At 33.6% G+C, this 72,089-nt stretch overlaps 6 protein-coding genes and 1 pseudogene across 7 annotated transcripts; 2 read left to right on the forward strand and 5 right to left on the reverse strand.

Annotated features, from left to right (window-relative positions):
• The first annotated feature begins 310 nt into the window (after positions 1-310).
• LOC110635917 (O-methyltransferase 1, chloroplastic) lies at positions 311-2,956 on the forward strand. 2 transcript variants are annotated; one of them, XM_058138996.1, is made up of 7 exons: positions 311-425; positions 1,035-1,186; positions 1,270-1,390; positions 1,765-1,889; positions 1,975-2,103; positions 2,223-2,387; positions 2,707-2,956. In XM_058138996.1, exons 1-7 carry the CDS (start codon positions 422-424, stop codon positions 2,776-2,778), a joined length of 768 nt encoding a protein of 255 aa, XP_057994979.1. In that variant the 5' UTR covers positions 311-421; the 3' UTR covers positions 2,779-2,956. The 2 variants fall into 2 exon arrangements, with proteins under 2 accessions (XP_057994979.1, XP_057994975.1); XM_058138992.1 differs by having other exon boundaries at positions 320-668.
• A 696-nt stretch (positions 2,957-3,652) lies between these two features.
• Positions 3,653-10,160, reverse strand: LOC110635928 (gamma-tubulin complex component 4 homolog). Its single transcript, XM_021785428.2, has 16 exons — positions 9,799-10,160; positions 9,419-9,710; positions 9,181-9,317; positions 8,765-8,863; positions 8,358-8,478; positions 7,926-8,198; positions 7,603-7,683; positions 7,445-7,528; positions 7,075-7,161; positions 6,906-6,961; positions 6,616-6,813; positions 6,194-6,416; positions 5,082-5,170; positions 4,804-4,957; positions 4,460-4,582; positions 3,653-4,344 (listed from the first exon to the last, which is right to left on the reverse strand). The coding sequence occupies exons 1-16, from the start codon at positions 9,966-9,968 to the stop codon at positions 4,276-4,278; spliced, it is 2,256 nt and encodes a 751-aa protein (XP_021641120.2). The 5' UTR covers positions 9,969-10,160; the 3' UTR covers positions 3,653-4,275.
• Positions 10,161-23,713: 13,553 nt separating this feature from the next.
• Positions 23,714-26,910, reverse strand: LOC110635933 (U1 small nuclear ribonucleoprotein A). Its single transcript, XM_021785439.2, has 5 exons — positions 26,676-26,910; positions 26,417-26,589; positions 25,568-25,661; positions 25,209-25,297; positions 23,714-24,260 (listed from the first exon to the last, which is right to left on the reverse strand). The coding sequence occupies exons 1-5, from the start codon at positions 26,791-26,793 to the stop codon at positions 23,970-23,972; spliced, it is 765 nt and encodes a 254-aa protein (XP_021641131.1). The 5' UTR covers positions 26,794-26,910; the 3' UTR covers positions 23,714-23,969.
• A 2,725-nt stretch (positions 26,911-29,635) lies between these two features.
• On the forward strand, positions 29,636-30,342 carry LOC110635942 (indole-3-acetic acid-induced protein ARG2). The gene has a single exon (XM_021785450.2). It carries the CDS (start codon positions 29,821-29,823, stop codon positions 30,091-30,093), a length of 273 nt encoding a protein of 90 aa, XP_021641142.1. The 5' UTR covers positions 29,636-29,820; the 3' UTR covers positions 30,094-30,342.
• A 6,269-nt stretch (positions 30,343-36,611) lies between these two features.
• On the reverse strand, positions 36,612-37,460 carry LOC110635949 (uncharacterized). The gene has a single exon (XM_021785461.2). It carries the CDS (start codon positions 37,258-37,260, stop codon positions 36,745-36,747), a length of 516 nt encoding a protein of 171 aa, XP_021641153.1. The 5' UTR covers positions 37,261-37,460; the 3' UTR covers positions 36,612-36,744.
• Positions 37,461-58,893: 21,433 nt separating this feature from the next.
• LOC110635959 (exocyst complex component SEC15B) lies at positions 58,894-62,121 on the reverse strand. Its single transcript, XM_021785470.2, has 2 exons — positions 59,574-62,121; positions 58,894-59,358 (listed from the first exon to the last, which is right to left on the reverse strand). Exon 1 carries the CDS (start codon positions 62,006-62,008, stop codon positions 59,588-59,590), a length of 2,421 nt encoding a protein of 806 aa, XP_021641162.1. The 5' UTR covers positions 62,009-62,121; the 3' UTR covers positions 58,894-59,358; positions 59,574-59,587.
• A 5,606-nt stretch (positions 62,122-67,727) lies between these two features.
• On the reverse strand, positions 67,728-69,702 carry LOC110636380 (uncharacterized; annotated as a pseudogene).
• Positions 69,703-72,089: the final 2,387 nt, after the last annotated feature.

Below are 72,089 nucleotides of genomic sequence, written 5' to 3' on the forward strand. Positions count from 1 at the left end.
TAGTCTTTATATTTTTAAAAATTCATCAAAATGTTCATAAATTTTGATTCTATTAGACACCTTAATCTTTTCTTCAAATGTATTTTAGTATATTCTATTAGTCAAATTTCAAATAAATAATTATTTTATTACTGAAGTTTGCCATTATTAAAATTTTTGTCTATTTATTTAAAAACAATTAAAATATCTTTATAATCGTGGGCTTCTATAAGAGTATTTAATAGCTAAATGGATAGAGGGATAAAAGTGTTTGATGAACATTTAGAAATGTTTTAATAAATTTTAAAAATTACAGGTACTAGCATGTTAGTAATATCAAAATGTGGGGATGAAATTATAATTCACCCAAAATAAATCAACAATTGTGAATTGTGAAGGTGCGGTGGCGCACACTGGGAAGCCAACGGTACAGTGACCTACGATGGGTAAGATGTGAAACCTCTCAATCTAGAGACTGCTTTATAATCTGCGAGCATCAAACTGCAATATGTGTTTCTTGGGCGTTTTACATTCACTACCAACCGCTATCTTTCGTCCGCCTGCAATATACGCTTCAAATACAAGGAAATATGACTGGTTGAGAGCGAATATCAATGGTGAAACTGACCCATTACTCGAGACAGCCATGAAAGCAGCATCACTTCGTTTCCAGGAGACGCATAGGCCAGGCATATCCCTTGCCGTTATTTTCTACGTATTACGTGATTTCTTTTCATTCAGGCATTATATCGAGCAGCTAACTGAGAGTGAAACACGATTGTTTGGCTACTTCAAATGGAAGCAAGAATTCAAGATTTTAGGCATTATCCATTACAACTTCAATTGAGATTTAATTTTCATATATCAGTGCTCATGTGTTTTTCATATATTGAATATAAATGTCAGTATTTATAATTTTTAATTCACATAAAGATTCTCATCTCTTATTGCATATATTTATCTATGTTCCAATACATTCTGGATTCTTTAAGAATATACAAGTTGTGTCTCTTAATGAGTACTGATGTAGCATGCATCAATGCTTCACCATGCAGAGCCGCTTTTTGTTGATCCATATGCTGGTTGCTTGATTGATCCTACTGTACAGATGGATTTGAAGAAGTACCCTCACCATTATTGCCTTGCAACAAAATTCATTGATGACAAGTTACTGCATACAGTGAACAATATTGATGGACTCAAGCAGGTATGTTGCATATCAAATTTAGGGTAAATTGACCATATCTCACCTTTTTGAAGTACTTGACCTTTTTCATTGATGTCCTGCAGGTTGTTTTGTTTACAGATGGGATGGACACTCGACCATATAGGCTAAATTGGCCAACTTCTTCTATAATATTTGATATATCTCCAGAAAGGATATTTAAGAAATCAGATGAAAGGCTTAAAGGTGTTTAATATTTGACTAATTTTAACTGGTCCATGATCTTCTAAGTGCATAATTTTGCTAGAGAGGATAACATGTTTAGATTGTGATTTTGTCAATGTTGTGAGGGTTGGTTTTCAGAAACAAACTGAAAACCACTGGCAGTATTTACATTTGCTTAATGCAGTAAAGTAAGGTTGCATTCATTTGAAGAAAGAGTTCTTTATCGTTCAGGATATTTTAAAAGTTTCAGAATTTCAAAAGAATACTCTTGGCATAATCTTGACAACATCTGAAAATCTGTGCTCTGCAAAATTTCTTCTGGTTTGGATAATAAATTCATTCTCAGTTCAAATAAGTACTACAATGTCATGATGGTATCTTCTCAAAGATATTAGGTGTTGGAGCTAAGATTCCAAGAAATTGCATGTTCCTTCATGTTCCATTGGAGTCCTCTAATATACAACAGAATCTGCAAGCAAAAGGCTTCAATGGTAATGAGCCAAGTATATGGGCCATTCAGGTGATTAAGGCTTCTAATTTCTGCCATAATAACTTCTTAACTTTGTTACTTTAGTAAGAGTTATTTCATTTATGTGATCTTACAGGGACTGTCCATTATGACTTTGGCCAGTTTAGAAGAAATTTTGTTCATTGTTAGTAGTTTGGCTATGAATGGATGTCTATTATTGGGAGAACTGCCTGCATTATTGGCAGAAACCGAAATTGGGAGGAAGGTCTGGTTGCATTATCTTTTAGAATGATATTTTTGAATTTAATTTTTGAATTTAATTTCCTTTTTTTTTTCTTTTCTCTTTTTCTGGGAGCATCACCTGCTTTATTGTCTCTTGCACAGTCCAGCACAGAGAAATGGATAGACAAACTTTTCATGACCAATTGTTTTCGGGTGGACGTGATTAGCTATGATGAAGTTGCAAGTAGTTTGGGCAAGGAATTAGCAACAGGAGACTACAAGAATATACTTTTTGTTGCAGAACAGTTGCGATTTTCAGATGATCAGGTGTGACAAATTATTTCCAATTCTAAACATGAAGCCATTACGATTGCTTGATTGGATTGGTTGATAAACGAGGGGCTAACTCTTGAAAAAACAATTTCACACCAAATCTACAAGTACTTAGAAGTTTTTCAATTTTTTTTTTCTAGTGGACATCTCCTAGTACCATGGATATGATAAAAAGAAAAATAAATGGCTAGATTTTATTTATTTGCTGGAAGTTTAAAGTCTTTACATAGATAATTAGCTAATTCCTGCTATAACTATTTGGCTAATCAAGTGTTTGGCCCTTTTTTTTTTTTTTTTTTAAATTTTTGGATAGATGGAAACCTGGAGGAGAGAATTCCAGAGGATAGAGGAAGAAGGGGATGAAGAAGGGTTTGAGGAACTCTAAATGTGTTAGAGGGTGATAAGAACCTAATGAAATATATCATCTTTTAGTGGTTCCACTAGTTTCTGAGCCACCTCATGAAATTGATGTGTAAATAATGCATGTACAATTTTCTGCATCCGAGGGGCCAAAAACCCTGAGGGACCGAAATGGAAACATGGGTCATGTCCTTGTTTTTCCCCGTCTTCCTTGTGTAATTTTGATTCAGGGTATTTTACAGAAGAAAGAAAGAGCACTTTTAAAAAAATAATAATAATAAATAAATAAAATTGCGTATGCGAACAAATATATGATTCCCTCGCAATAGGTCCTACACAGCGGGTGCCAGACTATTAGCTTGAACGGAACACAAAAATGCGTGAATTGGAAGCAACAGCTGGAAATGGTATACTTTGAATCTTCTATGAAATTAATGGATAGAATGTAATTACAAAACTACATGGTGGGCACTAATTTCTTAGAAAATCAGTGACATTTTTTTTTATTATTATTGCAATGCTTGCACATTTTATATTGCTTATAAATTTATATTTTTCAAAAAAAATAGTTGGAATATAGCTTAATCCTATTAAATCATCCAATAACATTTTTTTTTAAGAAAAGCTATAACCCCAATGTTCGTGTGTTCTATTTTTGACAAAAGAAAAAAACATAACTTAACCCATGTATTTGAATGATCAACCTATTTAAATTAAATTTTCAAATTCAAATCCATTTTTCTTTGTTCACTATTAATAATTTCCTCACGTTGAAAAGTCTCCAGTTGAAGTTCCATTACTAGCTGCCCCTTGCGAGGAAGAATTTTTTAGCTTTTTATCTCTTTCCACATCTAAATCCTTCCACGAAAGACGAAATAAACTGAGATTGTGCAATCATATATTCGAATAAATTGGACCAATCTTATGATTAGATAGATTTGCAATACAAATATTTCCTGTCATAATGCCTTTACATGCACCAAAAATTAACTCTACAAAAAGTATGCAAATCAGACATCAAATGCCACAACAGCCTCAAATCCTGTGTAGCGCACAGTCGCGCAACAAAAAGGCACAACCTAAACCTCAAGCAGCAGCAAAGCCAGCAACCTAACGAGCAACCTTTCTCATGTGCTTCATCACAGTCAACGAGGTGAGAACAGAGAACTAGCCACTGTGAATTCAGCTACCAAAAACGCCATCTCACTTTCCAAGGGGATCGTTACTTGTCAGTCAACAAGAGGCAAACCGATAATACAGACCCACAAGCTCAACCAGCCAACTTTCTCAAGAGACGACTTATAAGACATGAATCCTAGATAATCATCATACTGAGGAAACATGGACCCCCATCATAGCCAATTATATCACCTAATAGTCTAAGCGGATAACAGCTTGAGAACCTGTTCCCAAACAATTTTAGATATTTATTTTCCTCAACTCCATCGGCAGCGACAGTGTTCACATGGCATTAACTTGCGAGAATCATTTAGCTAATTTGGGCTTCATGAATAATTCATTGCTAATGTTGATTTAAAACAGGAAGCGTTGGAGAAGGTCTAACAACATTCAGCACCCCTCTAGCAGTTGCCTGTCAGAACTCAGAAGCAGCAAATAAAATTGTTAGGAAACCATGGGGCTAAAAAAAAATATAAAATAAAAAGAAGAAGAAGGCATCTTCAGGTTAGACTCTCATATGGACTGACCTCAAAAAATGAATTAAAGTTTAGACGCAAAAGAAAACGCCTAAGAAAGGGAGCTCGTTGACTCCCTGCTAGCCTGCTACTACGCAATATAGTGTACAATGAGTTGGATTTCTTGTTAAATTCCTGGTGAAACAGAAAAAGAGAAGGACCATTTAGATACAAACGGCAACAGATAATTATTCACAAGCAAAACATGAAGAAGGTAATAACTAAAACAGGACAAAAGGAGCAAAATGATAGGCTCACATGTTTCAGATGCTTACAAGGCCTTGAAGTTTTAGCAGAACTTACGGTACATGTCAATTCAAATGTCAATTCATAGGAATAAGTGTTAGCACAAATACCTCTGTTATATGATCCAGTTCAGACGTATTTGGGTTGTTTTCTTGGTTCTCAATGCTCCAACAGAATTGCAGACAAAGTTTCATTATGCTGTCTAATATCCTTGACACAGAGCCAATGTCCAAGAAAGACTGTGAAACTAAAGCAGATAAATACCTGTAGGAAAAAGTAATAATGTCTAAGCACCAAGCAGTAACAGTGGCTATACAACAAAGGAGGTCACCTCAATAAAATAATGGTGCACTAGGAAGAGAAGCATGAAACCATTCATTATACTTACTCTTGATGGAAGCCCACAAGTTCAGTGAAGTCATGAGAGTCTTGAATATGGGCTTGCAAAACATTCCATTGAGACTCTATCACATCCACCTGAAACAGAAATGAAGTCAATTTCATGAAAAATTGATCACAGAAAAAACTCAAGACTTGTAAAAGAATAGGCAAAACAACAACAACAACAACTAAGCTTTAATCCCAAACTAGTTGGGGTTGGTTAAATGGATTTTTTTTCCGCTATTTAGCTCTGTTAGACATTAGGTCCACATCAATATCCAAGACTTATAAATTCTTTAATACTATTTCTCTCTACATCATCCTAGGCCTCCCCTTCCCTTTCTTCTTTTAACTCCTTCCCCCATTAACTTATCACACTTCTATAGAAAGGCATTTGATTTTTTGCGTTGTACATGACCAAACCATCTTAAAAATGATCCTCCCTCATTTTATCTCCAATATGTGTTACATGCATTATTTAGCAGATGTAGTCATTTCTAATTTTATGCATTATCGTGTTGCTAGACATCCATCTTTACATCCACATTTTTGACACCTTCATCTTATGGGAATGTTGTATCATATATATCCAATGTTCAATCCTATACAACATAGAAAAGAATAACACCACCCCCCCCCCCCCCAAAAAAAAAAAAAAAAAAAAAAAGGCACATCAATTCAAATTCAATGAAGAAAAATGAGAAGTTATTCCAAAAAAATTCAATATTAAATCCTGGTTTGTATATGTAGAGCATCATTAATTGATATTAGAAAATGAAAACCACAAATATCAAAGTTCTAGTAAATAATGAGGTAAAAGATATGCTTTGTTTTCTAAGAGTCCTACTATTAACACTACTATCTTACTTTCTGATAATTTGAGATCCATTAGGGTTATTAAAACCAACTTAAGATATCACAAATCACAACACATTGTTTATATCAAGCTATGCACGACAGTTGTAAAGAAGAATGCAAATTATAAAGACTTATCCAATCAGATATTGCCTAAGTACCAGCCATTACAGCCTTGTGATTTTATCAGTTCCAGTTCCCATCGTGCTTGTTTTTCCAGAAACAATCCCCAAAAAAGTTGACAACATGCATGACATCAATTACCTGGATATAAAACTGAAGATTTCTGATCAAGAATGCCATATGCTCTCTAACACGCCACATTGGCCTAAAACGTTGCCGTCGCTGTTGAGATATTGAGCAGTTACGGTCATTCCGATGCCTGGCAAAATCAGTGTGATCTTGATGCATCACAGAGGCCCATGATTTCTCCAATTCCATTTGTGTTCTTTTGAGCCGTAGCAAATATTGGAAGACCCTAAGGTACCTGGAGCATGCTTGATGTTTAACATGGATAAATAACAGAAGGCCAATTATTCAGCAATTATCAATTCTCAAGACAGTTTCTTGATTTGAGAAACAATTTGTGAAGTACCTTCAACGCAATAGAAAAAGCAAAGCAACAAACAATTATAAATGAAGCAGAAGGAGAAGAATATTGCTGATAAGTAGCTGAAACATCTTACTTGGACAGCACTTCTTGAGTAAAGAACAACTGCAATGGCCAATCAACAGCATATTCAAGAGCAATACCATCCCAGCCATCAAGGGACATCTCTGAAGAAGCATTAGTTAATGCAGCACCAGTGTTTGCATCAGCATATGCATTTGACTTGGGTAAATCTACTTGGGAGGATTTAACAGTGATTCCAAATGAAGGCATCCTAGTATATGTAAAGATAATGTTAATAGAATTTCAATGAAGCAAAGACTGATAGCAATGTTCAAACCTGTGATTAAAAATATAGGCTCTAACCGCAATGATACTCTAGAAAAGTATTTATCTTCCTCACCAATTGTCTTTATGGCAGCCTGAATTGCAAGTAGAGTATATAAACCATTAGTAAGTTTGACAATGAGCAAAGAAAGCTGGCATGTTCAATATTTTAGCCACAAAAAGGCACAAACTCATCGAGTAGGGATACCAGCTGAAATGGGACCATGAGATCAGCTTCAGCAGTTGACTGCCGAGGAGGTAAACGCATTAATTGGCGACTCTCCTCCAGAAAACACTGGCATAATAAACCAACATTATCAAAATCAAGTAAATTGTTTACTTAAAACTGCTTAATATATTGCAGTCAGAAACTAAGGATATATGTCAATACTAGATCACTGAGTATGCTGAAATTAGAAAATTGTGGCAAAGGCTAGAATTGAAACAGGTAAGATTCATAAGCTCATAGAAACCATGAATATGAGTATTTAATGGAAAAGCTGCCAGAATCTTAAGAGAACAAGGTGACAGGGAATGACCCAAAATTTGAAGAGATATGAATTCTAGTCATCCTTTACCTGGAAAAAATCTCCTTTTGCTAAAAGGAAATAGTCTTTGAGGGCCTTCAGGTGCCCATTCAAGTCGGCACGCACGACCACAAGCTGCATAGGTGAAGGGAACACAGATAAATTAGATGCTCTGATAAGTTAAGGGAAAAAAGTGCCATATGCAGCACCTGCCAAAGATGACTAGCTGCAATTGCCCGAATAGAATCAACAGCAAACTCAAATGATCTTTTGTGAAATTCGGATGACTCCTGCATACAATGTAACCAAAATTCAGAACAACTAAACGAGAACTTCACCATTGCATTACAGTTCAAGCAAAAGATTATTATTTCATCTTAAAACATAAATGATATCTATCCAGTCTGTGTGAGAGCTACATTTAAGTGCAGATTATTTCAAAAAATGAATTAAATGCATAATCATCATCACCCTGTACTGAAAAGAGCAATGCAAAAAGTTGTCTATGATAATACCAATTGAGGAAGTGTACCTTTAGGCCCTGAAGCATAGCTTCAATCTTATCAGCCTCGGACTGTGGAAGTAATTCTTCTCCAATCAGGTTTGCATCCACAAAAGGCTCCTTCTGGAAGGGAAAACGTCCAGAAAATCCATGAATTTTCTGGGCACCTCTAGGTATCTGCTGGTTATGTAAAGGATCCCTAAATTGAAAGACAGGGCTTGGATTCCGGAGAACCCTGATGGCTTTGCCAGCAAATAGAACCGATTCAGCAACCCGCATATGGATATACTCAGGCAGCATATCCTACAAAAACAATTGAAATAGTAAATGACTTGCTAGGAAACTAAATTCCAAACATGTTACTTAAAAAAATTGCTTTTCTGTGGATTGAACTACAAAATAGCATTTGGGGTTGATTATTATAAAAGAGAACATAAACACAGAAAGAGAATTCAAAGATACCAAAAATATATGAAATCCCAAGTGCCAATCTGATAAAGACATGTCATCAGTTGACAAGCGTGCCAATTTTTCTGACATATCTGGTTGAGATGAGCTATGCTCCACCTCCCTGTCTTCCTGCCTGAAAATTAGTGTAACCATACAACCAAATTTAGGCAGGTAAAATCTAGAAGTTAACGCATCAATGTGATGCCTGAACCAAAGAGAACAAAGAACCAAGAATTTTTACAACTGCTTCTGCATAATGAAAAGATTTCAAGCTTATGACTATCATCTATCAACACCCACATTGTTTATAGAACATTTACCACACATATCAACAAACTTATACACATTAGTTTTAACCCATCACATGCTGGAGTTAAAGAATATCAATAATTAGTACAAGAAAAAAAAATGTCTATTACCTTCTGATAAAAAATTCACCATGCTGATCTTGAAGAATCCCATAAACCATCCATGAGGCAAGTTGGTTGTACATGACTTGATGCCCATGCCAAAGAAGCCTATTATTTTGGACACAGGAAAAATCAATGAGAAGAAAGTCATCAACAATATTGTCTTGAGAATAGATATAGATATAGAAAAGAAAATGGAAATGACATGAACACTGAAAGTTGGCCTCCCCGACCATTAACCACTAAAAACTGCTGCAAGCTTTCAGCAATTATTTTGAGAATCAGTTAGCATAGTTTTATCTCCATATATATATAAATATATATATATATATATAGAGAGAGAGAGAGAGAGAGAGAGATCAAACAAAATATGCATTAGGAAACACACATAATTAACGAACAACAACAGCACATTAAGAACAAACCTTTGAATGCAAGTCTGCAATTCAGGAACCCCACAGTGACACCGCTTGTGTAGAAGATTAAGAAGTTGTCCACCACGAATATCATCCCGCTCAATCTCTAGAACAAGCTCATACAGAGGGGGCAGGAGGACAAAAAACTAGAACACCACATCCATTAAAAAGAAACCCGAAACACTCAGTAATAAAAACCTTCACTTTTGTCTATAAGAGGAACAAAATAATAAAACTATCATCCAACCTTATTGAGGCCTTGGGTGACAGTGGCCAAGAGAGGCACAGTCTCCGACAGCAATTTCTGCTCAATGTGGAGAACCGCAGACCTATAGACTGAAAGTATCTCAACAATGCCGTTAGCAACGGCCCTCCTATAGACACTTGGTTTTCCAGATGTACTGGATGACAATTCAGTAGCTCTGGCCAAAGGAGACACATTTGCTGACCTTATCCAACTCAAATTGCGAGACTTAGTGGCAAAGCGATCAAGCTCTCTGTAGTAGAAACCTAATGTGATGATCCTCTCAATGAGATCCCTGTTGAAAAGAAAAATCATTTATAGCAAAAGACTCGTAGTGGAAACCCTAGAGAAAAGCAGACTATATTGGGGAAAATTGGTATAACCTATCACTGGGGTCGATGAAGGAGATGTCAGGAGCAAGCTTGAAGGAACGTTCGTCAGAGATGGAAGCGTCGGGGGACAGTCGAACGCCAATAGAATTTTGGTGTTCTCTCTCGTCGATGATGAGATCTCCAGTGTAGCCTAAAAGTGCCAGTAATAGCTCGTGCAACATTTTGCTTCCCTTCTCCTCGTTGAAAGAGTAATTTTTTAGTGTAGAAAATTTTGTGCCTGTTAAGAAAACAGCTGCATTTGAATTTTGCCTGCCGGCTCTCTGGGCTTCCGCGGTGGGCGGCCACCAAATGAGTTTAGTCCCTCGAATGAGTTAGTGCCTGTTTGGAGCGGAGGAATTTTTATTTCTTCTTTTTTTCAAAAAAAATATATATATATGATATGGCAATAAAATCTCCTCAAATTAAAAATTTTACCTCTCTTAAAAAATCATCCCTCCTAAATAAATTCAATGCTTTAAATTTTAAACCTTATCTCTGCATACTTTCCACTAAATATAGTGTAAAAATAGAGCAAATTTACCCTTGGATTAGCTCTCTCTCCTCCTCTCTCTTTGCCACTCTCTCAATCTCTCCCCAACACTCTCTCTCTCCCTCTCCCTCTCCCTTTCTGGCTCTCTCCGTCTATTCTCCTTCTCTCTCTCTCTCTCTCTCTCTCTCTCTCTCTCAGAGATGCAAAGTAGCATTTGCATCTCCTCCCTCTTCCTCCACTCCTCATCAGTCTCTTTAGGCAGAGAACAAATCTTTACGAGATTGTTACTCATTACAGCCAGGTAACATAGAAAGCATTGCCATTATTTCTTGCAGGGTTAATGAAATCTGGAGTTGAAGATGATCTCATGAGCTTCTTAGGTCTCGGGTCAACACCAAGTTCACCATTCAACGGGAGTTCAACGCTTATCTCATTTTCTCCTTCTATTTCTTCACAAACTTTGTGGTTGAAATGATTTCCAGGCATGAATCTTTGTGAAAAAATTTGGGCAAAATTATTTATCATAGACATGTGCTGATGCTGCTGCTGTTGGTTTTTGATGTTCTGAAGTTTTTCTATCTTCGGCATTGAATTACATAAGGAATTGAAGTGAAAAAGGTTGATAACAGTTCACTGATATCCAGATGAGGAAATTTAATTAAGAATTGAAATTATAACACAAAATTGTACACAAGGAACCGAATTGTGTTTTCAAATGGCGAAATATTCCAGAGAAGGTGGCTAAGGGAATGTTTGGTTTAACCTTTGTTGTTGCAGATATCTAATTATACAAAGTGTTTTGGTAAAATTTTATATATATATTATTTTAATATTAAAATAAATATATAATTATTAATTTATTATATTATTAATTTTATTATTAAATAAATAAAAATTAAATAGTTTTTAATAATGTAATTGTAAAATAATATAGTAATTATATATTAAAACAACACATTAATTATTTATAAAAAATCTTATAATATTAAATTTTACACGTAAAAAATTTCTATTTTCATAATAAATAAATATTTATATTTTATATTACTAATAAAAATAAAAAAAATGTAAAACCTGACTTTATAAATAATGATATTATAAAAATAAAAAAAATAAAAATCAATGCCATTATTAAAAATGTACGAATCGGTTATCACTTACCTCTTTAATGAATTTATTAAATATATTAATTTAATTATTTAAATATTTAACAATAATCAGTCATGTTAAATAATTGAATCAAACACCTTCTAAGTCTCCTAGAACTAAATTATATTTAGGGTGATCCTAATCTCCCGTGCAGGTGTGGGCTTGGTACTTTCTGGGCCAAACCATATTTAGGTCTGCTCATCAAATTGAGATAGAGCCCAGTCCAATTTCTGTAATGAAACCGTCAATAATAATAATAATAATAATAATAATAATAATAATAATAATATTATTATTATTATTATTATTATTATATTAATAATAATATTATTATTATTATTATTATGCTTTAAAAAATATCTTTAAAAAATAGCTATTACATTATAAAATAAACATCAATTAATAAACTAATAAAATAAGTATCAAAAAATAAATAAATAATTTATTCCCGCTCAATTTTTCGTTTTCACTACATCAGACATTAATAGAATTCTGATTACTGATAATTATATCTAAAATATTTAACGATTAATTATTCTATTAACGTATAAATTATTTATTATTTTATTTAATAATCTAATTTAATAATTAATTAGATTAAATAAAATTTAAATTTTATTAAAATTTTAAATAATTATATACCTATTAAAATAAAATTTTCATTTTTAAATAATTACTAATTATATTTAATTATTTTTATAAAAAATATAATATATTATATTTTTAATAACAGTTAAAATAATTTTAATTTAATAAAAATAAAAAAGATATGCAATTTTTTTATTTTTTAATTTAAAATAAATAAATTAATATGTTATTTTTATTATTTTAAACTTATATTAGTTTAAGTCCTTTAATACACTCTATGATGATTTTTGAGAAAGTCAAGTGCCTTATTTGTAATAGTGCTTTTTTTTTAATAGAGGTGAGATGAGGTTCAATTCAATTTGAAAAATTAAAAAATAAAATAAATTGAATTTTTTAAAATTTAAATAAGTAGGTATTTAACTTAATTTATAAGTTAATTTTTATTTATAAACTTATAAAATTTTAAACAATTACGTGTTTAGTTAAAATATTCATAGACAGGTGACATATTTAGTAAAAACTCATTTATAAATATATTTATTATTGAAATAACTAAAAAAGTACTAAATTATTTTTCAAAAATAAATTATATTAACTTAATATTTTATTATATTATTGTGAAAATATATTTCAATCATATTATAATATAATTTACTTTTAAATTAAATAAAAAATATTTTATAACTAAATATTTTATTAAAATTAATAAAAAAATATTTTTAAAATTTATTAAAATTAATATAATAATTTATTAAAATTTTTACAGGAAAATAAATATTAAAATAAATATAATAAAGATATATAATAAAATTGTAAAATTAAGTGAGAGTAATATAGTAGAATTTTTGATCAAGTTAACTTATAAGTACTAATTAATATGAAAATTCAATCTCTTTGCTTATTTATTTTAGCTTATAAACACAGTTTATAGGCTTTAAAAATATTTTAGATAAATAATTCAACTTAAAAGTATAAGTTGTAATCTAGTTCAAAGAGTATATAAATTCATATAAATACCATTCAAATCAAATCGTATAATCAATAAACTAAAATTGAAACTCAATTAAAATAATTTAATTAGATTTCGTTTTAATTCAGGCCCAATAACTAGATTATATATATATATATATTCATTTTCTCTACAATTTGGTGATTCACATAAGAGGTTTGTCATTCAATATTACAAATCCACTCCTCACCATAGATGATGATGGATTGAATATTTGTAAATATTTGATTCAATTAAATTTTGATAAAACGAATTTGAGTAATATATAATCAGATTTGAAAAAAAATTAAATTTAAGGAATAAAAGTTCAAGTTGAATTTAAATTTTGTATTTTAGATATTTATTAGCTAAATTCATTTATATAAATAATTAATTAAATATAAAATATATATTTTTATAATAATATTTATATATTTTTATATATATTATATTTTAAATAAATAAAATTTAAATATTTTATAAAATTATTAAAATTTTAAAATATAAATTATTTAAAAAATATTTTTTTAAAATAAATTATTGATTAAAATATATAAAAGTAAACAAGTTGAATAGTTTTTAAATAATAATAATTAAATTTAAGACGAATTCGAGTAATCGAAATAATAAGTTTTAATTAAATTTAAAATGAATTCAACTCAACTCAACTCAACTTAACTAAGTCTTTATCTCAAAAATTTGGGGTCGCCTGTATGGATTCCACTCTAAACGATTTTAGGTTAAATTCTCATAAATGTGTAATGTTTTTAGGTCATATTATACTAATCTCCTCTAAGTCAATTTAGATCTACCCCTTTTTTTCTTTCTATCATCTAACCTAATGTGCTCTACTTGTCTAACTGGAGCCTCCGTATGTCTACGCTTCACATGACCAAACCACATTAATCTCCCTTCTCTCAACTTATCCTCAATTGGCACCACTCCTACCTTTTCTCTAATACTCTCATTAAGGACTTTATCTAGTCTAGTATGGCCACTTATCCACCTTAATATTCTCATCTCCGCAACTCTTATCTTAGATGCATATGACTCTTTCAGTGCCTAACACTCACTACTATATAACATAGCCGGTCGTATGATTGTACGGTAAAATTTTCCTTTCAACTTATTGGGAATTTTGCGATCACATAAAACTCCCGTGGCACGTTTCCACTTCAACCATCTGGCTTTAATCCTATGACTAACATTCTCCTCACATCCCTCATCTACTTGAAGGACTGAGCCGAGATATTTAAAGTGATTACTTTGGGACAGTACCACTCCATCCAAACTAACTCATTTCCTATTACCAGTTTGGCCTTCACTGAACTTGCAATGCATGTATTTTGTATTCATTTTACTTAACTTAAAGCCCTTTGACTCTAGAGTACTTCTCCAAAGCTCAAGCTTTCTATTGACTCCTTCTCGCATCTCATCTATCAGAATAATATCATCCGCAAACATCATACACCAAGGAATACTCTCTTGTCTATGTTTCGTCAATTTATGTAAAACTAATGTAAAAAGGTAAGGGTTTATAGTTGATCCTTGGTGTAACCCAATTGAGATCGGAAAATCTCTTGTGTCCCCTCCCAATGTGCGTGCAATAGTAGTTGCTCCTTCATACATATCTTTCAATACTTATATGTACCTAATAGATACCCTATTTTGTTCTAACACTCTCCATAAGACATCTCTTGGAATACTATCATAAATCTTCTCCAAATCAATAAAAACCATGTGTAGATCTTTCTTCACATCTCTATATTTCTCCATCAAGCTTCTAATGAGAAAGATCGCTTTCATAGTTGAACGACCACATCATGCACCAAGGAATACTCTCTTGTCTATGTTTCGTCAATTTATGTAAAACTAATGTAAAAAGGTAAGGGTTTATAGTTGATCCTTGGTGTAACCCAATTGAGATCGGAAAATCTCTTGTGTCCCCTCCCAATGTGTGTGCAATAGTAGTTGCTCCTTCATACATATCTTTCAACACTTGTATGTACCTAATAGGGTATCTAACACTCTCCATAAGACATCTCTTGGAATACTATCATAAGTCTTCTCCAAATCAATAAAAACCATGTGTAGATCTTTCTTCACATCTCTATATTTCTCCATCAAGCTTCTAATGAGAAAGATCGCTTTCATAGTTGAACGACCGGGCATGAAGCCAAATTGATTGAGAGAGATAGAAGTATCATGACGTAGTCGATGCTCCATAACTCTCTCCCACAACTTCATAGTATGGCTCGTAAGTTTAATTCCTCTATAGCTTGAGCAACTCTGTATGTCTCCCTTATTTTTAAAAATAGGTACTAAAATACTCCTCCTCCATTCATCAGGCATTTTCTTTGAGTTTAGGATCTTATTAGATAATTCAGTTAACCATGCCACTCCCATATCTCCTAAACACTTTCACACTTCAATTGGTATTCTATCGGGTCCACAGGCTTTACCCACTTTCATTCTCTTAAGTGTTTCCTTTACTTCTAAAGATCTAATCCTTCTAGCATAATTTACATTCTTTTCTATTGTTCTATAGTCTATATTCACTTTATTACCATTTTAACTATTATTAAAGACATCATTAAAATAATTTCTCCATCTTTCTTTAATGTCTTCATCTTTCACCAACACTTTTCCTTCTTTATCCTTAATGCACCTAACTTGATTGAGATCTTTACATTTCCTTTCTCTCCTCCTTGCTAATCTATAAATATGTTTCTCCCCTTATTTAGTTCAAAGTTTCTCATATAACTTTTCAAATGTCTGTGCTTTTGCTTGACTAATTACCTTTTTTGCCTCTTTCTTTGCTATCTTGTATTGTTCATATGCCTCATTATTATCATATTTAGGTAATTTCTTATACCATTCCCTTTTTCTCTTCACTGCTTTTTGTACTTACTCATTCCACCACCATCTCTCTTTTGAGGGTGGTCCATGTCCTTTAGACTCTCCGAGTACTTTTCTAACTACTTCTCTAATCTTTGATGCCATCTGTATCCACATATCATTGGCCTCGATATCCAGTTCCATGCTTTGGACTCAAGAAACTCATTTTTGAACTTCACTTACTTTACTCCTTTGAACACCCACCACTTTGTTCGAGCTACACTATTTATTATGACCTTACTTGAATTGTTCATAAACTTGACATCCAAGACCACTAACCGATGTTGACTTGTTAAAACCTCTCATGGAATGACCTTGCAATCATTGCATAGAGCTCTATTTATCTTCCTGGTTAACAGGAAGTCGATTTGGCTTCTATGTTGTCCACTTTTGAAAGTCACTAAATGTGACTCTCTTTTTATAAAGTAAATATTTGCTAGTATTAGGTCGTATGCCATAGCAAAATCTATGATACTTTTTCCCTCCTGATTTCGACTGTCAAAATCAAAACCTCCATGAACATTCTCATAACTTTGCCTATCACTTTCTACATGTCCATTTAAATCTCCACCAATAAAATCATCTATATCTTCCTAAAACCTTTGTTTACTCTCACTATCTAGTCCTATTTGTGGGGCATAAGTACTAACTACATTTATTGTTTCTCCCTTTAGTACTATTTTTACTAGTATAATTCTATCTTCTACTATTTTCACAGCTATTACAGCATCTTTCAATGTCCTGTCTATGATTATGCTCACTCCATTCTTGTTTCTCTCTTTTCCGGTAAACCACAGTTTGTACCTTAAATTACCCACTTCCTTGCTTTTCTCTCCTACCCATTTAGTCTCCTGAATGCAAGCAATATTTACCTTTCTCCTTTCCAAGGTATCCACAAGCTCCATTAATTTTCCTGTAAGTGATCCAACATTCCAAGTACCAACCCTGATCTTCTTCCTATCATGTTCCTTCCTAATTGGTCTCCTTCTATGATATCTTCTATTGTTTCCTATGTCTATTTTGTGTTCTGTTCCACTATCTGTTTTACTATTTGTCCTATGGACTAACTTCCTTACCCACACCCGTCCATGATGTGGGAACCCTTGCTCACTTAACACCACATCCGGGCGCCGGCATGGCCGTCGCTTTCGGTGAACGCCTTACACCCTTGCATATTTCTCACTACACTTGGGCTCCGATGTAGTGCGTCGTAAGTAGAGGATGCCCCAACGTTTACATCATTTGAATCCATATCATAAGGTGTGACGAAATTTTTACGCTGATTGTCACCTACCCCAACCCTCCTCCTTTATCCGGGCGTAGGACCGGCTAAGCGCAAACTACTTAGGTGGAGTTAAATTTAAAATGAATTAAAGTATTAAAAATATTAATTAAGTTAAGTTAGGAGGATAATTAGCCATTTCCATCCCTGACCTCACAACAATGTAACCAAAATTCTACCTAATGTGAAGTGAGGAGAAAACACTGCACAGAGATAAACATTTGGGTCTCAAACAGCATAAGCATTGCCAATCGCACATTTCATTTGGACTAAGGGAAGAATATATAATTTTTTTTTATTTAATGTTCAAATAAAACAATGTAGATAAATTAAATTTCTTTTTTATTTTTTTTTCTTTTATTTATTTTCCCAATTCAGATAAAGGTAAGAGAGACTACATTATAAGGAAGCCCAACTAAAAAAGAGAGATAATTTGAAGAAAATAAAGTAAAAGAAAGGAGTGGGGGGGGGGGGGGGGGGGGGTTGATGGCGGCGAAGACCGGGGAAGTAGTAGTGTGATCCTGTGGGGCAGACAATAACAAATTCTATAGAGTCAGAATATGTGCTCCCTCGTTTTTATGGATCTTCTATTTTTCATAATTTATAAAATAATCATATTTATGTGAATTTAAAAAATATTAAAATTTAATATTCATAATACACCTAATAATTTTCTTATGCCATGTTTTTCTTAATATAAATGGTAATACATGAATTTTTCTTATTTAAATTCGGTCTATTACAAATCCAAGTTATAAAATATATAATAGAATTCACATATTAAATATATAAGTCCCATATATTTACATCTTTGATTCACAATGAACCAAATATAAATAATAATTTATTTTTTTAATAAATTTGAGTTTGATTTTATTTTTTAAGAAAAAATGAATTATTAAATAAATCAAATCAAAATTTTAAATCAATTTAATTTGATCAAATTTTCAGTTTCAATTAAATTCTAATAAACTCTATTTAACAAGGTCGAAGACAAATTAACTGAATATTTTAATGAATCCATGAGATCTTCCTCTGATTTTGTTGCTTTTGAATAGATATGTAAGATTAACACATTTGCATTTAAAATATATATGTTCTTAATATTTATACTCTTAGGACTTGGTTTTTTTTTTTTTTTTTAAATTTTTGAACATAACCAAAAGTCTTTTTGAAAAGTACAAAGAGGCCTAAAGTGAACTCACCTTAGTTTAGTTTGGCTTCCAATTATCAATTACAGGTTGAAGGATTATATATATATATGTATATAATGGCGATTTCAAGCATCGACTTATTAACTTCTTTTGATTTTTTTGAGAGATTAGTGATATGGGATTTAATAATAACAAAAAAATCTTTCATGAGGTAGCAAGGACCCCTCAAATCGAATGCTCTTTGAAAAGAAAGTTGATACAATTCTTTTTTATCAATATATATATATATATATAAATGCATTATTTTCCCCACTATTTTTTCATGGCATACATGCATGCCTTACTAATAAGGAGAAAAAAAAAAATGAAATTCTTATTTATTTACAAGCGTTAGAAGCTGAACCTCCTCCACATGTTCCCTCTTTACAGAATGAAAATGCAGCAATCCAATCTTGATGACGCCATTCGTTTGAAGGGCACCAAAATGAGGCCATTATTGAGCAGGACTGGTGTTACTTGCTATATCAAATTTACCCAGGATAAAAAAGCAATGATCCTGAAGAGTCTTGTGATACAATATATACAGTTGAACCAGTTAGTCAAAACTCGAGACAAATCAAAGAATCCCTCCCCTTCACTGATTGCATATAGCAGTTTCTTGTACACAATTTCCTTGGTAGAGTGTGGAGGAAGTTCCAGGTAATCAGCACAAGTCAGGAGACCAGGCAAGTCATCATCTGCTGATTCTCTGAAGGCCCAGCTCCATTTGCCGCCATATTCCCTGCAGATGAAGAATGCTTTCTCACAATTGCTAAAATACAATTCTTTCGAACAATAAAGTGAATATTTTCTTAACGATTCCCACACGTTAGAGCTAAATGTCGGTACTGGATTTATATTTTGTCAAGACAACTAGACTTCGACAATATCTATTGCGATTAAAATCTGCCTTTAAAATAAGTCAAGATAATTACTTTATTTTGGGAAAATTATTATAGAATAGGACCAAGTCTATTCAATAAATCAAGACCGATTGAATTATCCATAAGCAGGACTTGAGGATAACATTCTGGAGACGACATCAATTTAGGTAGTCGTATTAAGTTTTATTTTGCTGAATCCTGATGAATTTCAATATGCGTGGCAGGGTCCTGCATGAATGCTATAGTTTAGTTGCGTTCCAACATGAAGACAGGGTGAGAGGATATTAGATAAATTGGAATTGAATTCCAAATTCTCAATTAAATAATAAAAACCACCTCATCAACTGAGATAGAAATTAACAAAGCCTGTTCGCACAGGGCAAATAATTGATGCGAAGATAACAAAACGCAACTACTTACCTGCAACAACACAATGCGCCACTGCACTTGATAAAGAAGGCAAAGGTGAGGAGACCATGTTGGAGAAGGGGAGCACGTGCAAAAGAGTTGAATGGCATTTGAGAAGCCAAGGAGTTTGCACGTGCCCTGCTTCTCCAACAGGAACTGCTCACCCACTAAAACCCAATGCATGCACTTGCTTTAACTCAAATGATGTTGATGAGAGATGAGTATGGAGAAGCTCATGTATTTATAGCAAGAGAGGAGGGAGGGTTTAGGGTACGTTATTTAAAGCCAAGAGTAAAATTTTCTTCAAAGCGTAAGCGTAGAAGAAAAGCACTAGCCATTCCATTCCATGCAATCATAGTGGGTCGAGAAAGAAGAAATTCAAAGTAGAGATATCTAAGGAAGACCACATAGAGTCATGTCTGCCTTAAATTCACAAAAGGCACCACCCCCTTTAATTTGTTCTCTGCAGGCTATCCACTCACAGTGAGACAAAATATCAACCTCCTCTGATCACCATGCAACAGGATAACATTTTGCCCAGCAAATCTTGGCCATTGGATCAAGAATATCTCTGCTGGGTCCCACGCCCTCTTACTAGGTCTAGGTGGGGTCACATATTTTCATTTCTTCTGGGAAGAACTTTGTTGGAGGAACTAACTAGTAGAGGTGAAGAATAATGTAAGAGTGCAAGTAGACTTTGCGTGTTAGCCCAAAGGTCTTTGAGTACATACATGGAGGAGTGTCTGTGTGTGTGAGAGAGTTTTTGAGAGAGCTGGGAGCCTCCCTAGGTAGATATGATTCCCTATATAGAGTAGGCACCAGCTTTCCCCCCTCCCAGAATTTATGGTGGGTTTCACAGATGCAGACTCCAAGAATTACTTCAACTTAATTGGCAAAGTAATTCAGCTAAGCTATCGTTATTAGCATAGCACTATCTCACTGATGATCAGATCTATCATGTTTGTTTCTATCGACCTTTACATGGGTGTAGACATCATTTTCAAAGGAAAGGAGGATGGCACTTATCCATTGGGCCTGTTCATGTCCGCACGTAGGTTGCATAATTAATTGAATTTGCACAATCATTAATGATGATATTCCTACCTGATCTGTAGTTTCTTATGACTCATTTTGTATTATATTAACCATGATCTTTGCTTGGAAAATTAGAGGCGAATTGAACCAAAATTGGTCTAAGAAAAGAAAAAGGAGATGACTAAAGAAAGCGAAGGCACTAGATATGGAAAGGAAAGCCCCGAGCATTAGCAGAAATGCAGATTGGAAAAATACATTAAAGAATAAGTAAGGTGAAGGTGGAGATGTCATCTAACTATAAAAGTGCATTTCAAAATGGATGGATTTGGTGTCACCCTTAAATCACCATTTTTGTCTTGTGGAGGAAGAACATAGATTCTGGCATGAGGTCATCATCAAATCTAGAGATATAAATGCTAGCGTGTGCGCTCTTCTCTTTGTAAAGTGTTAAGTGCTGCAGTAAATGCTTTATTTGGTCACACACTCATATCTATTGAAATGCTTTTGAAACTCACTCGTGCTCCCAAGAAGCTAAATTCCACAGCACTTGATTCATCTTTGACTCTGCCTATGGAGAAAAAAGAAAAAAGAAAGAGCAACACAGAGAAAGTTGGGTGACGTCCCTTAGAACAGGCAATAGGAATGGGTTTACTTCATTTGGTTCTCAATCTAAAAGCTGGCGATTCAATAGTGAAAATAAATACCTTCTCCATGTTTAGTGCAGACAATGCCCCAAGTCATCACGGAATTATGAATGATACAATTCATATCGGTATTTATTGCTAATGGATCATCAAAAGTAACAGATGGAGTTGAAAACTTTGTGAAATTTGAGTTCAACATAGAGGATCTCTGGCCATACTGCAAGTGAATGATTGTGTTCAATTTTCTACACTTGAATCAACCAGCTTAAAGGTTACGTGTTACATTAAGTTACCTTTAATCCATTTTCCTGTGGCATGATGCTCACAAGATTAAGATGGCAACATTCCTTTCCATCTCTGAATAAGATTTACCATTTACCACATGTATTATGATAATTCCTAGTGAACATCCCATTGAATTCTTCTATTCTAAAGTGAGATTAAAGAATACTTATGTGGACGAAGCAAAGAGCAACTCTGCAACTGCAAATTTTAGAACAAAAATGGAAGAATCACGTTGATGCTAGTTAATTCTTGTAATAATCAGATGCTCTATTTTATTTAAATGATCTCAAAATGGGGATTTTCTTAATAAAACCTCTTAATTGAAACTCCTGCCATCTTCTAATTAATCGCTGCATTGTACAAAACCAACTAATCGAGGAAAGTGTAAGAATATCAGTAATTAACAGTCATTGGTTACTTCTCCCATTAACTGCAACAAAATTTACATTTCATTTTACAGTGAAAAAGTAACTGGGAGAAGAACTGAACCAGACCCCCTCAGAATATGAGGCTCTCGAAGATGGTACAATATTTGTCCCACAAGGAAAGCCCAAAGAGCAAACAAAGCTCAATGTAAGGAGCATCCGCTCCTGCTTTTTCCTCTTAGCTGTTCATGCATCATTTGATTCTCAGTACTCTTTAAGCAATTTTTATCCCATTAACCTACAATTATATTAAGATAATATAATTTTAGGTATCAATCACTTTTAAATAATATGTAAATTGAATGTGTACGCTATGTATACTCGAAAGCATGCAGATAAGAATAACTCATAAGTTAATTTGATTTTGAATGCCTTTTTTTTTAAAGAAATAAAATAAAATACTCAGTTTAATTCCATGTCAAACACAATTATTATTTTATAAATTTTAAGATTAATTAGTTAATCCCTTGAATAATTTTTCATCTTTGGTACCCAATTAAGATCACAATGGGCCAATGGCTGCTTGCTCAAAAAAAAAAATCACAGTGGCTGCGGCGTCGTTTCACTCAAGGATTGAAATTTTTGGGTAGCGCTAGGCATTCGACAAAGTATCTCAGCTAATTTAGGCACAGGGAAGAGGAAAGGAACATGACATGGCAGCGAGGCAAGCATTGGAGCAGCAACCAAAACTGGTGCAATTGAATAAAACTGTGGGTGGTATTGAGGGGTGAGTAGTGCCCATTTGGAGGAGAAGGCAGACACGATTAATTTATCGTAAAGAAAGGCACTGTGAAGAACGTTCACCATAAAATTAAACCTTTCTATTTAAAAATTATAAAATAAAACAAATTTAATTAAAAAAATAAAGCTGGACGCATTGTTTTTCTTTTTTATTTATTTTGTTTTATTTAAATAAAAAATAAATAATTTATTTTTATAAATAATATTTTGAAGCATAATATTTTTTATATGAAATATTATTTTTAAATTTAAAATTAAATTAAATTTTAAATTAAATAAGAAGTTACGATTAATGTAAAATTTTATTAATTTTTTAATAATTATATAAAAAAATAATAAATTACTGATTGCAATTAAATCGCCGGTGGATGCTTGCCCTCTGTTTGCTGTAACTTTACTGAGCGAGCAGTAGCTCTTGTTGGTTGCTGGAGGTTCCATTATGGGCGGCGACGGTGTAGACTGCGTAGCTGATGCTTTTCCGGGTCGTGAATTTCGGATCTTCCATCTGCTGTTTAGGCCTAGGGTTTGTTCTATGTTTAGGCCTTCGGCCTGTTTTTTCTTTATGGGCCTCTAGATAATGCATAGGTGCTTTATGTATTTGGTTTTATCAGAAATGATATCTTCTTTTCGATAATTTAAAAAAAAAAAAAAAAATCTAGAATGTAAACTGGGTGTAGATCATTACATATGCATGCATAAGTTTTCAGCAATCAGGTCATAATTTTACTGACAGCGGTGAGGATTGCAGCCAATTTATGAAACAGACGAGCAGATGTCATTGCCATGTTTGGTTAATAGTAGAACCTGGGAAAGATGGCATTAGTTTGGACCGTCCCAGATGATGATTTTTGGATTGATCTAAGAGGATAACACTTTCTTTTGTTCATATGGTGTAAATTCTGGGAAAACTTACGAAATTTGATAGGTAGGAACCACTTTATTTATCAAACATACTGTTTCATAAATTTCAGGTAAATACACATTAATTCTTCAATTTACTATGCTGAACAATTTTCAAAAGCGAATATAGTGCAGAAGCTCTGTAACTGTAATGATTCACAAAAATGGAAACTCCTAAGCCTCATGACAATCCCAAAACAACAGATTACAGATACATGGAATAAGCAGTTACAAGTTTAAAACATTCTAGTTGAAATTCATCCTATGAATCAACTATTTCTTCGCATAGGTAATTAACATTGAATTTTGCTGAATCTTGAAACCCTGAAGACCATGCATTGCACCTGTTGACTGCATGTCATCGCCGTACTCTATAAAGGCAATCCCTGGCTTTGTTTCCACCATCCTAACCTCCTTAAAACCTGGGTACTGCTGGAATAACATTTGCAGCATCATTGGAGTTGTCTCACTGGGAAGATTTTGAATAAACAGTATATTATTGGGTGGAGCTGGAACCTCAGGAACCATAGATTTTGCACCACCTGGATAGGGTATTTGTGATAACTGCAACAATGAGAGGGTAAGAATCATAGTACTAGATTCAATCTCAGGACAAAAGAAAATGATAAAAAGCATACAACCAAAAATTCATTATATTTCAGAAAACATGTTCTTTATTTATTTATTTTTGAAAAATAGAAATGAACACTTGGACTCCGTTTGTTTCACGGAAAATAACTTGTATATGAAAAATATTTTTCATGAAAATATTTTTCATTATTTAGTTGTAATATTAAATTAATAATATATATTTATTTCATGTATATATAAATGTATTCACATTTTAATAAAATTATCAAAGTTTAGAAAACAGAAAATGACTTTCTCTTTTGAAAAATACAAGTCATTGTCCTTAAAAATAACTTTGTTTTCCCTTTGACTAGGAAAATATTTACCATTGATCAATTTTCTCGAGTGCCCTAAACATCAAAAAATGCGGAAGATATTTTTCAAAAAAATACAAAAAATATTTTTCAATAAAATATTTTCTGTGAAACGAACGAAGCCTCAGATATGAAATACCATGCACAGCTCTCATCAGCGAACCTAATTAGTGACAGCCAAATCTTTTTCTTCTCATACCTATGATTGAAAAATTCCAGAACTTTTAAGGATAATCAAGGAAGAGAAAGAAAATAACTTTTACCTAGTAAGGTTCTCTTTGTCCACCAAGGAAAGAAATTGCTCACTTAAAAATCAATCCCCTTTTGCCTACTTCAAGCTATTTAAATTTTACATATTAATCTGTTTTATGTATATCATGATATTTGATAGAGAAATCAATGATCCAACTCTAATACTAATACCAGATTGGTTTTCAGATGAAAAGTAGACAGAACAACTTACTCACATCCAAGCACATAGAACCAGAAGTAAATTACATGAACTTTAGAACAAATAATCTAAATAACCTGAAAGGAGTAATCCCAAAGAAGCTAGGAACACGCTTACCGGAGGAGTTGCACCATAGGCACTAGCATAACCAGAAGCAAGACCCATCCCCACTTGATTAGCATCATGCTGCTCTTTCTTCTTTTTTCCTGTCACATTAGTGAAAAAAAAACTCTCACAGGAGTAATTTAGACACAAGGAAACCTAATCTATTATATTTAAAAGAAATTGAAAAACCTACAAAATACTGCACAATATGAACTAATATCTAGCATAGAGCTATGATTTCTCACCCACATGTTTAAACAAGCAACTGTAATATTGATGCTTCTGTAGTATGCTGCTAGCAAATGAAATGTAACAGAACTTACAGTTCACAAATGGTACACTCTATCCGTACACAAAGATCATTAACTTACCTTTCTCTTCATGCTTCTTTCGTTTTTCCCTTGGAACAAAAGTGCCATCAGCTTTCGCAATGATGTCCGATTTTGCTTTTGCATATTGTATTCTCTGTGTTAAAATACATGATAAGCATGAATAATAATCTGAAGCAAAAATAGATCAGTTGACTCATTATTTCCATTAAGCATGAAAGGAAAGATCAGCCATAGTCTAACATAATTTGACCACTCGTCAATTTTATAGATTAAGCAGGTATGCCAAAGCCTCACTAGTGAGAGTTTGGGGTGGGAATCTTAACAGACCCTCACTGTATTTGTTAGTCATCCACAAACAATTTAGTCTTGGAGATTTATTTAGACGCAATCTTTGTGCCTAGGTGTATGAATGTGTATCTAAATGCCCTTAACCTCCAAGAGTTATTCCAAGACTGAAAGTCCACGCTCCAGCTACTTCATCAAAAATATATTTTAGTTTTACATATATGATTCTCTAATGAGAGACTATCACAGTCTACCTAGGAAAATAATAAAGAGGAGAAGTAAATGGAGAATGTACAAAGTTTACAAGTTAATGACATTTAAAATGCTATCCTTAATCAGAGAAAGACTGGGTTTTGGTAGTCTCTGACTCTGCCATACAAGCAGCAACTAATCAAAGGACCTTGAAATTTGAGGGACAAATACATTCATCTGGGTCCTCCTATTGAATGAAGTTACATATGCGAACAAATTCAGCACCTTTATACAAGTTGCCAAAGGATTAAGGAGTACTAGAGTGCAAAGTCGAGGAAAATATGCATAAACGGTTGGGTTTTAGGCTGTAAATTTTGAAACAATAAAGAGAAAAAGACACTATATGCATACCATGGGCTTATCATAAAAGGGGAAAGACTGCATTTGCCTCATAGCATTAGTAGCTGACTTAACATCCTCGAAAACGACCCAAGCTTGCCCTTTGTGTTTCAGCGTCTTGAACGCTAATATCTCCAAAATCTTACCGAATTGAGAGAACACCGCATGCAGGGATTTCTTCAACTCTAGAACAGTATTTTAAAATCAAACATTAGTTCACAGGTCCAATGGTAATCGAAAAATAGATGAAACTAAAAGGAGTGGTTACTACCGTCGATTTTGATTTTCTCGTTGAGATTGTTGATGTAAATGGTGACGTTGGAAGGGATTTCGGTGCCAGTACTCACATTATTCACATCGGCCACATTCTTTTGCTCTAGCAACGCCATAGCTCAAGAAATGGTATGCAGCGAGAGAGCGTGAAGGTCGGGTTTTGGGTGGACAGTGGGATTTTGGGTCCAAAATAACGGCCGGGTAAGAGCCCTAATTGCGCCACCGAGCCAGCCGCCAGGGAGCTAAGATAGACAGACTGCTAAACGACGAACGATTACTGGATTTTGCTGGGCTAAAATTGGGCCGACAGAGCCATCTTTCATTGGGCCTAAACCGTTGCTTCATTAGGCCTATACTTGCCAGCATTCCAACTGATAGAATTTGCAAAACTTACCTCTACCCTTTATGACCCAATAGTATGAGAAATTATTATTATTATTATTATTATTATTATTATTATTATTATTGTAGAATGAATTTGCCCCATCATTGGACAGTAGACTAATGTTGTTACTTGAAGGCTAAATGGCCCCTGGGGGTCTAGAGCGTTGAACTACTCTGCCCCATTTGAATATCGTAACGCCAAACCTTTGTGATTACTATAAACACACATTATAAATTGGGCAGTCTTTTGTTGTTTTGTTAAAATTAAAATATATCTTATTTTGCTACTAATTATTTTTAAATAATAAAAGTAATTGATATTTTATGAATAAAAAAATTGAAAAACCAACATAACCATAATGACACCTTAAATATTATATACAATTATGCCAGGATAAAATGTAAGCTTGCTAGATACAGAACGTTATCATATACTGAGAGGGTAAGTTGAATTGTAATAAAAGAATTTAATTAAATATTTATATAATTATATAATTATGTTTAATTTTTAGTTTTAAAAATTAAAAAAATTAAAATTTTATTTTAAATATAAAAATTAAAAAATAATATTCAACTAAATTTTTGTTTGTATATATGAATCCCTTTATGAAGGGTAAATTGGCCCCAACCGCAGAACCTGGCTTATTGACGGTGTTCCTCAATTGATGAACTGTAAAGCTCCAAATTGCTGGCACTGTAATTGAAGCCAGCTAGCTACCTTATTAGCTCCTTAGTCCTAACTGCCAAGAAAGACAACTACCAACTTAAGGGAGAAGAAAGAGTTAACATGCTGCCCAGAGCAAGCTGTGTTTACCATATCACAGCTATGATATTTATTTCATCATAAGTGTTGCGGTATATTGGAAATTCTTTGCGGGTATACACTTACAAAAAATAATAAATGACTTAGGGTTCTATAGGGTGCTTCTCGTGAAGTCAGAATTAATACGAGGAAATAATATATTAAATTAATTAAAAAAATAATATATATATTTATATATATGATCTTTTTATATAAAATATAAATAATAATTAGTTATTTATATTAATTATGTAATTATATAAATATTATTAATTAACATAATTATAAAATTATATTTTTATTTATAATATATAATTATAGACATTACCATATTTGATAATTTTATCTAAAATTATTTATTTTTAATTAAGATTATTTCTTTTTATTGAGTGAGTCTTACATTAAATATGATTAGATTAAAAGAATATTCTGATTAAATTATTAAATATGATTACACTTATTAATTATCTAAAAATCTAAGTTACTAAGTTTTATATATATATATATATATATATATATATATATATATATATATATATATATATATATGTTTTGGAGAACTATATCAATACGTAAAAATATTATGTATTAATCTTTATTTTTTGAAAATTTTAAATTATTTTTTATATTTTCAGTATTTAAGTATGTGAAAAATAAATTGATAAAAAATATTTTTTTATTAAAAAACTTTTTAAAAGAGAAAGCCAATATTCAAACTTTAATAATATTATTTTTATTAAAATATAAAAATACTTACATGTAAAAGGGTAAAAATGCTTGTCCTTAATTTAATATAATAATTAAATAATAAAAAATATTTTTAAAATTTTTCTTAAAAAATAATTTTAATAAAAATTTTTTGCGAGATAAATGAGGTATAAAACATTTTTTTAATAATATTTTCAGTATCTCCTATGCTTTAATTAAGACACTTAAAATTTAATTAATAATTTTTATTTTAAAGAAAAATAAATTTTATTTTCAGAAAAAGAAAAATATTTTTTTTTTAATTTTGAATTGAAAAAAAATATAGAGGTAAATATTAGCTTCCAAATAGAGTGTTTACGATTAAAATGATTATCAAATAGGTAGAAAAAGAATTATGAGGAAATATCGAGCACCGTTTGCGTCGAAAGCGAAACAAGCTAGCCTGTTCATGCTTACATCAGCAGACAATTGCCACTTAGATTATTCAATTCAAGGATGACGGCTCAAAAAAGAGAGGTGCCAAATGTCCTCTGACTCTTGACTTCGTTGGAATCCACTTAGACCTTTCCAGAGGCCAATGGTCAGGCCTTCCAGAATTTAAATTAAAAAAAAAAAAAAGCACCAACGCTCCACGTCCTCTTATTCAACGGGTTCTTGCCACCTGGATGAATGATGTCACGTTCTTCTGCTCATCAGCGGCTCCTAAGCATTCACTTTTTAAGATGCCGCACTTGGCGCTGACCTTACTTTGTTCAATCAAATCTCCTTCTTATTACGCTCACTAATCACATGCTTTGATTTTGATTGAGGAAAAAGTCCGCACTCAACCTCTTTACTAGCTCCACCGTTCGATCAAAATTGATCTTTAATCACCGTTGATAAAGCACAATCACTAAATTTAGGTAAAAAGGGCCAATTGCTAACGGCCATAAGCATATGATCGAGCAACGAAGACCGCAAACAAAGAGAGGTCTAATACGCCTATCTACAAGCCGAATTTGACGGGGTCTTTTTAGCCTTAGTGGATGGTATTCCTCGCGCGTCTCTATATAAAGCCCTTGAGCCCTCCCCTTAAAAACACACAAGAAGCTTTCATAGAGAGAGAGAGAAGAGCCTTAGAGGTTCCGACGAGGCAGAGAGGTTTCTTCAGCTGCTGTGGAAAGGTTTCTTTCGACAAGAAAAGAAAAGTTTCTGCAGCAGTTAGCTTCTTCCTTCCTTGTTCCTCCTAAGTCTCTCAATTTGAATCGCAATGGCTCGTTCTTTCTCAAACGCAAAGGTTCTTTCTGCTTTCATCACCAAAGCAATCAACAGGCGAGGATTTTCAGCGGCTGCTGCTGCACCACAAGGAGTTGTGTCCAGAGGAGGAGCTTCCATGGTCAAGAAAACTGCGGAGGAGAAGATTGGATCCGCCGAGAAGGTCGCATGGATTCCAGACCCCCGTACCGGATGCTATAGACCAGAGAATTTAGCGGAGGAGATTGATGCGGCCGAGCTAAGAGCTATGCTGTTGAAGAAGAATTGAACTAAGAAACAAATAAAGTCTTTTTCTTGGTTTATAGACCTTGTATAAAGAAACAAGAAGGGATGGATATCTCAAGAATTGGCTGCTGATCTTTGCGTGTGTTTTGTTTTGTGTCTTTGCTGTGGCTCCTCTGTCCTCTCTGCTTAGGACAAGAAGAATTTTTACCTTTTAATTCTTCTTTCACATTAATTTTAATTTAGTGCATATGGTTCATTTTTATAAGCAAAACTACCAAGATTATTTAGTTGATTCTTGGTGTTCTTTTTCCCATTTTCCATCGTCTCCATTCAAGAACTAGTCCCCTGCCCACCAGGAAATTTTCAAGATTCACGTCTAATGATATATTAAATATTAATATGCTGAGCTTGTGAATGAAAGGCGTAATCTATTAAATCCTAGATAATTAAATGATTAAACAGGCATAGTAATTGGAGTTGGAGACGATGAATGATTTGCTGAAAAGTTGGCAGCAATATTATTATACTTCATATAATAATATTAAGCATGAAACAAGGTAAAGGTGAACTTAGGCAATTTGAAAACTTGTGATGCAGGCAAGATTTTATGAAATAAGCCACGGAATGGTTGAAAGTGACGAGGACATGCGCAAGTTGTGATCGGAAGAGTCGGTCCTATGATGATCTATTAGGATTGATGTGCGGTGTAGCCTTATTGACCAAGCAAGTCGTGGGGCTTGGTAATTTCCTTGAAAATTTCAAGAATAATAACTCAATTTCGATTACTATTGAAAGCTTCTTTTGGAATGTAATGGAAGATTTGAATAATTTATTACCATTCTATGAAATTAATTTAATTATCCTACTTTAGGAAAGATTAGTCATGATGCTGATAGTTGATGATTTTCCTCTTGAATGCAGAGAAACTGGGGGGACAAAGAGAAACCATGAGATAAAATTGATACCGTAAATGAATTTGCTCATCCAATTTTTAATTCAAAGATAGTGTCTGCTAACACAAAGGCCAGAATCCTCAGCCACGTGACAACTCTGTTGATAATTGATACAAGAGTCTTTGTTTATTAGATAAGAGGATTGACTGATGTTATTAATTAATAGTTAATCATTACATCAGAAATAATGCAATCAGGATCTGAAGAAAAATATTTCGATTCTAACACGATTATAACTTGCGGTGTTGGCAAGTGCTAATGATTTAAGAAAAAAAAATAATGGAAATTGACGGTCCTTTTGTTTGTAGGACCTATAAATCAATCATAAGGAATCCAACTCAATGATTGCCGATTTGGCTTATTAAGATTGTGAATTTGTGATAGAGGTTAACATAGATTCAGATCTTCTCCCTGTGTTAATGGCTGAGCTGCATTTTCTAATGAGCACAAACTTTGCTTCCACAGATTTCTAAATATACAAATGCTACTGGAGGAACACCCACAAGCCACATGACTAAAATTTGACACCTACCATTCAAATTGAAAAAAAAAGAAATGCCAACAACTCTTTTCTGCTCTATATCTCAATGAAATTAGATTTTGCACTCTCTGGCTGAAGATGAGATACAAGTCTGACGATACCATAAGTTGTGATTGAGATGCTGCTAATTTACAATGCTTAATCAGCAATTATAGGGTGCAAGACAAAATGGAATTCCAAGGAAAGCGACGTCAATGGAATCTATCATTCATATTTCTGCCAAACATGTTTTGACTCCATATTACTAATGTAAACAAAGGAAAGCATGATAGGAAGAATCCCAACACTACATTCCAAAATGAACTAGAAATATTCTATCAAACAGATATATTTATCAGTTATAAGTTATCAGACATGCCTGTGTTCATTTGCTTATGAAAGGGAAAACACAACTATATACAAGTTCTATTTCATTATACGCCAGACTTTATTAATCCAACTTTGATCTAAGCCTCAACTAGTCTAGTGCCTATAAAACTTCAAATCTGGAAAGAAACACAAGAATGCAAAATATGAGATAAACTCTCAATCCCAACTAGCAGCAACCATGCTTAACGATATTTTCCAATTATGCTATTCTATGACAAACTTAATTTGCCTATTCAAAAAAAAAAAGGGCTTAATTTGAACCCTGTAGTTGCGATAACATAATGCTGCTGCTGACTGGAAATAAGTCACTTCACCCTGAGCAAGTTCTAGTTTGCCAAACATAGTTCCTCAAACAATATCTCACTGAACCTAACAAAATCTTTTCTCTATCAAACTGAAGGTGCTGGTAAACAAATGCATTCATTCTATATCCTCATTTATACAGAATAAAAGGATGTGCTTCCCCATCTCCAGTAAAGTCCTTGCTTTCCACAGAATGCAAAAAACTTCAACAATTTCACTCTCCATTTAGATGTGTGTTCATTTGAAATGGAGGTGGATTTGAATTTATGTTTCAAGAGAAAAATCATAGAAACATCAACCTAATTTCAAATTCAAATACTTCATTTCAAATCCTCATCTACTCAAATGGACCCTAACCTAAATACAGTGATCCAATAGATTCACATGAACTAGCAGTAAGATTGCTTCACACATCATTCCCAAATACCAAAACCCTGTCAGGCTTTTCTTGCATCATGCAAGGTGCAAATGCAATTTTTCTTTTTAACTTATGAACTAAGTGTATGAAATTTTATGTGAAAAATTCAAGCCTGTTGCTTTTTACATATTCAGGGAACAAAGTTAGCGATCCTAAGATAAATGGCAGCAACAAACACACCATGCTAGCTTCACTGAAGAAAAGCTATTGTAGTGTAGTTGCAATGGCGTCAAGAGAAGTAGGATAAAGGCTTAAATTCTATTAACATTGACCAATTAGAATGATTATATTCATGAAAAAAAAAAAACCTAGGTTCAACTTGTAACAAGATAAATGACGAGTTCAAATACACCAAGACAATAGTAATTAAGGAAACTGGTTCTAGGAAACTCAAATTACTAAATTTAAGGCAAGGAAGACATATGATAAATCAAATATCAATTTGATAATTCTTTAAAATGAAGAGATGCAACCTCTTTAGCTTTCTCTGTAGTGCTTTTGGGATAGCTGTACCATATTTGTTCATTAACATAAAAATTAAAAATAAAAAAGCGCTGAGCATAGTATTAACACAATATTGAAGAAGATGATTCATTGAAGAAGGTGCCTAAACTACAGTATCAAAGTGGCAGTTTACAATTATTTAGAAGTCAAATAATAAGCAAGCTTCTAGGCTATGAATTTTTTGCATTGAAATTCATTACTATCACTTCCTGCTTATATTCACGTGCAAAGTTATTAACAAACTAAGCATGAAACAGACATCAAATCAACGAATGCTACTATCCAAGCAATTGGAGAACTTGATGGCTTACCCACTGATGAAAAAAAAAAATTATAAAACTTGCGCGAAGGTTACCATGAGAACAGTTCGAGCTACTTCTAATGGCCATGTAATGAGTCTCATTGGATATCTGCTTAAGAAGGTACTTAAAGCAATGAGCTAGCTCTAGCCATATTGTGATACCTATTTATCTAGTGTGAAGACATTTAACCCATTGTAGTTTCCAAACGGAGTACAACTTAACACGCTTTATAATAACCAGCAAGGGTGAATTTGGAAGTGTGCGAATCGCACTAAAGAAAGGTCAATCGCCAAACCCGGAGCAAAGCTATAGGCATTCAGCATTGTTGCGGGCATTGACAATCATTCCTCACTCAGTGAGACGTTATATTTTCCATTTATATCTTCACTCTACACGTAAATCCCTTCTCCATGATAAAAGCCTATTAAACATGTACTTGCTACGGACACATCAGGATCAACATTGCTTCATCACAAAGATATCAGGACCATACCTATAAAATTACTTTTCTCGTCCATTACCATCCCAAAATGGGTTCTTTGTCAATATAAGGAAGGCTCAGAATGCTTTTGAGGAATTGCAATAGCTAGCTTTTCCGCAAATTCATTCTCCGCTTTCCCATTCTGAAGTTAGTAGCCAAAACTTGTCAAGGTGGATCCCCCCTCCATTAGGCTACCTCAAGCTTAATGCAGATGCATCTTTTCATTTAACTACTGCTTCTACGGGTTATGGTATTCTAGTAAGAAATTCAGTGGGAATTCTTTTGGATGGTTGCTCAGCAAGCTTTGTGAGCACGTCCCCTCTAGCTGCAGAGAGCTGTTGAAATCCCACATTAAAATAATATGAAATAAAAGAACAATATATAAGTAGTTGAGTTACAATATTGACTTGACTAGTCATTGTGATGTGTAAAGTAATTTAATTATTTATATAAATCCTAATTAAAATGAATTAATCTTAATTTTATCAGCACTCTCTCCCCGAATTTAACAAGAATTTAACAAGAGCAGCTGTCTTGTTTGCCATCAGTAGAGGTATGCGCTCTTGCATTATCAAATCTGATTCTCTCCAGTTATGCAGCATGGTGTCTTCTTCTCAAATTTCTTTTCCTTGGGAAGTGGAGGCTTTTATTCATGATATCAAAGGTTCTCTCAGCTTGTATCCTCAAATGTCAATTAAATACGTGTCTAGATCAGCTAACAAATGTGCTAATTGGGTGGCAAATTGTGCAAGATTGGGTTCTATTGTAACAGGGTGGACTGTTGATCCACCTAATTTGCTTTTGTCGTTGCTATTAGAGGATAAGTCTGTAATTCCATTTAATCCACCGAATTTGCTTTTTTCGTTGCTATTAGAGGATAAGTCTATAATCCCCTTTTCATGAATGAAAGAGGCTTTTTTCAGAGAAAAAACAAAAAATTGGGCTCTTCGTCGAGCCCCACCCTGAGTCATTAAGCAATTAAACGCAGAACATCCAGGCAAAGCATTAAGCTAGAAAAGCACATAATTCCAATACGCACAAAAACCAAATATGTAAAATGCTCTTTATCCCAATCAAATCAAAGGTATTAATTTCCAGTAAACAAACAAGACCGGGATCAAGTCACACCTCATCCAGATATATCATGCAATATCCAATTAGCGCATGGCATTAAAAGATTTCTCCAACGCTCTGTGATATTTAAAATCCCTAAGTTGAGGAAACAATGGGTTGGTTCAAATAGAAAACAACTTTATTTTTTTAAATTCTAGCCATCGGGAAAAAAAAATGGAAATGAAATGAGACGAAAGAGGAAAACTTAACTACTTATATTTAATTCAAAATATTTTCTTCTAAATCGGCGAGAAATGAATTTAAATACAAATATATCTTCTAATAATCTACTCAAACAACACAAATTAAATTAGAAGTTTTTTTTCTCTTTCATTTCTCTTGTTCTCTTCACGGAGGAAATCAATAGGAAGCTGTATCCTCCTATCCGGTGAGGATCTCATACACTGTCTGCATATCGTCAACGTTGGCGTAGGGGGATGAGGCAGCAAGCAAAGAAAGGAGGAAGAGGGTGGAAATGGCCGCGAGAGAAATGGCTGTGGGTCTCAGTCTGAATGGCGGTTTATTTTTTGGGTCTACAGGGTCAGGGGTGTTTTATTTTTAGGACGACACAGGAGATACTAATTTTGTTAGTTTTCGGGAAAGTTGGGCTGGACTTATTTGGCAGCCATCGAAAAGAGATGCAATTAATCAGATTATGCAGAACGGAAGAAAAATCAGACACGCATGTGAGACCAGGAAAACACGACCTTTGCTGGACCATATACTACGATGCCGTTTCTCTCTTTAATGTTAACAGTGGTCGACGACGATTGACATCCATCTTTCTCGTTTTCAGCGGTCACAATCAAATCCGCATCCACAAGTGGGGTACTCGTAGAAATAACTCACAGGAAAATTCTTCATACGATCCCACCGAGAACTGAAGCTCATCGTCATCAAGGATCACTACCGTGATGCTATGCCAGAGAAAGAGTACCTATACCTGGATGGATACCACTCATACTAAGAGCTGTCTTTCTTTATAACACCAGTAATAGTGGACTTGTACTTAAACCCAGAACTTGCCTGTGTAAGATCCAATTCGGAGCTTGTTACTTCGTTTGGAAGGAGACCAATTGAAAATCGTAATTCTGGAGATTAAATGGATTGATGGATAGAGCAGAACGAGGATAATTGCGCAGAGAAAGGCCAAGGATTAACTAAAAGGGGCAAGAATATATATTAAGAATTCTAAACTTCTCTCTTTTTCGGTTAATTGAATTGGATTAGTTCCTATATGTAACGTCACACCCCTTTCAAATACTAACCTTCTTTACCGTTTCTATTGGCAGATTACTAGTGTTCTCTCTTCTTGGTCCAATAACTATGTTGGCTACTTTCCTCAACAGCTGATTCAGTTGCTCAGAGGGCATGAAAATGATCAATCAGAGCAGAAATGCAGGATACTTCTTTCTCTTGTGATCCCAATTCAATTCCCAAGACCAAAAATTTTCCCTCTGATCCTGCTTCATTTCCACTTAATGAATCCAATTAAGTCTTATCCCTTTCCCTCGCCTCACAAAGCGCAAATTATGTACCTTCCAATTTACAAAAAATCTAAATTTTGGTGGGAGAAATTGAAGCTAGAAAATGAAAAATATTCATTTCATATGATGGAGAACACATTATAGCTGCAGCATACAACTCCTACAAGCTCAGCTCACAAATCCGAGCCCGTTACAATCAGAAATACGAATCTCAACTAACAAATTAAGAAGAAGAAACAAGGCCATCCTTCAACTTGTCGCAATCAAACCCACACCCACACTGTGGAGACTCCTCAAAGTTGTCAACTGGAAAGCTGGCTGAAGCAATCCCAACAGAGAAATCGAGATCATCGCCATCCCGACTCACTTCCACGATGTTTAGCCACAGCAAAACAACGTAAACTCTAACACCCTTCAACTTCCTGAGCCTGCCTTTGGATATTACACCCGTAATCGTAGACTTGTACTCCAGTGTATATGATTCGATACGATATTTACAAGTTCCGTTCAAATAAGCTGAGAACTCGCCTGTTTCTCTGTTTAACTCGTACCCAGCTACCCCTACTGGAAGAAGACCCCTTGGAAAGTCATATGTTGCAAGAACTTCATATGCTGATAGCTTACCATCATCATCATCACCAGATGCAAACGGAGTTGTGGAAGAAGTCATCAGAGTGAATAAAATTGCCCATAAAAGAGCCATTAAAGGCAAAGATTTTGGAAGTGGAAGCAAACCCATGTCTAATTGAATGGATGGAATTTATCAATCGAAGCAAGGAGCTAGGATTATGAGGTTTATAAAAAATAAAGAACAACAGTGGTAATGTTGTGTTCGGTTCTGAGACACACTTTGAACCACAGTGATGTACAAAAAGGAGAACTGAATGTCGGCAGCAAGGCAAGTGATGGAGTCCATCATTTAAGAGGCTATCATTATTAATAACAATCAGACAGGGGGATAAAATTTGTCAGAACTAGGGACAGCGCAATTTAATAATAGCTGACGTGATAGGTAATTGAGAAAAATGAGAAATGGGGTTGGCAAGAGGAAAAGTTTGTCTCTGCAGACGCATGCATGGTTGTAAGCAGATGGTGACACTTGAGTCCAAACACTGTCGTTTCACTCTCGCCCAAAACGATCAAAGTCTCGACTCTTGACTTTTGCTAAAAAGGTTATGCTACATGTGAATGGTTTTTTTATAAAACTAATAATTTAATAAATTCTAAGCGAAAGGGAATACGGCGGAGGACACGAAAGGAATTAAGAAATGCTTTTCATAATAATTTTTATTTGCTTCTCAATAATGATCATTTTCTGATTTAAAATTTATTGGTATAAAAGAAATAGCAAGAGTTGAATTCTGTTATACCCACGCGAACACATCTCCGGCTAACTTGGGATATTATTACACCCCTGATGTTGGGCCTATACCTGATATTGTGTTTTTCAATCGAAAACTTTCAAGTTTTGTTCAGATGAGCGGTTTACTCGTAGCCTGTCACTCCCTTTGGAAGCCAAACCTCTTAGGAAGCCATACTTTTCAAGAACTTCATGATGTCTCAAAATATGTCTAAGAGAGGGGTGAATTAGACTTTAAAAATAATTTTTTGTTCTTGCTCAAAACCTTTGAAAATTACAGTTAGGTTCAACTCAATTGACTAACATAAAATATGAACAATACAACTCTATTGACAATTTAATTCAAGGTTAGCCTATATGCAATCAGTATATTGATCTAACAAATTATATCAAAGATTCAGAGATATCGATGTCTGGATAAGTTTTTAACACAAAGAACTAGAAGCGTTATACCAAATATACTAAGCGAAGCAGATCAAACAACGAGTGATTAAATAAGATATCGTGATTTAGCAAGAAAAGCGATTTAGCGATGGCTGATTTTCTCAGATTGCAGCAAGATTATCAGCAAACAATATCAACTGTCATATCAGCAAAAGCATATCAATCATAAAGTTAAATTACATAAATGTAAAGAGCAAGGGTTGAGAAAATGAACACTGAAATTTTTATAGTGGTTCGGTTTCAACTAGCCTACATCCACTCTCTCAAAGATCCCACTTTGAGTCTTCACTTCACTATTCTTCTCTTTTAAAGGTAAGAGACAAAAGCCCTTTACAAATCTTCTCACCAAAGCTTTTACAAGTAGCTTCACACTTCTACCAAGTGTTATCCCAAACACTTTTCACAACCAAGCTTCAATAGGTGCTTGAATGACCTCTCACAAATGATAATAATGTGTTTAAAACTCACTCTCACTCAATACAACAGAATCTATAAAGAAGAGTTGAGTAAATAAGCCAATGAAGAGCAATAAAACACTTTGAGCACTTTGAATGAAAGCTTTTATGATTTTGAACAGTGGAGAGACTTTCATTAAGTGCAAAATGGCCAAAGGAAGGTGTATTTATAGCTTTGGAACGTTTTTTACCGTTGCAGAACTCATTTGAACGTTCTGAATCAATTTCAAGAAAATAGCCGTTATTTTGTCATTTTCTGCGATGTTGTGCAGAGTTGAGACAGTTAGCATACTTGAGAAAATAGCAAACCAGTTAGCATACTAACATAAGTAGCAAACCAGTTAGCATACCAGGAAAACTTTTTTGCATAACTTTCAAAACTATAAAACTTTACATCAAATCATAGTCAAACATTTTTTTAGGCCAATAATGATATTTAAAAGAAAATCTTTTGAGGGATTAAAAATAAGCATCATTGACTTTTACTCCTCAATTCTTTTCACAAGTAATCCTAAAAATAAAACTTAACTTCTATACTATATGTACCTTCAATTCTGATTTTCAATGCAGCCTTGGAAGGTAACATTTTCTTCTTTTATCTCCTTTGATTCGTCCTGTGTTATCCTTAGAATGTCATCTTTTCTTCAGAAGCACGAATCCATCATGAAATCCTTTTGTCCTTTTTCTTTGAGATACACAACACTTAAAAACAATGTTAGTTTGATTCTAGTTGAGTTTTGGTATCATCAAAATCTATACTCCTTTGAGCTTATGGGGTCAACAATCTCCCCCTTTTTGATGATGACAAAACTCAATTGAATCACCATGTAAATATTGATAAGTGTGAGTATGTGTATGAATGTATATGAGAGAATAACTCCCCCTATGTATGTGCTTATATCAACAATTAATCACAAATAACTCCCCCTTAATAATTTCAATGAAATATTCATAAGCATTTTCTTAAGGAGTCAAGTGTGACTAAAGATACTAACTAAATATGCACACTAATCACAAATTGTATATCATTCACAAGTGATATCAACAATATGCACACCATAAAGTTATATCAACAATATACTATTCACAAACTATATCATGCACAAGTAATCACAAACTATATCAAGTATCAAGATTACCATTCATTACTTTTCTCCCCCTTTTTGTCAGCATCAAAAGAATATGGGAGAAATCATGCATGTCAAAAATCAGTCTAAATGCAGTGAGTAAACAGTCAAAACAGTAACTGATATATCAGACTAATTTAAAGTTCAGAAAAACCAAAAGTAGCAAACTAAGTAGCAAACTAACAGACAGACTGTTAGACAAAATGCAATTAAAATCCAGTTTATCCTTTCAACGACTCCATTTTTTTGTGGAGTTCTAGGGGCTGAAAATGTATGATAAATACCATTTTGAGAGCAGAAATTTTCAAACAAACTATTTTCAAATTCTTTTCTATGATCACTCCTCAAAGATGTAATGCAATATCCTTTTTCATTTTGAGTTCTTTTGCAAAAAGCTTCAAATATATCAAAGGTTTCATCTTTATGAGCAAGAAAGAAAGTCCATGTGAATCTTGTAAAATCATCAACAATCACAAATGCATATGCCTTTCCTTCTAGACTTTTAGGTGTGATTGGACCAAAAAGATCAAGATGTAATAATTCCAATGGTCTAGACGTAGTTACAACATTTTTGGATTTAAAAGATGATTTTGTATGCTTACCAAGTGCACAAGCTTTGCATTGAAATTCTTTTTCAAATCTTAGCTTTGGAAGTCCTCTAACAAGGTTCCTTCTAGAAAGTTTAGCAAGTGTACTCATGCTAGCATGTCCTAATTTTCTATGCCATAACCATGCATTATCATCTGAAGTCATAAAGCATGTTTCACAATTTTCTTCAAGACTTGTTAAATCAAGTAGGTAAATATTATCTATTCTAGCACCAGCAAAAATAACATTATTTCCATGAATCTCACAATGTGAAGAAGTAAAAACGACTTTAAAACCATTATCGCATAATTGACTAACACTTAAAAGATTATACTTTAGTCCTTGAACTAATGCAACATTCTCAATGCAAGGATTTTTACCAATAGTTCCACATCCAATAATTTTAGCTTTACTTTTATCACCAAATTTGACATAACCTTCTTCTTTCAAAGTAAGAGAGGAAAACTTGCCTTTATTTCCTGTCATGTGCCTAGAGCACCATGTCAATGTACCAATGTTCTGTTCAAGATACTCCTTAGCGGACACGAAATCGATTAATCGTCTTAGGTACCCAAGCAACTTTGGGTCCTTGAATGTTAGTAACATTAGGTAGGGTTCCTTTAGGCACCCATACTTTCTTTGCCTTAAAGGTTCCTTTCCTAATAGGAGAAGCATTAATCATATGACCATTGTGATTGCAATAAAAGCATGTAATACTCGGTTGAGAAAGAGATGTAGCTTTAACAAAAAATTGTTTGTATTTTCCATACTTCATAAATCCATCATAACCAATTCCAGATTTTTCATTTGTGGATATTTGATTCCCAAGAAGTATATCAAGTGTTTCTTTTCCTTTTGTAAATTTAGTTAAGTCTCTTGTCAAAGATTCAACTTTTTCTTCAAGAATTCTGTTTTTCTCAAGAAGTTGATCACACACTTCTTTTGATCTTTGAAGCTCATCATTAACTTCCTTAAATAATTTCATTTGAGATTTGTAAAATTCATTTTCCTTTGAAGCCATACTCAAGGAAATATTTTCTGATCTTAAAGCACAATTTTCATGAACTAAAATTTTGCATTTCTTTTTAAAAGTTCTATATTTATCATATGTCTTCACAAATGCAAGTTCTAATTCATCAACATTAGAAAGTTCAAGATTTACCTCATTTTCACTATCTTCGATGTGTAAGCTTTCACCTTTTTCTTCAATTGCCATCATGCAAGTATTTGCAGCCTCTTTGTCACTTGTTTCATCATTTGATGAAGAGTCACTATCACTCCATGTTGCCGCCATTGCCTTTTTGCTTTTGTCCTTTCTAAACTTATTTTTCTTCTTCAATGTAGGACATTTTGGCTTAATGTGGCCTGGTTTGTTACACTCATAACAAACTATTTCACTTGAATGATTTGGAGTCTTTGAAGCATATTTCTTTGTGAACTTCTTGTATTTGCTTCCACCTTTTCTAAATGCTCTTTTGAATCTTTTGACTATCATAGCCATATCTTCATCATCATCACTTGAAGCACTTGAATCATCACTTGAACTAGCTTTAAGAACAACACTTTTCTTTTTCTCATCTACCTTTTCGGATATGAAAGCTATACCTTTCTTTTTCTTTTGATCACCTTCATTCTCATCTTTCTTATAAATCATCTCATGTGCAATGAGAGAACCAAACAGCTCATCATAGGTGTATTTTCCAAATCCTTGGTGTCTTGAATAACGATAGTTTTGCTTCCCATGTCTTTGGAAGAGACCTCAAAATTTTCTTTACAAGTTCTTGTTCTTCAAATCTCTTTCCAAGAGCTTTAAGTAGATTTACAAGGTGCAGAAATCGGTACTCATCTCAGCAATAGTTTCACTGAGTTTCATCTCAAACAACTCATAATCACGGATGAGGAGGTTTGCCTTTGACTCTTTCACCACATCGGTTCCTTTATATGTGACTTCTAGTTTGTCCCATATTTCTTTTGCGATTTGACATCACGAAATACGATTATACTCATTAATATCAAGAGCACAATGAAGAATGTTAATAGCCTTGGCATTTGTAGAAATTTTCTTCCAATCATTATCATCAAATTCAACTTGACTTTAGGAATTTGTCTTTGTTCCTTCACTGGTTTTATACGGAATATAAGGACCATCTTTAATTATTCTCCAAGCATCAATGTCAACAGATTGTATAAAGTTTCTCATTCTAGTTTTCCAAAAGGAGTAATTTGTGCCATTAAAAAGTGGTGGTCTAGTGATGGAATAACCTTCAGCTAAGGGGGCAGGTATACCAGCAGAATTTCTAGATGAACTAGCCATGTGTATGGATCACTCTAAGGGGTTTAATCCTCAAGCAAGAGAGACAAGCTCTGATACCAAATTGATGTCCCAAAATATGTCCAAGAGGGGGGTGAATTGGACTTTAAAAATAATTTTCGGTTCTTGCTCAAAACCTTTGAAAATTGCAGCTAGGTTCAACTCAATTGACTAACATAAAATATGAACAATACAACTCTATTGACAATTTAATTCAAGGTTAGCCTATATGCAATCAGTATACTGATCTAACAAATTATATCTGCATTCAGCAGAGATATCAGTAATCTGAATAAGTTTTTAACACAGCAACCAGAGCAGTATACCAAATATACTAACTGACAACAGATCAAACAACAGGCAGATTAAATCAGATATCAGCAGATTTAGCAGTAAACTGATTTGCTCAGATTGCAGCAAGATTATCAGCAAAAGCATATCAATCATAAAGTTAAATTGCATAAATGTAAAGAGCAAGGGTTGAGAAAATGAACACTGAAATTTTTATAGTGGTTCAGCTTCAACTAGCCTACATCCACTCTCTCAAAGATCCCACTTTGAGTCTTCACTTCACTATTCTTCTCTTTTAAAGGTAAGAGACAAAAGCCCTTTACAAATCTTCTCACCAAAGCTTTTACAAGTAGCTTCACACTTCTACCAAGTGTTATCCCAAACACTTTTCACAACCAAGCTTCAATAGGTGCTTGAATGACCTCTCACAAATGATAATAATGTGTTTAAAACTCACTCTCACTCAATACAACAGAATCTATAAAGAAGAGTTGAGTAAATAAGCCAATGAAGAGCAATAAAACACTTTGAGCACTTTGAATGAAAGCTTTTATGATTTTGAACAGTGGAGAGACTTTCATTAAGTGCAAAATGGCCAAAGGAAGGTGTATTTATAGCTTTGGAACGTTTTTTACTGTTGCAGAACTCATTTGAACGTTACAGATACGAATTTCAAGAAAATAGCTGTTATTTTGTCGTTTTCTGCGATGTTGTGCAGAGTTGAGACAGTTAGCATACTTGAGAAAATAGCAAACCAGTTAGCATACTAAAATAAGTAGCAAACCAGTTAGCATACCAGGAAAACTTTTCTGCATAACTTTCAAAACTATAAAACTTTACACCAAATCATAGTCAAACATTTTTTTAGGCCAATAATGATATTTAAAAGAAAATCTTTTGAGAGATTAAAAATAAGCATCATTGACTTTTACTCCTCAATTCTTTTCACAAGTAATCCTAAAAATAAAACTTAACTTCTATATTATATGTACCTTCAATTCTGATTTTCAATGCAGCCTTGGAAGGTAACATTTTCTTCTTTTATCTCCTTTGATTCGTCCTGTGTTATCCTTAGAATGTCATCTTTTCTTCAGAAGCACGAATCCATCATGAAATCCTTTTGTCCTTTTTCTTTGAGATACATAACACTTAAAAACAATGTTAGTTTAATTCTAGTTGAGTTTTGGTATCATCAAAATCTATGCTCCTTTGAGCTTATGGGGTCAACACTTCATAAGCTGATGGATCTCCCAAGGCAAATGGGTTTCTAAAACTAGTCAAAATCAAGAGAACTACCTATAAGAATGCCATCGATCTGCAGCTGAGTGGTCTGGTAATGTCTCTTTTTTCCTGATGAAAAAAAAAATGATCATGTCATCGTCCTGTGATTATTGCCCAAAAATTAGAAAAAGAAAATCTTCATCAATTAATTAGATTTTCTGGTATGAAATCTTAAAACTTCCTTCCCATCACACGAAATGAAAATCCTAAAAATTGAAAATCTCTTTAGAGAGAGATGATGTGGGTACTTCGATGTTTTGGAGGACCTACAATTGGCATTTTCTTATTATTATTATAAAAAGGACCTATGCCTAAAATAAAAAGAATAAATAACAATATTTTCAGATGTATATTAAATTTTACATGTTATTTCTTCCATTTTTTTTTATAAAAAAAATTAATTTTTAAAATTTTATTATGTTAATATGTTAGATTTATAACACAAAATCTTAATTGATTTGAAAAATCAATTTGAGTGAAAAAAATATTCCTCAATGGAAATGGTGAATCACATAAATGGTATTTATATGTTTACTTTATTTCTTTGTAATTTACACACTTTCACGGTTCACAATAATTAGTGTTAAAGTTTAAGAATGATTTTAGTGAAAGTGACTAAAGATGGAGCTGCTGTAACATATAGAAAGTTGCACATGCATAATAGTGATGGTGCAAAGTTGAAATTGAGGTAGAGTTAATGCAAAATCAATAAAGTTGATGACATGGAGATATTTTAAAAAAGAAACAAGTTGCACCCAGTATGAAGATTGAAGAGATTGGTGATTTTAAGGGTTCAAGCTAAAGCACGAAGATTTAATGATTAAAAAAAACAAAAAATTTGATATATGTAATGATTGATGAATTTTGTGTTAAGATGGAGATTGTTAGATTTATGCCCAAAAATCCTAATTGATTTGAAAGATATTTTTCTAATTTAAGTAAATAAATATTACTTAGTATGATAGAATAATATTTCATATATAAAGTAAAACTCTTATTTTAGTGATATTTTCAAACTGAGTGAAACTTCTAATCAGATTAAGATTGAGGGAATTAACATAGAAGAATAGTGAAAAAGCTATTTGACTTTGTCAATGGAGGGGGGCTTTGCCCATAGAAAGGGGTTTTACCCATAGAGAGTGGCTTTAGCTATGAAGAGAGGCTTTTGCCCATTACATAGAGTGGTCTTATCAATTGTTGAAGATTTAGCTTTGTCCATTGATGAGGGACTCATGCCGATTACAGTTCCATGATGAGAAAAAAATTTCGACTTAAGGTGGAGAAAGGATATAGAATTCAAAAAGAGGAATTCTCCATTGATGAGAGGGCTGTTACTCATATAGTTAAAGCACCCTTTGTGGTAGTGCAGTAGTTATAGTAGTAAATGTATTTGGTTATGTCTAAAAGAGATTGAGATGATTAACTTATCTATTTACTGTGAGTAATTTTTGTGTGAGTTGCATATACGTGAATGTAATCCTATATGAAAGAGTTGAACACTTAAATATTATATTTTATATGTTTGCTTTATTTCTTTGTAATTTACATGCTGCCACGGTTCACAACATAACAGATTTTTGTTTCAATAAAATTATTATTAGCTTAAAATAATTACATCTCTTAATTTTTATTAAAAATAATTATTTATTTTAACATATAAAACCTCTATAATAATAATAATAATAATAATAATAATAATAATAATAATAATAATAATAATAATAATAATAATAATAATGTCACGACCCAACCTATGGGCCGGATCGGCACTAGGACCTAGGCCAGCCTAAAGCCCCCGAGGCCCGTAGTAAGCCTAACTATTCCTCAACCCATAACCAAGCTCACAATTTAGGCCCAATATGTATATAAAAATAATTTAAAATAAACTGTTATAATTTTATTTCGGGCCAACTTAGCCCAGAAATCATCAGAGACTAAAATTAGGGGAGCCCAGCTCAACCCTGTTACCTCATTTTACAAACTGTTTAAATACCATATAAATCTTCATTTATTAATCTGAAAAATTTAAATTAACACGATTCCTAATAAGGTCCACACTATTACTATCACATGCGGAGTTCTAGAACTTTTAAATTTAGAAAAGATAGTAAAATAATTAAATAACCGACGTTAAACCTGCGAGGAAGAAAACAGGTTGCTCTGTAAAATAACTCCTCCTGTGGCCTGGAAAAATATTGAACAGGAGTGAGCATTCGACTCAGAGAGTAAAATATCAATTTTAACCATAATCTCTATAACTATCTAAAACTAATGCACCCTGTAGAGTGAAATGCAACATCCTCAATAATTTCACATCATAGTAGTAAAAAGGCAATTTGGAGCACTCACACACCCAATAATATCAATCATAATATATGGGAGCTGATCCCCTATACAGCTCTCTTAAATCCAACCTGGTGCCAGCGAAGAACTCAGCTTGGACTTCCACTTAATAACCAAATCGGAGTCCCAGCGAAGAACTCAAGCCGTGACTACCCCCGAAGGACCGGGTCCCAGCGAAGATCTCAAGCCGTGTCTACCCGTCCTATCCATAGTCCACACCACATCACACGCACGCCAACGCACACACACTGCTCCAAATTACCACAACAACATCCATGGCACTTTAACAGATATGAATGCAACATAAATCGTGCCTAGAGTTTAACTACATAGATATATGCATATAAGTGATGCATGGGCATGCTTGAACATATAATAATATCGAAATTACAATTAAAATTAATATTTTACTCATAGTACACCGATGACTATTGTGACTGCTGGATGCAGAAAAATAGCTGATCTCGATCACCTAATAATTAAATTATAAATTTATTAGTACTAAGTTACAATAAAACTCCAAAGAGGCAATAGACGGCCTAATTTATGCCGGAAATCCAGCAGAGTTTCCCCTATATCTGGGACCTACCCAACCTGCAAAAAGGCTCAAATAACACTTCTAAATTCTCAATTTTCACATTCACATCTCATCAATATCACATGGCCCCTCCTGGGCCCTCTAAGTCAGACAATACTCAAAATCTTAAAAATTACGTTTTAGTCCCTATAATTGATATTTTGTTAAAATCTACTCAAAAAAGCTCTAAAAATTCTAAAATTTTGTCCCGCAGTCCTTAGTAATATTATAAGACTATTGCAAAAGGAATTATAATTTTTAGATCATCCACGAATATTTTATGAATTTTATTCTAAATCGATATTAGTCGAAAATGAGCAACTTAGAGTTCGGGTTTACCTATGCCAATTCTGACACTTGGAACGCGTCCAGAACGTCTGAAAATGCTAGGATTGACTGTAATATTGACCACGTTCTGAGGCGAAATGCGGTCAAGGCGCCGGTGAGCCATCCTCGATCCGATCGCACCTAAATCAAGTCCAAATTTTGTTAATAATTATTATAAAATTATTTTTAAAATTGTTGAAATCGAAAAAGTTCAAAAATCTCACCAAGCGATCTGGACCGTCCAATTATCACTTTTTCAAACGGTGTCCGATCGGAGCGGGACCAGTCCTATCTCGAAGATCTCGTCGTCTTAAGTCCATCGGTGGCCTCGGATTTCCGATCCGACGATCGGATCGCCAGAAAAGTGGCCGGAAAGCTCGAAACCCATATGTTTTTCTTCCAATTTTCTCTCACCGGATCTTCTCCCTCTGGCCATCGTTGGAGGCGAGGCTGGTTGGTTCTTGAAGCTTGCTGTGCCAGGAGTTGAACGAGCCCAGCCTCGTCGGAAACAACCACCAGATGATGTCAGAACGAAGCTTGAAAGTGGCAGCCTCGCACATGCGTCCACCTCCCTCTCTCATTGAAACTAGCCTCCATTGACGCCCTTTGCCGCCTTGCTTGCTACCGTAGAGGCTCGCCGGAGCATGCTGGAGACTCACCGGTCTTCATCGCCAGCAGTGATGTCCTTTACCGGCCAGAAAAATAAAGAAAGGAAGAGAAAGAGAGGGTGAAAGGGAGAGAAAGAGTGCGTGGGGGTGAGGGGGTTTGCACGAGTCTGTTTCAAAATTCCAAATTTTTTTTTTTTCACACTGCCCAAGCCAACGTCAATTCCATCAACTTTTCATTTCTTTCATATCATATATATATATATAATATTTTTAACTTTTAAAATATATAATATTTTATTAAAATAACTTTATTAAATCTCCATTTAAAATAATATTTAATTATTATTAGTATTTAAAATAAACTCTTACTTAATAAATTAATTAAATATAATAATATTATTGATCATAATATTAGTAATTATACTAAATTTTAAAAATGTTAAAACATAAAACTATAATCTAAATTCAATAATCCAAAAGATTAAATCTAAAACTTTATAATAATCTTAAAATATATTAAAATCACATAATAGTATTAAAATAATATTTAAATGCTATAAAAAAAATACAAAATCCATATTTTAAATTTTCAGGTTATTACAATCTTCCCCCCTAAAAGAAAAATTCGTCCTCGAATTTTCGAATAAATAAGGAATAAAGAAAGAGCGCTATTGGGATAGGTGCGAGTATTTACTCCTCCAGCTAAGCAAAAATGATTAAAACACTTCATTCTCCAAACTCTTTGAGTACTATAGATCGCATTCCTTTGCTCTCTGATTTTACTGTAGTGTCATAACTGTCTTTTAGTGATGTCAATCCTCACTCCTCTATTTCAATAATTTCTGCTTTCCAAGGACATGACTTATGTTCCTTTACCTAATAGTATCCTATGAGATGTTTTCCTGTAGCACCTATCATTAGCATCCCATTCAGAATCTTTACTTGTCCTTTGACCTCAACGGTTAGCACATGTGCATCTTCTCACTTTCATGATACTTCAAATTTTTATTCTCTTTTGTATCATTACTAAGGTACTTAGACCGAGGCTCCACTACTCCTTTAGTCTATCATCTCATAATAACTTGTTTTAAACACCTCTTAGTGTGTTTCTAGCATACCTATTCCTTCTTATCCTCATCATTATAACTAGCTCTACCGAGCTTTCTTCCTGTCCTTTAGATCTTATCCACTTCCTTTTCCTATTTTTTTGCTATTATTGATATCTTTTTAACCTGCTGTACCTATTCCTTAATATTAGTCCTGTCTCACCCTTACACCTTTTCCTTCAAGGATGTCCATCCCATTATCATCGTTAACTTTCTTTTCTTTTCTTTTTTTTTTTTTAGTCTTATCTTGATTACTAGTTTTATTACTTCGGGAATTCTAACCTTACGATTTACTCCTACCAGCACATTCTTCACCTTATGTAACACTTATAATTACCCATAGAAATTTCTTTTTGTATCTCCTTTTCCCAACTTACTATCAGAACATTATCATTCCCCACCAGCCTCAGTAGGAAATTGCTCATCCTGGGTGAATAGGAGCCCTAGAAACTATAAGTTCCATTTGAACTAACACGGCTATGGGAAATGTGTGCCATGCCTTAATTCTAAACAAAATACTTCTCGTGTTTATTCTCCTTAATATAATCACATATACTGCCCACAACTTTCCAAACTTCAGCCTCAAATTACCCATCAGCAATAATTTCATCTATTGAAACTCATCCACAATTAGTATTTCCTCCAGCTCATAGTTTAAAATAGTTGTAAGCCTTAGTAGCTATCTCAATTTAACTCTTGTCATTACTCTGATCGTCCTTTCATACTTAACACTAGGTATGTACTTACTGTCATTCTCATATCAAGAAATTGTGTATGAATTGGTGCCTACCAAACTCTCAAATAACTCGGTCTCCTTGACTCAGTCTCTGTTCCTTATATAACCCTCTAGAACCAATAGCACAAACTAAACTTGAAAAGAAAGAAAAATATCCTCTTATATTCAACTACGCCCGATTGTCCATATAATAACGTTTAACCTATGTTTCTTAGTCTTTCTCTTCAAATTTCATCATTTCCTAGCACAATTGTGCTATACCTATAAGGCATCATCTGCATGAACCCTTTACCATACCATTGTCCTTCCTGACATAATATTTTATAATTTATTAACTTTACTTATACTCAACCTATGATTCATATCTATCATCGTTTATATTGTGCCCTTAACTTTTGTTGATTCCTGAAAGATTTCTCCCGCTAATAGATTATTCCAACACTAATTCCACCCTTATCTATGGTCATTAATTTGATCCTTGAACTTTCTAGTGATTTATAACCACCCATACTTGTCACTTTTCATTTTACCCCTACTGTTGTTCTGTCGTTACTGCTTCACTGCAAAGTGATTCTGTTGATCACACTAAAAATGTTTGCCTAACATTCATAACGAACCTCTAACTACCTTCTCACTATTTCAAAGGTCTAACCTAAAGCCTATGTGTCATTGTCTATCATTCTTTTCCTCTCATAATACCTATTTGATCCCTTAGATTGACTTTTATTCAGCTTACTACTTACTAACTCTTTTGTCTCTGCCTAATTAGATAATCCGCAATACCACTGCACACCTTCTAGCTTTTGCTCATTATTATTGTATTCCTCGCCTAATCTTCTTGATACTGTTAACAAATTAAAAGAATCTTGCTCCATTGCTATCCACTTCACTTTAGAAAATAGAGAATAGATAGAGTATGATCCAATCATGAAACTCCAAGCTCTATAATTTAGCTCCTGACACTACCTCAACTACATCATGCTATGAGTATCACATTACTAGATTCCACACCTCTATCACTATTCTCACTAATATGGTCCCATTTTGAGTTCTCCATCCTTGTCATTCACCTTGCCAATAATAACAATTAGCTTACCCTATATCTTAACTTTGTTCCTTCTATTATGCGCCCTTCAGGTTGTCCTTCCGTTTATTCCCTTTGTCTTACCCAAAATAGAACTTGACTATTTTATCCCTGGTTCCATTCTTCTCCCTAACATGACAGCTGTACCTGCTAACTATATCTTTCAGAGTCTCTACCACGTTATCACATATCTGTGCTACTCAGATTTGGTCCTTTGACCACTCTAGCTAGTACTTCCACTGGCATTTAGATTATATTGCATCTGCAATCAATTGTTCAAACCTTCATCCTGCACTTTCTCTATCCATTGGCCTCTGTGATTTATCTTCGCTAATATATTACTCTTAATACTGTTATAATTAGATTATACTATTGTTTTGAACAATATGAAGTTAGAAAGGAACTCAGGAAATTGCAGTCATACCTTTATTGTATGATCTCTATTCTTATTCTTTAGCTTAGACAATACCCTTACTACCTCGAGAACTGATTCTATAGTAATTTTTTTATTTATTTGTTATTATTATTATTATTATTATTATCATTATCATTATTATTATTATTTTCCATGTTTACTCAATTAGCCAAAACTTAAGATTCCGGGCACCCAAACCCGTCATCCATTTCAAAGGATTTACATCCTTCGTGATCTGATTATATATAATTCCTATAATGGAACTTGTATCCTCTGTAGGATACCCGAGCCAACTACTCTCTACCACACTCTCCAGTCCCATCTGGGGCACTATTTTGTTGGTCACCATTATTAGTAATAACTTTCGATCCCTTCTGAAATGATAGGACTATACCCTAACTTGCTGCAACAAAGGTATTACATTTACCACCTTGCCCAAAACCATGTCAAATTAATGTCTCTTTTATCATATCATAGCTCTGTAAATCATCAATTCATAGTTCCGACCTTCCCTAGGTAGTAGGGTTGTACTTTATTCCATACTGATAAACACAAGGTATACTATTCTCACTAAGCTCTAAGCAAAATGTTTGTCATACTACAAAAACCATCCAAAATTCCATACCGAAGACTAGATGGTCTCACTCTATAGGTGTCACCTTTACTTTGCAACTAGTCTGAAACCTCTGGTCTGATGGCAACTCTTACTATAACTCTAGCTCATGCTAGGGTAACTGAGTCACTGACTCTAGTTACCACCCAACTGTGACCTTCGATATCCTAGCTCTAGATCCCTAACCAGGAGTCCCCAACTCCTTTGCAGATATAAAACTCTGTTTTGGCACAATTGTACCAAAACAGAGGCCATCCGCAAACATCCTCGTTAGGGAGCACCATGGGGATGCACGCAGCTCTACACAATAATCTCATGTCGGTACTGTAATCTGCAGCTTACAGAGCAGACATCGAGAACATTGTATAGTTACTACGATACGTCCTGACAGACTAGGTCTCCTGATTTCTTATCTCTCCTGAATCTTCTATTATCACAAACTTATTACATTGGGTCATCTCACGATGTTGCCAGCAGTGGTATCCTCATCCTTATCTAGGGCAACTGTACTTTCAAGACTCACTTTTATGTACTCGTGCCTTGCACGAAATGGGCACACCATTTAAACCCATACTGATAAAAATATAGTATTTATTGGAGTACGTGTTTCCATGGTAGACCTCAATAAGTTTGCTAAATCTATTTCATGTTTCTATGTACTCCATGAAAATCAAGACACTAACTAAGGTACTCTTATATTTTCCGAGGTATAACGCAGAATCTAGAAACAAAGAATTACAGAAAAGACAAAATGGAATCCTATACTCCTCATGTAACATCCTAACAAGACTCCTTTTTACACTCACAAGTATATTCTTTCCCATGAATCTAAAGCCTAAGCTCTGATACCAACTTTGTCACGACCCAACCTATGGACCGGACCGACACTAGGAACTGGGCCAGCCTAAAGCCCCCGAGGCCCGTAGTAAGCCTAACTATTCCTCAACCCATAACCAAGCTCACAATTTAGGCCCAATATGTATATAAAAATAATTTAAAATAAACTGTTATAATTTTATTTCGGGCCAACTTAGCCCAGAAATCATCAGAGACTAAAATTAGGGGAGCCCAGCTCAACCCTGTTACCTCATTTTACAAACTGTTTAAATACCATACAAATCTTCATTTATTAATCTAAAAAATTTAAATTAACACGATTCCTAATAAGGTCCACACTATTACTATCACATGCGGAGTTCTAGAACTTTTAAATTTAGAAAAGATAGTAAAACAATTAAATAACCGACGTTAAACCTGCGAGGAAGAAAACAGGTTGCTCTGTAAAATAACTCCTCCTGTGGCTTAGAAAAATATTGAACAGGAGTGAGCGTTCGACTCAGAGAGTAAAATATCAATTTTAACCATAATCTCTATAACTATCTAAAACTAATGCACCCTGTAGAGTGAAATGCAACATCAGCAATAATTTCACATCATAGCAGCAAAAAGGCAATTTGGAGCACTCACACACCCAGTAATATTAATCATAATATATGGGAGCTGATCCCCTATACAGCTCTCTTTAATCCAACCTGGTGCCAGCGAAGAACTCAGCTCGGACTTCCACTTAATAACCAAATCGGGGTCCCAGCGAAGAACTCAAGCCGTGACTACCCCCGAAGGACCGAGTCCCAACGAAGATCTCAAGCCGTGTCTACCCGTCCTATCCATAGTCCACACCACATCACACGCACGCCAACGCACACACACTGCTCCAAATTACCACAACAACATCCATGGCACTTTAACAGATATGAATGCAACATAAATCGTGCCTAGAGTTTAACTACATAGATATATGCATATAAGTGATGCATGGGCATGCTTGAACATATAATAATATCGAAATTACAATTAAAATTAATATTTTACTCACAGTACACCGATGATTATTGTGGCTGCTGGATGCAGAAAAATAGCTGATCTCGATCACCTAATAATTAAATTATAAATTTATTAGTACTAAGTTACAATAAAACTCTAAAAAGGCAATAGATAGCCTAATTTATGCCGGAAATCCGACGGAGTTTCCCCTATATCTGGGACCTACCCAACCTGCAAAAAGGCTCAAATAACACTTCTAAATTCTCAATTTTCACATTCACATCTCATCAATATCACATGGCCCCTCCTGGGCCCTCCAAGTCAGACAATACTCAAAATCTTAAAAATTACGTTTTAGTCCCTATAATTGACATTTTGTTAAAATCTACTCAAAAAAGCTCTAAAAATTCTAAAATTTGGCCCCGCGGTCCTTAGTAATATTATAAGACTATTGCAAAAGGAATTATAATTTTTAGATCATCCACGAATATTTTATGAATTTTATTCTAAATCGATATTAGTAGAAAATGAGCAACTTAGAGTTCGGGTTTACCTATGCCAATTCTGACACCTGGAACGCGTCCAGAACGTCTGAAAATGCTAGGATTGACTGTAATATTGACCACGTTCTGAGACGGGCTGCTGGGCAGCCGGATCTGGCTGAAAATGCGGTCAAGGCGCCGGTGAGCCATCCTCGATCCGATCGCACCTAAATCAAGTCCAAATTTTGTTAATAATTATTATAAAATTATTTTTTAAATTTTTAAAATCGAAAAAGTTCAAAAATCTCACCAAGCAATCTGGACCGTCCGATTATCGCCTTTTTTTAAACGGTGTCCGATCGGAGCAAGACCAGTCCTATCTCCAAGATCTCGTCGTCTTAAGTCCATCGGTGGCCTCGGATTTCCGATCCAACGGTCGGATCGCCGGAAAAGTGGCCGGAAAGCTCGAAACCCATATGTTTTTCTTCCAACTTTCTCTCACCGGATCTTCTCCCTCCGGCCACCGTTGGAGGCGAGGCTGGTTGGTTCTTGAAGCTTGCTGTGCCAGGAGTTGAACGAGCCCAGCCTCGTCGGAAACAACCACCAGATGACGTCAGAACGAAGCTTGAAAGTGGCAGCCTCGCACATGCGTCCACCTCCCTCTCTCATTAAAACTAGCCTCCATTGATGCCCTTTGCCGCCTTGCTTGCTACCGTAGAGGCTCGCCGGAGCATGTTGGAGACTCACCGGTCTTCATCGCCAGCAGTGATGTCCTTTGCCGGCCGGAAAAATAAAGAAAGGAAGAGAAAGAGAGGGTGAAAGGGAGAGAAAGAGTGCGTGGGGGTGAGGGGGTTTGCATGGGTCTGTTTCAAAATTCCAATTTTTTTTTTTTTTAACACTGCCCAAGCCAACGTCAATTCCATCAACTTTTCATTTCTTTCATATCATATATATATATATATATATATATATATATATATATATATATATATATAATATTTTTAACTTTTAAAATATATAATATTTTATTAAAATAACTTTATTAAATCTCCATTTAAAATAATATTTTATTATTATTAGTATTTAAAATAAACTCTTACTTAATAAATTAATTAAATATAATAATATTATTGATCATAATATTAGTAATTATACTAAATTTTAAAAATGTTAAAACATAAAACTATAATCTAAATTCAATAATCCAAAAGATTAAATCTAAAACTTTATAATAATCTTAAAATATATTAAAATCACATAATAGTATTAAAATAATATTTAAATGCTATAAAAAAAATACAAAATTCATATTTTAAATTTTCAGGTTATTACAAATAATAATAATAATACATAAATATTTAATTATAAAACACTATAAGCAATTAATTAGAAAATAGTATTTTTTATCTTTTTAAAAAAAATTTAAATAAATACTTAAATATAAAATTTAAATGAAGAGAATATTTGGTTAACAAAATAAATTTTGAGAAATATAATTATTTTAAATGTGATATAATTACTTTAAATTAATAATAAGTTGATCATAGGAACTACTATATTAACGAAATAAAATATTAAAAATTAAATTATTTCTCATAAAAAAATCATGAACTAATCTATAGTTTTTAACATGTTTTGAACACTAACTTACAATTTATCCAAATAAAACTGCATCATAAACTTAAGGATGTCCAAGTTAAATCACGAAGAAGGAACGAATCCTCGCATCCTTTAGGAGGACCAACCTTTAAGCCCTAAAGGAGCAAAAAATTAAAAATTGTATTTCTTAATTGAAACTCAACATCTTAGTTGTCCTTTCACATGTATTCCTTTTTTTTTTTTTAACCGACTTTCACACATATTCCTTAACAACCACTAAAGCAGGGTTGCATACATTTGAATGAACCCTTTACAACTAATATGCATTGCTGCTGCTGGAGTAACGTAGTGACGTTAGAATCTGCTCAAGATGTCAATGCCATGCAATACAAATACCGTCACATAAGTGACACATCCAAAGTTCTTAATAAAACCAGATTTTAGAACTCTGAAGACATCGGGTACAAGACAACGTGAGAAATGCCCAAGCATCCTCTACCAATCCAGAGAAGCAGTGGTCTCACAAAAGAACTTCAAACAAGATAACTAAATGCACCTACTGAGATCTATAAATTATAAAAGGGAGAATGAAATCCATCACTTGATGGTCAAGGATTATGGCAGTTGCAAAACAGCCTTCTCAAAGGGAATAAGGGACTATTCACAGATAATGTTTAAAAGAAACATTACTAACAAGGATGTTCCCTAAAATCAGTGAACCGCCTAAACATTTTTGTAAGGAGTTCAACTAAGAAAATACATACATACATACATATATATATATATATGAAAATTTTCTCAATATTGTTAAGTTAAATTTTAAATTCTCTATGCTACCATAGAAAATCGAGACTACCATTAAAAATTTGACATATTTAAAAATTCTCAAATTAATAAATTTATTATCTCAAACTTTTGGTATTAAGAAAACATAAATTAAAGACAAAGTTCATTAAAATTTAATACCCACAATGTCTACATTTTGTACAAACTCACTAAACTAAATTATTAAAGAAATCTTAGAATTTAGTGAAACACCAAAATAATTAAATGAGATAGAAAGAGAAAGCACACATCAAAACTTACATTTATATTTATCAAATAATTTAAGAACTAAATTAAAATCTTTAATGCTTTAAATATGATTGGTATGTAAATTCGTCCCTGCCTAGAGTGCAACTGTTAACAGGAAGCTCAGGCCCAAGAAAAAAAAAATTGTTAACAGGAAGGCTTTTTTGCTGGTAAAAAGTTCAGAAGGCCCAGGCTTCAAGATGTTTGGACGCGAATAGAGTTAAGTTTGGCCGATAAAGAGGATTTTACATTCATTTCTGTCAAATAATTAAATTGGAATGCTGCATCCCTCCAACGCAACAGATAAATGGTGGAATATCCAATACGAGAACCATGTTTTATAGGCATTTTAGCAACTGCTGGTTATAAAACAGAGACTAGGACCTACGGCTCTTAGTCTACTGTTGCCACCAACAATACAGTCGCCATTGTCAGCATCATCCACACAACCCATCCAAATAAGCTATCAGTTTGGGTTAATTGCATTTGAATTTAAAATTTTTTTATTTTTATCTTTAAATTTTAATTTTTTAAAATAAAATAACTCAACTTAAATTTATTTAAAAAAAAATCATTTTCATCTAGAATAACAAAATTTTCATTCAACATTAAAACTTTCCCTTTAAAGTTTTCTCCCACTTTATAATCAACGTTGAAATGAAATTTTGAGGTGGCATGAATTTCTTCTTTGCTCTTAGAAAAGTTACAGTTGATCTGTAAATTAAGTCAGAGCTTATTATAAAGGATGATTATCACGACGAGGAGATTACTTTTTTTCAGAAATAGATAAAATAATAATTTTATTTTTTTAAACCGGTAAATCTGCTATTGCAGACAAAAGATAGCAAGTAAGAGTGATTTTTCTTGAAATGAAACTTAAATTGAATGATTTGTTTAAAAAAAAAATTTAAGTTAAGTAATTTTATTTTAAGAAATTACAATTTAAAGACTAAAATAAAAAATCCCTAAATTCAAAGATAATTGATGCAATTAACCCTATCTGTTCCCAATACCATCACCACTTTGTCCAAGCAGTACGTTAAAAAGGAAGCTTATTTTCAGTCATACATACACCCAAAAAAAAAAAAAAAATCTCTTATCATTCCAGCTTGGACTCTCCAACTAGCACCTAGGTCATGCTCACGGAAATCTCCTATAAGGCCAAATGACCGCATTTAGTCTATGCTGTATATTAGAGGAAAATGAAAGAGAAAGAAAAATTATGAAAAAAAAATTATATTTTTTCTTTTATTTTATTTAAAAATAAAAAAAATTAAGAAAAATAAAAAATAAAAGTGAATAATAATAAATGAGTGTCACTATTTATTTTTTCTCTATTTTAAAGAGAACAAGAGTGAAAAATAAATAAAATTATTTTTTTATCTCTATAATTATTTATTTTAATTTTAAATAAAAAAGACAATAAATATTTTATTATTTAAAAAATAACTTTCCCTTCTTATTTTTTCCTTCTTAATATCCAAACAAGGAGAGAAAAATAACTTTAAAATTATTTTTATTTTTCTTACTCATTTTTCCTGTTTTATTTTCCTTCCTCTCAAATAAAGTTCCCAAACATAGTGTTACTTCCAAAATGTTATTTTCTTCCCAAATGCGCTTAATCCTATTCCCATGTTTCATCATCTGCTCCAACGACCAAGCTTCCACATCTCCTTGCATTCGGCGATGAACATGTTCGTTTCTTGCTTTCTGTTTATCTATCCACAATCTTAACTACAAAACTATTCAACTAAAACGTAACAGCATCCAGGCCCATTACATATTTTAATCACACAATTAATGTCATGATTCTCATCTCTATACCAAAAATCAACACCCTGTCATCAGCAAAAGCTTTTTACACACCATTGTTTTGAAAGTGAAATTGCCCTATATATAATTCAGCTCCACAATGTAAGTAATAATTGACAACTACAATCACATTACCACAGGAAAATGTGTAAGAAGACCAATATAAGTAAATGCAAGAGGATGCAAAAAAACAGGGACCAGCTGTGAATGTCGTGAACAAATTAACTAAAATGACGGTTATCCTACAGGGTCTATGGAAGCTCAAGTGTGCACAAGGAGGAATCACAACAGCGAACATTGAATCTGATTCCCATGTGCTGCCATCCTGATGCACTAAAAGCTTGCGTGAAGGCGTTGGATTTCAGTCAGATATGCCCGTGGATCTACAGTACGCATTAATATAAATAATAGAAAGAATTCAATACAACAATCATATGCATACATAAGAATGATAAACACAAAAATATAAACTTTCATATATATTGCCACAATCAGAAGAGAAAAAAAAAATGGAAGCAAACAAAGATAGCAATGAATAACAGAAGTAATGAAAGATTTCACTGCAATAATTAAGAGAAAGAAGAAGGATCATTCGTACAGCTCTTGACTGAATCAGCTGACATCCTTGAGTCTTTTTATCAAAGCATCCAGAGATTTCTTCTTCGGATTCTGCCTGGCTCCCCTGCTCCCAAATGTTCCAAACAGTCTATCTGAAGGATCCCTCAACTTCTCTGATATAGTCACTACTTTCCTATAATCCAATGTATTATAGCTCCTCTCCCTAATTACGGGGTTCAAAAAGTTCTCCGGGTGATTGCTCAAAAGCAAATTAATCAATTGCCTTATCTCAGCAAGTGCTGCTCCCAACTGATTTGTGTCTCCCTCGGAGAACGAAGAAGCCAGATTATCCGCAAAAGATTCCAACAGTCGGATATCTACATCAATTCCCATGATAGCATTCACATTAAACCTCTTAACAGAGTCACCAAACAATGTCCCCACTATTGTCTCTGATATATGAAAAAGAACATCCTGTAAAACCCTTTTAAGAACACGAACCGGCAATATCTGTTGAGCAGTAGAAACCAGAGTTTCCAAATAAATTATGACCTCATTCACATATTCATTTCCACTCTGTATGGGCTCATCAGCCATCCAGTTCACATTCTCAATCAATGTCATGAAACCATCAGCCTTCTGTTTAAGCAACCCAGATAGCATCTCTTCTGCTGCATCACGAGCTTTGTTTAGTGGAAACTGCCTCCTACACCTCTCCGCCATTCTCAAGGGAATACCAGAAAGCTGAGCAGCATGACGAAAGAAGAAGTCACAAGCATGTTCCATCACTGCCATATTTGCTGCAACCTGCATAGCTTGGGAAACCCCATGGACTGATGTATTTATAAGCTTCAACAAAGCTTCATCCAGAACCTCACTCAAAAGCCGATCCAAATACTTCTTAACAACATCAAAGAAATCAAGCTGCCCACCATAAGACATAAAACTCACAGAATCTTCAATAAAGGACCGCACGATTCGACAGCAATCTGGCACCGTGGATGAAAATGGTGCAACGTAAGGAAATGCAGGTATAATATCCGAAGTCTGTATCTGAAATGAAAGCACATTCATTGAATATTCATACTCTTTCTTCATCAACATTTGCTCAAACTTATCAGCAGCGAGTGCCTCAGCAATCTGCTTACGACAATCAGACAACAGTAACTCATGGTACTTATCCCTGTGCTTGCTCAAAACGTCTAATAAAGCATCCACAGGATACCCATATCTGCGCAAAGTCACTCCAAGCAAACTCACGTAGTCCTTTATCAACAAAAGATGATTCGCAGTTTGCATCCTAGAAAACTGATCTTCTAACACTGAACACATCTTACTAACAGCAGTCTCCCACAAATTCTCAACGTCCATTCTCGAAATCAGACCCCCTCCAGTCCTCAAAATGCGATCTTCTACTATAAAAAACCCAGCAATTTGCGCAAAAAAAGTTTGATGAGATTCAAGAAACGGCGTCATGGATGATACCTGAAAATCTGAAGTCAATTGAAGCTTCCTATTCTCAAAATAATACTGCTTAAACCGATCTTCAAGCCCTAATGTCTGGTGTACATGGTAAGCCCTATATAGCGGAGTCAAATCAAACCCTAACAATCCAGTACCATTGCTATGCCCATCCTTAACATCATCTCCGATACCAACATTAAGCCCATCGTCATCATCTTCCTCTTGCAAAGCATAAACGCAATCTCGCAAACTCAGACGACTTTGCTCTTCAGCCTGCCTCTGCTTGATTCTCAGGTCCTCTTCTCGCTGCCTCGCCGCGGAGGCTTGACCTATCGCCAACTGCCCCAAATTCCGACTCACTACACGGATCTCCACGAGCCAATCACCAAACTCCTTGCTCACTTTTCTCTCTATATGCGATCGGATCTCAGGAATCTTCTTCTCCAACATCCTCTTCAAAGCAGAAGATGGCGTTTTATCCAATAACTCGCTCTCGATCACATCCACACACTTCAAGGCCATGTAGAAATTACCGCTGGATAAATGATGGTTGGCTCTGGAACAAAGCTCCATGAGCTTGATACATGACATGATTAAGGTAAGAGCTAAGTTCACATTGCGAGAGACGGTTTGGGCCTCGATATAGGAGTCGAGCACCGTCAACAGAGGACCAGCGACAGACTGAAGCTTGGAATTGGAATCGGAAAGGGCGGATTTCAATAAATCGACGTCGGAGAGCAAGGATCGCAGGTCATCGACGGCCAGGATGAAGTCTTGGTAATGAGCTTTGCAAACTTCCTCAATTTCTGACTCTTTGGAGCGAGCGAATTGGCGGAGATTGTGGAGGAGTGTCTCGGGCTTACCTGAAGCGAATGCCTTGCGGACGAAAGGGCCAAGGTCCTCGCCGTTGCAGATGGCGGCGGAGAGTAGTAGCTGGTCTTGCTTGTCGGCGGAGTTGTCAAGGACTCCGTTGGCCGGAGCCACTTTCCGGCGGAGCTTTGTGGAGTGCATTTTGGAGGGGATTATTGGAGGGATATGGGAGACGATCTAGGAGACGGATTGAGAAGCGGTTGTATAGACACAAGAGGATGGAAATCGGAGATTGGTTTGACTAATTTGACGTGGTGTAAATACAGGGTAGTTTGGCAATTTCATCATAAAGAGGTATACGGCAAATGTTTAGCCCTTCCATTTGGCAATTTTACGCGACGGCTCGGCTAATACGGCAAATGTTTAGCCATTCCATTTGGCAATTTTACGCGACGGCTCGGCTAAAGATTGTGGGATGGCAATGGTTCAGCTTGAAAAATACTATCCGTACTAAGTTTTATATATTTTTTATTTAAATTTATTTATATAAATATTTAATTAAATATAAAATATATTTTTTTTATAATAATATTTATAAATTTTTATATATTTTATTTATATAAAATAAAATTTAAATATTTTATAAAATTATTAAAATTTTAAAATATAAATTATTAATAAGAATAAATATTTTATTAAAATTATTAATTAAAATATATATAACCCAATGAATACGTGTATTTTACTTATAACAATAATTGAGTTTAGAATAACTTTAGGTAATTAATAATAAATTTTAATTAAATTTAAAATAAATTTAAAATTTAAAAATATTAATTAAATTTGAATTTAAATACATTAATTTTTATGAACACACTATGCATTCTATCAAAGATACAGATGCCAAGGTTATTTCAGTTTGATTTTGAGTTTGCATTAGTGATTTTAACTTATAACCGAAACTGGTATGTATTATATAGAAAAGAAAGTTAGAAAAAAAAAAACTGAGTGAAATTATAAAGAAATTAAAATTATTTCACTTACAAATTTTTTTATGTACTAATAGAAATATAAGTGATGGAATAATATTTTATGTACTAATAGAAATATAAGTGATGGAATAAAACTATAAAATTTTTATTTTTATGTCTATATTGAATAGATAATACTTTATTAAAAAATAATTGATTGAGTGAAAACATCTTGACAATTTTTTTTTTCCCTCAAAAGATAGATATTAATTGTCATAAAAGGCCCAAGAGTTAGTGCAAATATTAAGGGTCCAATTAGTTAGGATCCCAAATATAAGGAAAACAGATTTTTAATATAGATAAAAATTAAATTCATCATAAGCTCAGCATAGCCCTATAAAGTCTAATTAAAAAGCTCCAAAATGTTATCCAACCTAAAGAATGAGGGCCTGGCCCAGAACAAACCAAACCATGATCCCTAGCTAGTCTTACATGAGCGAGGATCAGGAGCCATAGCAGCGCCACTGTCAACAGGTAGCAACCCATGCAAGGCCATTCTGGAAGGAGATGAAAATGTCACAGAGAAACTCAGGGAAGAATTAAACAACCATAGCCATCAAAATAATTCCCACCGATAGCATCCCCAAAAGAGTAGCCAAAAGGACCTAAACATAGTTAAAGAATTGGTGTGAATACAAGGGAAAGCAATGGGCTAGCTCCTTGGCTCTTTCGGCTCTTTAGAGTTTGAATGCCCCACAAGTGACACTAGTAACGACCCCAAGAGTTGCATCATTGCTAAAAATCAGTAACCCATTGATTTCGACTCTCAGCTTCACAATAGCAAGAGACCAACTCCGAAAAAGCAATAACTTTGCATAAACACATAACAGAACCAAAACAAGAAAAAAAAAAATAGGGTAGAACAATCACATGCAGATTTCTAAAATCACAACCCCTTAACATTATAATCGATCTGTTTAAAACTCACAAAAGGTTGTATACAACTTAGTCCCGAAGACTGAGAGAGGAGACCCACACTTCGAAACCAAGGAGAGGTCATCCCCGGCCCGGACAGGGCAAGGGAAAGCCGACACGACGGCAATGAGAGGCGCAAGAAACCCATAAAACAAAGGGAGAAGCTGGAGAGAAAGAAGTCTGGCTTCTTTATGACGCTTTTCTTTCATTTTTTACTTCTAACAAAATTTGAATTTTTAATTTTTCTTTCATTATTTTTCCTTAAAATGAATTAAGAATTTTTTTCTCTCTCTTCTCCTATGATTGTGCTCTCCTTATCCTAAGCCTTAAATTATTTAATTTCAATTTTAATTTTATTCCTATTTTATTTCAATTCAATTTCATTTGGATTTTAATAAAATCTAATGATTGAAATTTTTTTAAAAGGCAAAATTTTCTATTTAAATCAAAATCCAACTGATTTGTTTCAATTTAACCTAAATTTAATTTTAATTAACTTTAATACGGGTTAATACGGGTTGGTGAGTGAATTTTTCATCAGCTTGACCATCATTGCAATTGGGGACGTCTTGGTTCTTCCTAGCTACCTTAGGCAACAAATCCCAGCATTGTTAAAGGTGTTTTTGCAAATAAATTTCAAATAAGAATATGAGATATTGGAATATATGATTCAGAGTGAGAGCATAGATCAATTTTTTTGGTCTATGATAACTGCCCACAACTATTTCACTAGTGTATATATGAAGCTGTTGGCTAATTTCTAGGTGATCACACTGCTGACCCTCATCTCTATAAACGAACTGATTTTGAAATCATATCATAGTGTTTAAGGCCAAGCTAGGAGTGTAGGATTATTTACTATCAAATACAGTTCTGGATTGGTCATTTGTGCTACAAGATTCCCCTTCACCTCAGGTCATGGACAATGGAACCTTCAAGTATTCTTTGCATAAAGAGGCTGTTTCATCTTACTGCATTTGCAGAGCTGGATGGTAGTCTCTGTTATTAATGCATCAGTTCTGGATGCTCTGTCTTCCTCCACTGCTATGGTGTTCAGGATGGACAATTTGTGATATGAAGTAAAGAATGGTGGGTGGATGGCTGATTTGTCTGCTTGTGATCATTACTTCCTCAATGTGTGGGATCTGGAAAGGATTTCTATTTATCAACTATTCAACTTATATTTGATATCATTGTTTATAGTTTCTGTGGTTCTGTGTTGTGTGTACAAATGATGATTTCATTTCTTCTCTGTTTGGTAGGACATTTTTTTAATTGCTGATCAGCCAGAAGAAATATTTGAATATGATGCAAATTCTCTCTCTCAATATTGCAGGTTCTCCTCAGGGGTCCCAAGAATGCTCGTAAGGCTGTGAAGCACTTTGGACCAGCACCTGGTGTACCACACAGCCATATCAAACCCTATGTACGGTCAAAGGGAAGGAAATTTGAGAGGGCTAGAGGAAGAAGGAACAGCAGGGGCTTTATGGTTTGAGTTCTTGAATCAGAAAATACAGATCAGCCAAACAAATCCAAGCATATGCATCCATAGGCCTAGATTCAATTTGATTTTGTCATACTTCATTGTCTCATCCCCTAGTATGGAACAGTTGTATTGTCTTAGCGGGTTAGTACCTGCAGTTAATTTTGTATTTTGATTTAAACAGTAGATCTTGGATGTCAAGGATTGATGGGGTATTTTTGAATATTAAGTTATGCTTTGTTATAATTACGAATTTCATACTAAGAAGGTTAACAAGAGTAATTATTATCCTTTAACTTTTACCCCTCATTTGTTTAGATATTTAAAAGATTAGGATAACTTTTCATTAATATTGTTGCCCTTATGAGGGGTCGAATGTAAACATTGGGTTAATTAAATTAATAATTACTTTTTTAGAATTAAAACTTATAAGAGTAACATTTAACATTTGATTTTTTAACTTGCTAATAAATATAATAAAGATATATTGAACGTTCATGATATATGATCGTTGATGGTAGATATTGGTGTAGAATATTACCACATTATAGTGGGTTAGAGGCCTTAAAACTAGTGTTTTGGGTAAATTATTTATGACTTAGTTATGTTCAAATTAAATGTTAGATTCTTATATTATAAAAACATGAATAATATTATAGTGAACCCGAACATGATGCAATTAATTAATCATGTCAAGAATTTAAGTTTATATCCTTTTCCAATAAAATCTATAATCACAAATAACGAGCGTCCAATTTCAATTTCTTCAATTAATCTTAATTCGGTTCATTTATAACACATGCAAAGGAGACTATCAAGATACCTAAGAAAGAGGGAGAGAATGAGAGCATGCTGAGAGAGAGTTTGTTTCAAAGAGGCCATCAAGATACCTCAAGTCCATCCCTGTTATGATGAGAAAGTACTCACTGGATTGTAGCCCAAGTATCCTCACATGCAGCGGCAATACGGTGCTCAGGAGCTTTCCCATAGTAAACAAAAACTAAATTGGCTTTAGCGACCAGCTTGGTTAGATAGGTGTGGTACTTGTGAGTGAAAGGTGATAAGATGCAAAAGGAGTTGCCGTGGAAGTAGACGAGGAGAGGGAGCTTTTGGTTGGGGCGATGGAGTTCATTAGGGTGGGATTTTCTAATCGCCTCAATGGACATCATGATAAAACACCACGTGTTTGGAAACAAACAGAACACAAATCTCAAAAAATATTTACTTCCAAAGCCTTCGTCAATGCTATTCATTTTTTTTCCTTTTGGCAACTTAAAGCAGTCCTCAATAGTTCTATAATGGACGAAAATGAAACTTATTCATATTTGTTAGGTCCTGTACTCATATGGGTCCATCTGTACATCCATATATGTCCCGCAAGAACAATTCTAAGTTCAATAAAAAGACCTCTCAAGATCTCTCTTTATGCGCGTTTGGAACCCCATAAACTGATCTTAAGCATTAACCAAGTGATTAACTGGTCGCAAGTCTTGTCTCAAATCTCAATGCTGGTCCAAAAGATGAATATTTATATCTTATAATGATGAAAACATCACAATGAACTCCCAGGGAAGTAATAGAACATAGTGGATGCCAACAAAAGAAGAGATGGGGGTCCAAGTCCAACCGGTAAGGAGCTCTATTTAGGCAATTTATTAATGCCAGTTTAAAATTTCTTGATGAAGTCGTAAATATGTGCACTGACTTCCTCTGGCTTTTCTTGGTTGAGGAAGTGAGCTACTCCTTCCATTACAACTACTTCTTGTAAGAATGGGACTAGTTTTTAAAAAAAAAAAACGATTATCAAAAAAACGACGAATAGTGATTTATATAGTCAAATCGAACCGAATTGATTTTTAAATTAATTTATTTTTATGAAAAATTTATGAATTATATTTAATTTTATATATATTAATTGTTTAATTTCATTGATTAATGATTAAAAAAAAAAAAAAAAAAAAAAAAAATAACTTGAAAATCAAGTCAAAAAAAAAAAAAATCAAAAAAAAAAAAAATCGATTTGTTAAACCGAAAATCGAAAAAAAAATAATTCGATTCGATTCGATTTTTCGATTTAAAAAAAACGGTTTTTTTTTTTTAAATAAAATTTTTCGATTCGATTCGATTCGGTTCGGTTTGAATCGATTGCTCACCCCTAAATGGGATATGCTTTTTCAAACCACCATTGCGTATAAATTCCTCGACTCCAGGGAAGTTATAGGTAATGTCCAGGTCGCCCACAATGAACTTAACTGGTACTTTAATTTATAGCCCAGTCCATTGTGCTGTCAAAGCCCAGTTTCTGCAACAAGCAACAGAAAAACTACTGGAGGTTTGTATAACTCAATTCCTTCCACAAATGAGACAACAACAGTAGCGGGGAAATATGTTGCTTTGCTGAAATTGAAGTGTCATATAGTATGCCAAAGATTTTGGAACTGGAAATGTGAAATGGACTTTGTATGCATCAAACAAAGATATGGAAAATGAATTCTACATCTAGTGAAATGGCTTTATATTCTCTAAAATGACAACAAAAAAGCAAAAATGATAAAAATAGTAGTTGTGCATGTGTAGAACACACAGATCTAAACATCTATAGTAGTTCAATCCTCCTGTGAATCCTTTCTGGTTAAATTTGCTAACATAATAACTGATATCCTCTTCTGACAGCCAAGAAGGCAAACTCGGAGGATCAGGTAAACCTCTGAATCCTCTTTCTTTAGGTACACAAGGTGGATTTGGATTGCGAGAAGTAAGAAATCTTCTTATCACTTTGCAGTACCAGCTTGGGCTAAGTCATCTTCAATCTCTCCTGGTTCCTGCATAGTAATTTGGCAAGTTTTTATGCTGATTAGTTCAAAGGAGTAAGAATCATGGATTACTTTTACAGCATCAAACAGGAGGGGAAATCAAAATTAGGTAGAAAATGCACGCTAACATCAAGATTGCAAAGATTGCAAGATAAGTATTCCAGATCATTTCCTCAAGGTTAGTTACTCAATGAAAATCTATACCAAAATAAGAATAATTCTAAGTTAGGTAATTTGGCCAGAAGAATCCTTATTGTGCAATGCATTTCACACCCCCTGCAAGCTATAGCCAACCCCAGCAAATGATTAACACACACATTGATTTGATACATGGATGTATAACAATGATATCTAATCAGATGTATTGAACATGTTCTCTGAAAATCATTAACATCAGCAATTATATACAATTTTAAGTAGAAAAATTATAATAGTCAAACAAAGGAACAAAGAAGAATACCATCAAAATCCACAAGTGAGGTTGCAAACATTAGCAACAAAATGAGGTATCGAGGTATTCCAACTACTATTGCAATTTCCTTTGTACAAAACTAACTATTATAGCCTGAATTTGCAGACTGATAAAAGATGGTAACTTTTGATCACCTAATATGCTTAGCACTTGACCAAAGCATAATTGTGTGACTACCTCAATTTCATGTGAAACACAAATGCATAGGGAGACAAGGAGACATTCATGGTTATTCCAAGATGATTAACACCCATTACATTTCAAACCCGATCATGTATAGATGATATAGCAGCTCATAACAGATAACTGCAATGTTTATAACCTCAAGAAAGTATGATCTCCAATTATCAGTTCAGCAAAGCAAATTCCACATTTACACTCTCAATCGCTCCTGGGATCACATGAATGGCAATAACTGCTTGCTATATGAAAGAATCGAGATATATGATCTAAAGTCTATTCGCAACTTATACCAAATTTAATTAAAATCAGATTAACACCTTGCACTATAACCATTAATGAAATTGATAATCAATCAACAAAAGAATAGATAACCAGGCAATGACAGAATTGGAGGTAGGGGAATTAAGAGGAAAGAAACAGAATTCACTTACCTGAAGCCTGCAGATGCAGAAATCATTGCCTAATAATTTTCTGAAACTTTCCACAGGCTAAATTTACAAGGGGGTTCCTGGGTGAGAATATGACGCTTGTGTTAACTAAGGCCTTGATTCTATCAGGTCTAAACAAGCAAAAATACCAAGCCATTGACGGCGCCCAGTCATGAGCCACAAGAAACACCTGATCAATACCCAGATAATCAAGCAGTCCAACAAGGTCGCCGACGACGTGGAGGGCAGTGTACTGAGTGGGGGATGGTGGAGCATCGGTGTCGCCGTAGCCGAGAAGATCGGGGGAGATGCAGCGATAGCCAAGGGAGGAGAGAGAGAGGAGCTGGTGGCGCCAAGAGTACCAGAGCTCAGGGAAGCCATGTAAAAAAAGAATCACAGGGCCAGTCCCTATAGATGCTATGTGCATGTTTATGCCATTGGTGCGCACTATTGAGTGCTGTATATTCTGCATTTCTGTTTTTGTCGATTTCTTTCTCGGAGCTTTGCAGTGAAGGGTGTGGACTCTGCAGCGGGTGTTTCTTGCGAGAGTGAAGAGATAGACACAGCAAAATTGGAAAATACTCCAGATAGTTTGGAAGCGAGGATACACTAAATAATTTCTCAACTTTTATAAAAATAATAATAATAAATAAAAATTGATGAGTCGAATTATTTTGAAAGTCGTAAGATTTTTAAGTTTAACTTTTATTAAAAAAAATAAAAAATTTTTAATCAGAGTTATATATATATATATATATATATATATATATATATATATATAATAGATTTAAGTCCATTTATTAATATGAAGTGAAGAAAATCATTATACTAGATTAGATAAGCTGGTGAGGAAAGTGAATTAGTCAATAAATAATTAAAGAATTGGGTGTTGCTGTTTTCTCTTTCTTAGAAAATGATTGCATGTGCATGAAAAGATAATTTTATTAAAAAAAAAAAGGACAACTGCGTATAGTTATTGCTTAAAAAAAATTTCCCTAATTTGATGATTTAACTCATTTTCACTTGATATTTTTTTTTATCTATTGAAGGTCAAATTAATCAAATTATAATGAATAAATTAAAAAAAAATCTTTTACTTATAATTTCATAATTAATGATTGAGAAATATTTTTACACCATTAATAATAATAAAAAATCTAATAGAAAAATATTTCATTATTAAAAAAATTACAAATATAAATTATCATATAATTATAGAGTCGCATAAGAAAATTTAATAATTTATATAAAAATAATAAAAACATCTTGATTAAAAAGATTTGATAAGATTGATAAAATACTTAATTTAGTCAAGTACTGTATTCGTTAATGCGTCTCATCATAATCCAACATTGTATTACTGAAGCAAGCAATTTCCATTTGAACTGTTCAAGCACACTCAAGTAGAAGAAAGAAACTATAGATGAAATTGGATTGTATCCCGAAAAATCATGGCCATTCATTAAGTCATTATCGAGACATTTTTGCTTTTGGATATTATTTTCAGGTTAATTATTTATTGTCAGATTCAAACAAGTCGCTCTCTTATCTTCCTCCTTTTCTTCCCCATTGTAACAAGCTTTGCAGAGTCAGACTCCACATGTATATGGACTGTATTCAAGATGTAAAATGTTCGATGATATTCATCTATTAATGGATTGAATAAAATTTTAAAGGGAGAAAGAGGAGAAAATTGATCATATTCAAAGATCCACTGTCATAGTTTGATTTTGTATCCACGCATTAGTCACATCAGTACTAAGAAATTATGAGGTTTTGATGTTGAAAATCTAAGTATCAGTTCAGGCATACCAATGTATAGTTTTTTTTTTAATTTTTCTCACCTAAATTATAAATGCGCAGGAGCAGTCATTTGCTTAAAATCGACAGAAGTAATAAACTAATAATAGAGATGCCTTCAGCACAATCCTCTCGTTCGCGCGCGTGTGTCTAAGGGTCTGTTTGGATGAGGTGTGCGAAGGGTGAGAAAGGATAAAGAAAGAAAAATACGAGGAGAGTTACAATAAAAAAAAATTATATTTAAAAAGAAATGAATTAATAAAAAGGTAAAGAGAAGTAATGTATATTTTTTATGTTTAAAAATATGTGAAAAATAGGTAAATTTAAAGTGTATAGAAATAAAAATATTCATAATTATCCTTTTTCTTTGCTTATCTATTTTTATATCCCAATTTAGAGTGTAAAAAGAAAAGAGATTTAGGGGGTGTTTGGTTTACCTGTTAGGTGCGGTGATAAGTTTAAAAAAAATGATAGATATGGTGAATGGAGATGATACCCCATCAAATTTTATTCTTACCTTTTTTTTTTTTTTTTTTTTCATCATCGGTGATAATGATCCCGGTTTTATTTTTATTTTGACCATATTATCCTTTTTTATTTAACTTGAAAATTAATATTATTAATTTTTTTATTTTTTATTTATAATTTTAATATTTTAATTAATGTATTTCAACTTTGTTAAAATATTTTTTATTAATAACATAAAATATAAAATATTTATTTATATCCAAAAACTTAAAATTAATTATAAATTTTTCTATTAACAATAATAATTATTTTATTATTTTATCTATATTTTTAAAATTATTTAATTATCTTAAAAAATAATTATTTTATTATTTCAATAATAAAATAAATGATATAATATAAAAGATTAATAATTATATATTTATTTAAATAATATAATATATTAATTTAATAATTATATATTTAATTTAATAATAAAATAAATAATATAATGTAATAAATTTATAATTTTATATTTATTTAAATAATAAAATAAATTATATGATATATACTCTTATTAGTCATTTCACATATTAACAGCAACAGCTAAATATAATTTTACCAAACACTTAATATAAAACAAATATCAGTAATGACTATCGATTGTATTCAACAGTTAATCCAAACATGCCCTTAAGAGGTAAGGAAGG

This window comes from Hevea brasiliensis, chromosome 2 (assembly GCF_030052815.1).
Source record: "Hevea brasiliensis isolate MT/VB/25A 57/8 chromosome 2, ASM3005281v1, whole genome shotgun sequence".
Classification (NCBI taxonomy): domain Eukaryota; kingdom Viridiplantae; phylum Streptophyta; class Magnoliopsida; order Malpighiales; family Euphorbiaceae; genus Hevea; species Hevea brasiliensis.

Coding starts and splice junctions, on each gene's coding strand:
- LOC110635942 (XM_021785450.2), top strand. CDS start 29,821: ATGGCTCGTTCTTTCTCAAACGCAAAGGTTCTTTCTGCTTTCATCACC.
- LOC110635917 (XM_058138992.1), top strand. CDS start 488: ATGTGTTTCTTGGGCGTTTTACATTCACTACCAACCGCTATCTTTCGT. Junction 669..1,034: donor CCAGGAGACGCATAGGCCAG/GCATATCCCTTG, acceptor TTCACCATGCAG/AGCCGCTTTTTGTTGATCCA. Junction 2,388..2,706: donor TGCGATTTTCAGATGATCAG/GTGTGACAAATT, acceptor ATTTTTGGATAG/ATGGAAACCTGGAGGAGAGA.
- LOC110635928 (XM_021785428.2), bottom strand. CDS start 9,968: ATGTTGCACGAGCTATTACTGGCACTTTTAGGCTACACTGGAGATCTC. Junction 7,162..7,444: donor CAAAAGGAGATTTTTTCCAG/GTAAAGGATGAC, acceptor TTATTATGCCAG/TGTTTTCTGGAGGAGAGTCG. Junction 4,345..4,459: donor ACTTTAATTCATTTTTTGAG/GTCAGTCCATAT, acceptor GAGTTCTGACAG/GCAACTGCTAGAGGGGTGCT.
- LOC110635933 (XM_021785439.2), bottom strand. CDS start 26,793: ATGGCGTTGCTAGAGCAAAAGAATGTGGCCGATGTGAATAATGTGAGT. Junction 26,590..26,675: donor CGAGAAAATCAAAATCGACG/GTAGTAACCACT, acceptor ATACTGTTCTAG/AGTTGAAGAAATCCCTGCAT. Junction 25,298..25,567: donor AAAGAAGCATGAAGAGAAAG/GTAAGTTAATGA, acceptor CTAATGTGACAG/GAAAAAAGAAGAAAGAGCAG.
- LOC110635949 (XM_021785461.2), bottom strand. CDS start 37,260: ATGGGTTTGCTTCCACTTCCAAAATCTTTGCCTTTAATGGCTCTTTTA.
- LOC110635959 (XM_021785470.2), bottom strand. CDS start 62,008: ATGCACTCCACAAAGCTCCGCCGGAAAGTGGCTCCGGCCAACGGAGTC.